At 40.3% G+C, this 72,089-nt stretch overlaps 1 protein-coding gene across 3 annotated transcripts; it reads left to right on the top strand.

Annotated features, from left to right (window-relative positions):
- The first annotated feature begins 17,050 nt into the window (after positions 1-17,050).
- On the top strand, positions 17,051-36,928 carry LOC148999126 (biogenesis of lysosome-related organelles complex 1 subunit 1-like). Of its 3 annotated transcripts, XM_089141449.1 has the most exons (4): positions 17,051-17,462; positions 17,555-17,760; positions 34,702-34,803; positions 36,892-36,928. In XM_089141449.1, the coding sequence occupies exons 1-3, from the start codon at positions 17,303-17,305 to the stop codon at positions 34,792-34,794; spliced, it is 459 nt and encodes a 152-aa protein (XP_088997575.1). In that variant the 5' UTR covers positions 17,051-17,302; the 3' UTR covers positions 34,795-34,803; positions 36,892-36,928. The 3 variants fall into 3 exon arrangements, with proteins under 3 accessions (XP_088997575.1, XP_088997574.1, XP_088997576.1); XM_089141448.1 differs by lacking the exon at positions 36,892-36,928 and having other exon boundaries at positions 17,053-17,462; positions 34,702-35,087; XM_089141450.1 differs by lacking the exon at positions 36,892-36,928 and having other exon boundaries at positions 17,074-17,462; positions 34,705-35,087.
- The last annotated feature ends 35,161 nt before the right edge of the window (positions 36,929-72,089 follow it).

Genomic DNA, 72,089 nt, shown 5'->3' with positions numbered 1-72,089 from the left:
AAGGTAGATCGAAATCTAAAGTAAAGCTCTAAGCTAATACAAGTAAAACAAAAGTCTAGAAGAAACAAGAGGATCTAATCCACATCTTCAATCGACTCTTCTTCTTCTTGAGTCTTCATCTTCTTCACCTTTGGGTCATGCTCTTGCAGCCGCAAATCAGCATCAAGCTCACGATCCCATTGGCAAACAAGACGATGCCGGCTGCCATCAATGCAGTCCAAATCTGAGTGTTGGCTGCCTCGCTGGTCAACACCTTGTCCAAGGACTTCCGAAGCTATACCATGTATGGAAGGGTCCTCCGTGCTAGGGAACGAGTTCTCTTCCGGTCCTGCAATGTCATCTAAAAACAAGTCCCCCGAAGGGTAAGCTCAAAAGAACTTGGCAAGTAATCCAAATACTATAAGCATCTTCACATGCAATCAAAGGCAAACATCTATGCAATGATATGAAACAATATATGCAAATATGCTTCTAACTCTATGTATCTATGATGGTCTCTATAGGTAGACATGCTTTAAGTCATAGCACCATACTTCTTTGGGTAGGTCAAGTCACTCTCCCTCAACCATCTAGGTATCTTGGGCTTTGCCGGTGGTAGTTGGGTCCTGCATCCCTCGGGACATTCCATGGCTGGGGTTTAGGTCACCGCTCTCTCACATCACCATTGGTTTAAGTATTAGCGCATGTCAAGGTAAAGCCTAGCCAAATGCAAGTCTTCTACTTAGTTATATCAACTTAGATCTAGCTACGTCCATTCCTCGCCCCGGGCAATCCTTTCCGGTATCCTTCTCACTAGAGTCAGCGTAGTCCCAAACTACGGACTCATTAACCCTATTGGTCATCCACAAAAATAGATGGGAAGCTCTCATGTCCTCTCACGGGTTGGCTATCGGTCTTGAGCGCCATGAGCCCAAGTCTATTATTTGCAACCCTACCAATAAATGGCCCCCACAATGTGATTATGTCCTCTCACGAGTTGGTTACCGGTCTTGAGCACCCACAAATCCTCATTGCTGCCATGGGTCATTCGGTCTCAATACCCTTCCGAATCGGGTTTGATATAACAGGGGATTCCTAGCCAAACACTGCTAGACCAATCCTAGGTATGTCAACCAGTAGTTAGGGAAAGAGTCAAGGGAAACCATAGGAGAGTGTCCCATACCACCTCCACTGGTGTCCAAAGACAGAAACGCCAATAGGGCATTCCCCATTCCACAACCACAACCTAGGCATCCACATCACATCATGATTCCATACACATCATATTCATACTCATATCCACATAATAGTCCATATCACATTCTCATAATCAATAATCAATTTTAATATGCACTTCACAATATGGACAAGCTACTATAACCGTACACATCATGATGAAAAGAAATTGGAACAATAGTAGTTAGGTCATTCATTCATGTCACAATACAAGAATACATGCAAATAGGCATATTGTGAGTTGGACAACTCACCTCGTAATCCGAACTTATAATCTTCAAGTAAGAGATCAGAGAATAAATCCAAAATCACCTAAAAAAGCTTGACAAAACATGTATAGGTCATAAGATGTAAATCCAAGAGATAGGAGTTCGAAACGGAGAAAAATAGAGTTATTGTCAACCTTGGTCGATTGGTTGGTCTACTGGTCCAATTGACCACCTAGTTGACCACTGTGAATAGTACGCGACAGCAAACACTAAATCGGTTATAACTTCTTCGTTTGAAGTTCGATTGCTCCGAAATTTGAAGGGGAACTTCACAAAGACATACTAAGACCACCTAGCATGGATTAGACACCATCCATGATCAAAATCAACGACTTTCTAATTTGAAAATGTGACTTTCTAATTTAGAAACATGACTTTCTATTTTGATCAAAAACATGGTTTTCAATGAAAACAACCATGGCTTCGAAGGAGAATTAAGGATTCACTCAAGAGGATCATTAGCAATAGATTAGAGATGAATACTGTAAAATCTGGCCTTATCCTAACCATGACCCGGCCCGGATTTTATACTGTTGCAGGTCTGAAGACCCGAAGTGGTGGTAGAAGAGACCTGTGGGCCCTCTTAGTGGTTGATTCGATGCTTGACACAGAGCCTATGGACATTGACAATGATGCCCCTTACTTGAGCACATTGTCAGTGTTGAGTGAAAATCTGCGCATCGATGAAGATTGAATTAGTTGAAGCACTTCTTGGAACCCCGTGATCAATCCGAAGGTATTTTCTGAAACTAGACTTGTTGATTGACTTGTAGGAGAAAACCTCGCTTGATTTGACCCTGTATAGCCTCCCGAATCAACTCCTGGAGTTGCTGTCATGGTTTGGTCAACTGCTTGGTCGACTGACAGTTGACCAGCCAGTCGACCAAGAGTAATGGAATTCGAAAATTCACTAAATCACTTCCGATTTTGCCCCTACCTTTTTGGAACTCGTGAATGAGGACCTAAACTAATCATTGGCACTCCAGAGCTCGAGGTTGGACACTCTCTTGGGCTATTCCTTGATGTTTGGGAAGATCTTTGACTCCAATCATTAGTGTATACATTAATCATCAACTCAAGGGATGATTTCTTATACTCTTCTTCTAATCTATTCATTTTTCTATCAATTGATGATCTTGAAACCATGGCTGAAGTGCTGCAACCTTGCAAAAACTTAACTATAAGTTTCCCCCTTTCAATTTCTTGATCCTTCCCCACTCATGCTATGTTATGATTCAAATGAGATTAATTGCACTCCATCACTTTGATTCTATTCAATTTAACCTATTTTGATTCAAATCTGATATGTAGATGTATGTTAAGCTTAGACTATAATGAAATTAAGATTCTAACTTGATTCTTAACACTCATTTGATTGATTCTCATCATCCTTTACAATTTCTATCAATTCCAATTTAATTCTTGTTAAGTATCATATAGAACCTAAGATTTCGATTTGGGCATTTTTTATTGAACCGTTGGATCATCATGAAAATTTGTGTGTAATATCCTCTTACTATTATAAACATGCCCTCCAAATTTTGTGATGATCGGAGCACCGGAAGGGCAGTTTCGGATCAAGTTTCCATTGTTGCCCTGTAGTTAACAAGTCTTGGTCGACTGCTTGGTCGACTGACAGTCGACCAAGCCAGTCAACCAAGAGCTGTTAAGACCCCTGTACTCAGCCGAATTGATCCGTTTGAACCCCGATTCAATTGCTTTCTTCTTTGACATTACTTGTATGTTATCTAGGGTATCAACATTGATTTTGGGACCATACTTGGTGATCATTAAATCTATTTACAACTTGATTAAGGTAAGGACAATCGTTAACTCAAGTATGTTAATTATACCAACATGTTTACATTATGGGAACTTAATGGTTATGTTCAGATGAGTATTCCTTTACTATACATGACTGTTATATGTTTTCTTATCTGTAATAGAATGTTATATATCATTTAGAATGTCATGTTCAATTGTACTTTATGATTTTTATATGTGATCAATCATGTTATGATATGTCTTGCTTATATGATGAATCGTTGATTTAGTATGATATGATGAGATTGAGCTTGTGATTGACTACGTACGACTTAGGATTGGGAAGTGTCCTTTCGACACTTTTGTCCTTGGACATCGGAGAGAGTAGTATGGGATATTCTCCGAAGGTGTCCATCGACACTTTCCCAGGTTGTTGGATGACATGTATAGGATTGTCTAGGTGTATGGTTAGGATATTTTTCCTTGTCGTATCAGACCCGAATCGGAAGGGTATTGAGACCAAACGACCCGTGGTAGAGTATGGTTGAAGGGCGCTTAAGACCGGTATCCACTCCGTGAGAGGACTTGAACTATACTGCGGATACCCGAAAAGGGCCATTTATTGGTAGGGTTGCAAATGGTTAGACCTGGGCTCACGGGCGTTCAAGACCGGTAACCAACCCGTGAGAGGACGTGAGAGCTTCCCGTTTACCATTTGTGGATGACCAATAGGGTTGATGAGTCCGTAGTCCGAGTTGGTCGGTGCCATAGGATACGCTGACTCTAGTGTGAAGGATACGGAACCAAGTTGGTTGGTGCCAATGGGAAAGTATCCGGATCTGACATGATACGACTGAGTAGATGACTTGCATTGGGCTAGGCTTCGCCGTGACATGCGCCAATACTTATACCAATGGTGATGTGAGAGAGTGGTGACTAAATCCCCAACCATGGCTTGATGAGGTCCTTACCCAATTACTACGGCAGACCCAAGATATCTTATGATTGAGGGGGAGTGACTGAAGACCCAAAGAAGTATGGTGCTATGGCTTAAAGCATGTCTACCTTAGAGACTAGCATACTTAAGATTAGAATCATATTTCATCATTGTCTCATATCATATTGCATCATATTGTGACTTGTATCGAATGAACTGTGTATTATGAAACGACTTGCCTTGCTGAGTTCTTTTGAACTCATTCCTTTTTGTGCAATTTTCTAGATTATACTGAAGGTATAGAAGACCTTGATGGCACGTCCTATGACCCGAGCTATGATCCCGCATACTACCCTTCGGGTGATGGCTACGCGAAGAGTCAGGATTGCTATACCGAGGAAGATTATGGTTCGTACCAGGGTTAGCCCCACCTTAGTGAGGGAGCAGCCACGTTGGGTTTACTTCATCCACACTTATGAAGAAGAAATCATTAGGATAGAAGAAACCTATGTGTAGGCCCCATTTCCCTGGATGACTGTAGTCGTTTGGATATTCTCTCTCTAGTTCTTATGGATTTACTCGTTATACTGTTTGTATTCGGGATGTATTAACCACTTTTCCGCTATTGTGAAGGAGTGACTTCTGATCACTCTTTCTCTTTGTGATTTTGTCATTTAGAAGTTGATACTTAATATTTCCGCACTCTGATTAATTATCTTTTCTTATTCATTTGATCTATTTATTGCTTACTTTATACATTGATTATATTGTTCATGATTATGTTATCGTGTATGTGGGAGGCATGGCCGCTCGATCTGGATCTTCGGGCTGTGGATCACATCCCGTGTATGCCAAATAGGATACCGGCTGGGTGGATGTGACAAATACTAACATGAATTCAGATCTAATATGCTAGAGAAATCAAATTAAAGAAATGATCATGAAGATATCATATAATCATGGCTAAGAATTCAAGCATGAAGATCATAGCATCAATGGAATGAATGGAGATTCATTCAAAGACATTGAATACAGTAGATCAGTAATGAAAACTAAGAATAAGCATGTCTAATACTAATTAGGAAGGAAAAACTACAGTAAGAAAGAATCATGCTATCAAAACCAATTTAGAAACAAGGAAAATCAAGGAGATTCACCATATGGCTTCAAGGAATGCATAGAGTGAATGGGGTTTCAATCTAAGACACAAGGAGATCAGAGAATAGACAATTACAGTCGTGTAATGTCTTCTTCTCAATCAAAACAATAAGCTAGAATAATAAGGAGAAGAGATTAGAGAAGAAGGATGTAGAATACTAACCTTGTTGAAGAAGAACCAAATTAGAAACTAGGAGGAATGCTTGAGGATCTTCCACAACACCAAGAGAGGCTTTAAGAGGAGCTTCCCATGTTCTCTAGGGGTTTTAGAAACAAAGGAGGCTAAGAAACACGAAGTTTAATTATATAGAGCATTAAAAACCCTAAAAGAAGATATTACCAAATCTTGTTTCCTGTTGGTTGATTGGCTGGTCGACTGGCCCAGTCAACCACCCAGTCGACCAACCCTAACAATAAGGCTTAGTCAAGGACTTCAAGGCCCAAACTTCATCAAATTCACATGGGCTTCTCCCAACTCAACATATGGCCTTCCTAACACAGGGGAGTACATTCCAACCATGTCCAAATAAGCTTTAGATCCATCAACTAAGCTCTTAAACATCAAGGTGCAATTAATCTCTAATTCATATAAGGTTACCAAAAAAAAGACTCCATCATCAATCTCCATGGGTTTTGGGTCAAACACCATGTCTTCTATTTAGATAACCCACAAAGTCTTCTTCCTTCACTTCGGGTCTTCAGATCTACACTAAGGGAGAGGTCTGACTTGACTTCCTAGGACCTTCCAAACATATTCACACTGAACTCTGGGTCCCACTTCAAGGTCGAACACCTACAAGTCACTTCTTTATCCAAAACAGAAAGGGTGGCCAAGCTAGGTTTTGGGCTGAATTTCACATTAGTATTTCCATATATCTGCTCCACTTTTGTTAAATAAAGGGCCCATATTCTTATGATATTCTTGTTTTAACCCCCTCCAACTTGTAGCTAAGAATTCAAGTGGTTGCTCTTTGCCAGTTCATAAAAGCAATCAAACTTTTCTCCAAGTGGTTTGCTTCCATCCCATCAATGTATGCCTCAGATCAATGTAATTGAGACATGATTTTACTTATAACACCATCATCAACAGGCATTGTAAACTGGGTGGGATAGAAATGCATTTAAGATTTTGAAAGACAATTGAAATTTGTATCACAAATAAGGAAAAACCAAACAATAGTACACCTTTGTCAAAAAGTGTAATCAGACCATCAATGGAGACTGCCTATTTAAGCATTGTTATATATGTTTGAAGAATTAGATTGGGAAAAAGATCATTGATGTCACATCCCGCCCTAAATCCATCAAGGGGGTACCCTATCTGGATTACCCGGGGAGTGAATCACGGTCCCGCCGATCAAATTTAGGAACGATCATAGTCACTTAGCACAATAATATAATCAAAAGTAAGAACAATTCCTTGTATTCAAATAATTTAATAATAAAAGTCAAGAGAGGATCTCAGAAGGATCACAAATGACATCAGAGTGCGGAAAAGATACCAATAAAATAAATGATCAACATGCGGAGATGAGGTGGAAATTCCCTCTACAACATTGGCGGAAAGTAGATCGAATAAAATTAAGGGTTACAACCGGTTCCCAAAATGACAAGGGAACAAACTAAACTATGGTCTCGACAATTCAAATAAAAAGGTTAAAAAAGGAATGAGGTGATATCCCATCCCTAACACATAAGTATAAAACTAAACTGCTCCAAATAAGTCCCAATCTTGGACTACTAGTCTTTATCAACTTGTACACCGGGACCAGTGGGGTACGGGTCATCAACTTGGTCTTCAGAGTGTTGATTGTCAAAGTCGAAAGTAGTAGTACCTGCAATAGAGTCTAACAAAGATGTTGCAAAAAGGAGTGAGTTCAAAAGAACTCAGCAAGGCAGTTATTCCATAAAACATAAACCATATGATACAAACCACAACTTGATGCAATATGTTATGAAACACATGATGCAAGTATGATTCTAACTCTATGAATACTAGTCTCTAAGGTAGACATGCTTTAAGTCATAGCACCATACTTCTTTGGGTCATCAGTCACTCCCCTCTACCAATTCCGTATCTTGGGACTGTCGTGGTAGTTGGGTAAAGTCCTTTCAAACCATGGTAGGGGTTTCGGTCTCTCACATCACCATTTAGTATAAGTATTGGCGCATGTCAGGGTAAAGCCTAGCCCAATGCAAGTCACCTACTCAGGCGTATCAACTCAGATCCAGATACATCCATTCCTTGCCCCGGGCAATCCTTTCCGGTATCCTTCACACTAGAGTCAGCATAATCCCGGATTATGGACTCATCAACCCTATTGGTCATCCACAAATAGTAAACTGGAAGCTCTCACGTCCTCTCACGGGTTGGTTACCGGTCTTGAGCGCCCGTGAGCCCGAGTCTAGCTATTTGCAACCCTACCAATAAATAGCCCCTTCCGAGTATCCGTAGCATGGTTTATGTCCTCTCCCAGGTTGGTTACCAGTCTTGAGCGCCAATCAAACCATACACTACCACGGGTCGTTCGGTCTCATTGCCCTTCCGATTCGGGTCTCACACGACAAGGACAATCCTAGCCACACAACTAGACAATCCTATGTATGTCATCCAATAACCTGAGAAAGTGTCGATAGGCACCTATGGAGAACATCCCATACTTTTCCCTCCGATGCCCAAGGACAGAAGCGTCAATAGGACACTTCCCAATCCCAAGTTATACCTAAGCAATCGCATACTCAAGTCCATCATATCTCATACATTTAATACATCATCATGATAAAAATTAAATCATAACATCGAAATGATCCATCATAAATACAAGTAACAAGAATAATAAATCATTATGACAAGAGTATATAAAATCACAATACTACTGTTCTAAAACATGTATAGCAGTCCTATGATATTCAAAAGCAATTAGGAGACAATGTTCACTAAGTATAAGCACCAAAACATAAGTACATAGCTATGTGTTTATAGAGATAACCATCCTTACCTTATGTTGAGTCGATGACGATCCAAGAGTCACAAAGGAATGATCCAATAATAGTGTTAAGACCCTAAACAAACATAAATAAGAGATTAGAGAAGAAATCGGGAAGATCAGAGGTCGAACGGGTCAAAACGGAGCAAGGTTGCTGTTAGCAACATGTTTGGTCGATGCTCCTTGGTTGATGGCATCGACCAAAGAGGATCGACCAAAAGTGGTTTCGGACAGCAAGTTGGATTTTGGTGATTTAGTCTGAAATTGGTCTTTCGGGGCTCGGATCGATCCGAAACTTGGAGGGATGATTAATAACAATGTAAGAACACTACCTAGAAAGTATTATCACAATCCAATGGTCCAAATGAAAACTCCCAAATTGAGGTCCTATGTTCTAAAGACAAGAATCCTAGCATTCATGAGAAATTGATGTAATTGAAAGGGAAGCTAGAGAATAAGTTGAGGAATGGGTTAGGAACAAGATTACAATCAATTGCAAGCCAGAAGTTAGGCTAATCATACTCCACATTTCAGTCTAGTATAAGAAATCAAGTTGTTAAGCAAAGAATCATTGTAATGTATATGCAAGGATCAAGATGCAAGTGAGGCATAGCAAGAATGAAGGAAAAGCAAGTATAAATGGGAAGAGACATTCATGGCAAGGTGTTTGCAAGGTTGCAGCACCTTGGCCATGGTCTCATCAGTAAAAAGAAGAAGAGAAGTGAGTAGGATATAGAGCAAGAGAGAGAATCATAGCTTGGAAGATGATAATGGGGTCAAGAGACAATGATTGCAATGATTGGGGGCAAGAATCCTTCACAAATACCAAGAGAGTGCCTTGGGAAGCTCCACTCTCATTCTTAGTGGTCTAAATGAGTTTAATATGGCTCAAAACACGAGGTTAGCATATATAGATGAGAGAATTTTCCAACAGCATCTTTTACTCGAATCTAGGAAACTTTGGTCGATGCTCTTTGGTTGATGGCATCGACCAAAGAGGATCGACCAAAACAGGTTTCAGCAAAAAATCCAGAAATAGTTCAACAACTTCGGACAAGGATTCAGAAGGCTATACAGGGTCAAATTGAGTGGGGTTTTCTTCTACAAGTCAATCAAGAAGTCTAGTTTTGGGAAATATCTTCGAATTGAGCACGGGAGTTGTAAAACCCAGCCCTAACCTTGACCAGGAAACCTTGTTATTTGTAGGTCCAATGACCCGAAGTAAAGTAAGAAGTCAGCTTTGGGCCATCCCAGTGGAGGACTTGGTGTCTGGCTTTGAATCCATGAGAGTTGATGATGAAGTTCTATTTATGGAAACTGAATCTTGATGAAGATCGGATTAGTTGATGGACTTGGAGTGCTCTCTATCATGGTTTGAAGGCATTTCTACCTATTAGGTAAGTCACTTGTTATGTGTGCAAAACCCCTTTAGGATTGGATTTGATCTGGGTCTTCAATTCCCTGTTTTGGAATTGCTGTCTGCATTGGTCGACTGATTGGTCAACTGGACCAGTCGACCAATCCACTCGACCAATGAGTGCTATCTTTGGCAATTAGGTTTTGCTTGCTCTATTTAAGTCCAATCTCGAGTCTACTTCGTATTTGCTGTCTCCAAACTCTTTGGAACGAACCAAAGACCTCTGGAAGTCATCTCCCTTGCATTCTTGGTGATTTTCTTGACGGATCTTCGTCAAAACTCTTCCTTTTGCATCAAAGGTATGTCTACACTCTCTTCTTCTCCTCCATCTCTGTTTTTCTTTCCTTTTTGAGTTGAGACAGTAGAGGAGATGCTGCATTCTCTGTTGCAAACATCTCTGGACTTGTCTCTCATGATCATCCTAAGGATTAATGGCTAAAACAATGATCTTAACCATGATCATTGCAAGCTTTTGAAGGAATCATGATCAAACCATGATCTAGTCTTTGTTTAACTTCTGATTTGAATTCTGATCTCCTTGGATCTTCTACATTGATCATGTTAGTAGTCAATTGCTGTGTTTTCTTTGCATGATCCATGATCTATCAATCTCTAGTTGTTCCTCTTCTACCATACCATGTTTTCTTCATGAATCATGATAGTTACATATATGGTAGGTTTTGTTTCCTTATTTAGATTTATGCTTTTAAGCCTATTTCCTTGAAGATCTAAGTATGCTTTTCATGATACATTTACCTGAAGCAATGATCCATTCTCCTATTGTTCTTGTCTTTGATTTCTATCTTGAATTCTTCAAGATCCATGGTTGATCTAATTATGGTAACTTTTTGTTTCCTAATTTGGATCTTGATGACTTGATTGGATTAGTGTTTTGAGGTCCCCTTTATGTTAGGATACTACTGATGTAGTTTACCCCTTGATTAGTACCCTTTTGAACCACCAAATTCGGATTTTATATCTTAAAACTCTGTTTTTTAGGCTACTGTATCTGCATTGGCCGACTGATTGGTCGACTGGACCAGTCGACCAATCCACTCGACCAATGAGTACAGCAACTCCAGGATTGGTCTGTTTTGGATGTTTTGATATCTTTTCTGCTAGGAATCTTTCCTAATATGTTGTATACACTTGTTTAGGACCTTCTTCTCAAGTTTGCCAAGATCTTACTTGATTTCTTAGGATTCCTTTGCGAGTTATAAAAGGTAAGGATGGTTATTTTCTTAATTACATAGATAGCATGAATCTAGTTTCTATATTTGAATATCATTGATTTGTTTCCTTAATTAGATTCTTACAATGATATACTACTGTTGCATAATCTTGATTACAGTAGCATTACTTATTCATATTGAATTGACTCATGTATGATTTACTTACCAAGTATATACAAAGTGATTGTAATTATTGATTTCTTTCCATATATGAAGTTACCATATATGATGATATGATTTGATGCATGTGTATGCTTAAGTATGGTTTGGAAAGGAGAGGTGTCCTTTTGACACTTCTGTCCTTAGACTACTAGGGGAATATTATGGGATGTTTCCGGAGATGCCCTATGGACACCTTCCTAAACTGTTGGATGACATATCTAGGATTGTCTAGTAGTGTTTGGCTAGGATGTCCTGTTATGTCAGACCCTAATCGGAGGGGGTATTGAGACCGAACGACCCGTGGTAGCAATGGGGATTCATGGGCGCTCAAGACCGGTAACCAACCCGTGAGAGGACAGGAATCACATTGTGGGGGCCATTTATTGGTAGGGTTGCATATGGTTAGACTTGGGCTCACGGGCGCTCAAGACCGGTAACCAACCCGTGAGAGGACGTGAGAGCTTCCCGTTTACCATATGTGGATGACCAGTAGGGTTGATGAGTCCGTAGTCAGGGACTATGAGGACTCTAGTGTGAAGGATACCGGAAAGGATCGCCAGGGGCAAGGAATGGACGTATCTGGATCTGACTTGATATAACTAAGTAGAAGACTTGCATTTGGCTAGGCTTTACCCTGACATGCGCCGGTACTTAAACCAATGGTGATGTGAGAGAGTGGTGACTTAACCCCCAGCCATGAAATGTCCCGAGGGATGCCGGACCCATTACCAACTGATGATGAGTGATTGAGACCTTCCTAAAGAAGTACGGTGCTATGACTTAAAGCATGTCTGCCAATAGAGACCAGCATATATAGAGTTAGATTCATTCATTCATTGCTTGTCTCATATCATATTGCATTTATGTCTGTTCTGAAATCCTGCCATTTATGTTATTATGGATTTAACTACCTTACTGAGTTTCTTTGAAACTCATTCCTTTATTGTACAATGTTTGTTAGACTATTCTACAGGTACTGAATATTATGACGACCCCTATGAAGAAGCGCAAGGAGAAGAGGCATATCTCCAGGAAGGTGATTGCGGTTACAACAATTACACTGAAGATCCCGCGAGTGGTTATGCTCCGTACGATGCTTAGTCCGAACATTGAGTGGAAGCGCCCTTGTGCCGTTTATGAGATTTATACTTATAGGGATGTTGTCTATAAAGTGGAGAACAATTTAGTTACCCATTGTACTTGCTACTGGGATTAGATTTTGTCTTGCTTATTCTCTTTTAGAACTACTTTTCCGCTGGTTGTAGAGTGGGATTTTGCCTCACTTTACTTATCTGATGTAGACACTCTGATTTTATCTAGTACTCTGATTTATATATGATTTATTCTTTCCTTATTGGATCTATGGTTTATCTTCCGCACTTTTATTGTTATTGTTCATGATTATGTTATTGTTTATGTGGGAGGTTGATTACTCGATACCTGATCTTCGGGCTGTGGATCACACTCTCGGGTATGCCAGATAGGGTACCGGCTGGGAGGATGTGACAGGAGTTCATTTGGTATTTCAACTAATTCACCCCTCTTCGGTGCGCAGGTTTTCACTAAACACCGACAATGTACCCAAGTAAGGGGTATCATCGTCAATGTCCATGGGTTTCAGGTCAAACACCATATCTTCCATAAAGAGGGCCCACAAGGACTTCTTTCTTCACTTCGGGACATTGGATCTACTCTAAGGAAAAGGTCGGACATAACCTCCTAAGGCTCTCAAAGATAATAACACTGAAATTAAGGTCTAATCTTAAGGTCTAACATCAAACAAGTCTTTCTTTATCTCAAAACAAATAGGGTGTCCTAGTTAGGTTTGGGCTGGATTTCACAATTGAAGCGGCAATTTGGCTTTAGATTTTAATAAAGGCTTCAGAGCTATATTGTAACTTTTGATGATGAGGCCATGTTGGAATGGGTTACAAACTCAGCATAGATTTGTGCCCCATTATCTACATTCATTCCACACACACAAATAATAATAAAGAAATAAATATAATAATAATAATAAAAAGAAAATCAATGGCTTACAACATCAAATACACAATTCACTAACAATACCTTCACAACCAATGTAATAAAACTGGAATGTGACTCATTCCCTGAATTTTATATTATAAGAAACACAACTATAAAATAGCTGAATAAATGAAACTATAAAAGGTATATCTTTCCTTAACCATCTACAACATGTTAGGTGGCCAACTAGAATTAACTTCAGCTAAGAATATTTCCTGCAAGAGCAAAAGGATTCTAAGTGTCAACTTGATCATATCTTTGATAGTTGACACCATCAAGAGTTCCATCCCAAAAGCACACTTTTTTACAATTCGTATAGGCCCCTGCTGTCTTTATGTTTAAACTTGAAGTATGGCTACAATTTTGCAATCTTGGATCATCTATTGAGATCATTATCTTCACATTCATTCTAATTTTCTAGAATCAATTCAACTATTAGTTCTAATATCTAATATCATGATGCTGTTCAATGCAGGATAAAGGATTTGAGGATGCTAAGCTAGTTGTAGCAGCTTTGAAAAGTAAAGGGATCCATACAATAATTGCAGCTTTCTACCATAAGTTCATTTTAAGAGGATCTGTAGTTAAAGCTTTTGGATCTTTCAGGAGCAGCTCCAACATCTAAGTGTTGTTGGGAGGGGTTTGGGATTGGCTTCTTTCATTGTATAAGATGTTTAAGGAAAGAGAAAGAGTTGATATCTCTAGTGAATAATAAAGAAAGGGAGGGGAGTGCAGGAGAGAAGCTAGAAATTGTAGATGAAGTTATCTTTGAGAAGTGAGATGGAAGGGTGTCTATTTATTTTTCAACCCTATTTTGTCTTCTCAACTCTTGATTTGGTTGTTGAATCTTTGTAACTTGTAAGCGTTCCTATTCACAATGCAAGCATTTATGCCTTCTTTTTCTTTCAATTCACCCCATTCATCATCTCCATCTTCCTAGAAAAGTAGTAGTAAGTATCAAGCTTTGGCATTTGTTATCAAACATGAGAATGAACAATGGTATGGATGAGCTTAGTTGTAGACACAACTAATAATAGTTTCATCTCTTCCAGTTGATCAGCCTAAACCAATCCTGAACTGATGAAAGAAAACTAGAAAACTGAATAATAATGAAAAATGGTTGAAATAAGCCTGGATTCTTAGAGACCTGCTCCAGCCTAATTAAAACACTTGATAGTAAATAGATAAAGGAACAGGACTCTAACTAAACTAACTAATAAAGTCAATCCCATATTTTTGGATGGTCATGAGCTTATAAAAGAGGTCTATTGCATCAATAAACTTAAATATAAAAGCTCAAGGCCCATAAAACCTGATCGTTAATAGTAGAAGAAACTATATTCAGAAACAAAGCTATAGCTATAGCAGAAATTATGTAACTCCTAGAAATAGATCTACAGTAACATCATATTCAACAGAAATAGAGAAGTGTAGAAAATAAGAATGCAAGGCTACTTGTTAATCAAGTAAAAATAGATACCAAAGTTACTGGAAGCATGTTCTAATACTTCGGGTGAGTGAACTGCTTGAATGGATCTGCTAACCTCCAACAAACTACTTCACAGTTCACTCACTGTCCTGAGACAATCAAATGTTGAAAAGTAAAACTTGGTGTAATCAGGAGCACGAGATAACAGTATGACAGCTGAAGCTTCTAGGCACGTTACTATGTTGCTGTCCTTAAGACGTAATTCGCCCCTCACGAAAGGTGCTAGGAGGTACCAGCGAACCGTCTCCCAGGATACAAAGAAGCCCAAACTCAAGGTTGTTTCTCGAGTTTTGCAAAGCACAGACAAAACTCAAGAACAGAGAAAACCTCGGATTTTCTATTCTACTGCTGTTGAGAAACTAGAGGGGATTTATAGGCATTGAGGTGCCTCTACTGAACAGTTCATGACTCTGTTCATATGGGTGCACCTCTCTGTAGGGATACAAATGCCAACGTTCAGATCTGAGCCGTTGGATCGTTCGGCCACATGATCTAACGGTCTAGATTGAACATCAAGATGACATTTATGAATCTACTTCCATCGCCCTAGATTTGCCGTTGATCAAAATAGACGGTTCAGATCTGATCTCGCTCGAAGCGTGCTCAGTGCGTGCGCCAAAAGCGCCCACGCCGCACGTCTCGGACGGTACACCGTCCTCGCTCGTACACTGCACACGCATTGGCATGTCTTTTGATATTAAATCAAAGTTAATAGGCAGTACCTATTAATTAACTTGGATTCCGACATCTCGGTTTCCAATGTGGGACTATATAACACACACTTTCCTAAAATAAACAAAGGAAAGTTTCTGCACTTATAAATCCAATTTTCAATGAAACGTTTATTATTTTATTATATTAAAAATAATACAACATCAAATGGGATCTAGAGCATTAAATCCCTCCTTTTTAGGGGGAGAAGGAATGTTATGATATTTAAACTCATTCCAAGTTGAGCCACTTCAAAAGAAATGACCCAAAAAGCACCATTGAACCTGTGGATTAAGTAAAAGGCATTGAAAAGAAAATATGACCAGATAATTAGCTACTTACAGATTCACTGGCTGAAAACATTAGACCAATAGTAGTTCAAAATCAAGGGAAACAGGGTTGTTTAACATCTACCAAGCCACCATAATGCTCTCTATTTTTAAAAACAACATGACTTGTTTTAACCTTGACAAGATAAAAATACTACAACATGATTGTAACGTTCAAACAAAAGCACACCGTTGGCAATCAAAATATCATCGAAATTTAAAAGGAATTAGGACATTCATAATGCATAGAAGAAGCAGCATCATGCACTTAGACCCCATGAATTTCAAAATTTGGAAAAGTGTGAGAATGAACTGTTTAGAGGGAAGCACAATCGTTCAAGATACAAGAAAGAAAATATAGAAAAGATTATGCACAATATATAGGGCAAGCATTGAAAGTTTTACAGCTTACCAAGGAAGCGAAATGTAGGATGCATTGCAGGAAGCCAAATGCATTCGCAGGATGGAGTGAAGAAGAAAATGAAGAAAAGCCCTATTTCCCTTGATTTTGCTTGTTCACAGGCCCTGTCTCTCTCTTAGAAATCAGTCACAGGATCTCTCTCAGAAATCTGCAAGCTATCTCTCTCCTCCAAGTTAGGCTCAAACGAGAATGAAGAAGAAGAGGGTAAGTTTCCCTAGATTTTCGGAATGTTGAGCTCATTGTTGGAAGAATCAGGATTGGAGCTTTCTCTCTCTTTCGCAGGCTCTCTCTCCTTAGTTCTTTTGTCGCAAAAACCCTTATCGTTGTCGACAAAAACCCTTGTCACAACTCACTCGGAGATCTCTCTTTTTCTCTTTAACAGACTCTCTCTCTTTCTTAGGTTTCGTTCACAGGGAAATGAAGAAGACGAAATAAAAAAGACAATTAGTTTCCCTCAATTTTTCATTTCAAATTGCTTCTTTGAGCCGGATTGTTTTTTAGCCGAACCGAATGAGCCGCATGAGCCAAACCGAATGAACCGATTATTTCACTTAAAACCAAAAAAGCCTCACATGTTAGTAAATCAATGGCTTATTTTTATTTGCTGGCTCAATCTGAGCCGTTTGCAACTCAGTGCTACGCATTTACTGCGCAGCACTAAAGCGACATCCTTTCAAAACTCCATAAAAAGTGTTGGATTTTGTGGAAAAGTAAAATTAATATGTTTTTTTACACTTTCCTTTCCTTTCATTCTCTTCTCCCCCATCCCATTACACATGGTTCTACATGTTTTTTTTTGCCACCCCAGAATTCTCTAAACTCTATACCTTGGATAACCCTTCTCTCTAACCTCTTTCATCCATCATCTCTAGCTCTCCTTCTTTCTCGTTCTCAGTTTCAGGAACCCTAGCCATCCTCTTTAATCTCTTTCACGTATCTTCTTCGGCTTTTCCAAAGACTATAGAGCATTTATCTTTTTCTTGTGGCTGGTCTAAACGAGTGTGGGCTTGTCAAGGGCTTAGGACTGCGGATAGCGAGGTCCACTCTATTTTACATCTACCCTAGCCCAGTTATAGCCCAACCCGCCCAAGGCGATTTTGAGTTCAACATGGTCGTTTTCGAGCGATTCTGCCGGTAATCCGTATATACCCGGAAATCCAAGCCACCGAAGCAGAAGCCAATAATGTATGCGAATCGTCATTCTATGCCTCTGCCTCTGCCTCGTGGTTGGGAGTCTGAAAAACTTCCCAGAGCATCCGAGATCGGAGGAGGGTTGGAATCGTCTCTGCTTCAGCTTATGCATGATCATCAACAATCCTCTCTCAGAATTGGAGCTCAAGCAGGTCACTATTTTACTGAGACAGAGGTTTTGTTGACTCTTAAATGGTAGAATTGGAAACCTAAAACTGCAAATTAATCTACATTAATGAAACAGAGAAGGCCAAGAGAGATGCAATTAGGAATGGGAAGAGAGTTGCGGATCTTTTGGTGGATGCTGTGAATGCAGGTGTGGAGGAATCCTTCATCAATGAGAAGCGAGTTGAGCTCGAGTTTCGTTCGTTAATATCTGCTGTTTTGCGTTATTCGAAACAAACGGATCAATGGCTTGCCGCTACTCATGCGGTTAACTCTGCTCTTAAGGTGAGTTGTAATTGCATGCACTTGTTTCTGCTTTTAATGCTCTTTCTTCTACTATTTATTAACTTACGGATTTTAATTTTATCCTGAAATGCCGCTTTTTATACTGTTGTTCTTGTTCCAATATATGGAGTTTGCCGCCGCCTTCTCTTCGCCTCTATATTTGTCGATGCGTTGATGCGATTTTGTCGAATAGTTGGTGGGGTTTAGGGGGTGGGCGGAGAGATCTGTACCATTGGATGTGGAAATACATGAGGCCCTAAGCTTCACGACGAACAATGTGAACAACCTCAGTGATCGAACAAGATTAGAAGCTGTGGATCATTTGAATGCGTGAAAACCTTATGTTACTCCAACCATACTTCCAATCCGTAGAGTTACTTTCTTTTGATCACAGCGTGAAACTTTAATTCTGGGATTAAGCGTCCTCTCGCTTTAGGAGCATGATCAAGCAGTAGGGAGAAGGATTTCAGTCACATGATCTGGCGTTTCTGTTTAGGATTGAGTTTCTGTTTAGTGTCATCATGTAATGCGCGCTTGTACGTATGTAAGCTTTGAAGTTTCAAATTTAAATTTTGTTGTTGGTTGATATTTATGAACAACCTCTGTTGTCGAGATTAAAGTTTTCTGGAATTGTTGGGCCATTTTGAGGCAATGACAGATGGTGTATAATAGGGAATTTGGTATGGGGTATGAAAGTTCTTTAATAGGACGGTAAGGTATTGCTGCTCTCATTGTTGATGTACAAGAACAGCTACAACTGAGTCTGAGCCTGACCATGGGGACAACTGCTTGGATACTTAGCCCTCCAATAAGATCTATTTGAGTTCACACACAGGTTGCAAGGCCCTAAAATGTGTCTTTTCTCACCACTTTTCCTGAGTCATTTTTGCCTTCCACCTAGCCCTTAGTTACTTCAAGCTAAATCAGATCATCCTCCATACTGGAGCATCCCAAAGGCCCCAGGAGCATTCCACCTCAAATCGTAGCTTGTCTTGTATTCAGTAACTATTGAAAATGACCTTTTTACCCTCCACTAACTTTGATGATCACTAGCAAATGACAATGCACTAATAATCTACTTGTGGGAAGGATAAGGAAGTTTTGATGCAGTTAAACATATAAAGACAAATCAACCCTAAGAGCGTCCAGTGAATAGAATCCTGTGTACACATCAATTAATCCAATGTTTCTTCACACAAGAGGATACACTCCAAGAGTGCAGAACTGAAGATTATACAAGACATCAAGACCATGCAATTAGCTTACACATGGGCATGTTGTAAATGCTTAAAAATGGACTATCATATTTTCATGATTTGGGCATGTGCATGAGCTATTGTTGGGTTAGACCTTAGAATAGTTGACCATTTCATAAAATTTGTACTACTTGCCTTATATAAGCGATGGTTGAAGTGCAGGTTGACTATCTGATGAATCGGTTATGTTGATTGTTAGAGTTAGAGTCTGAATTAGACCTAGAGGTTGATCGTCAGCTTGACGGTTGATCTGCTGATCGAGTATCAAGTGATTGTTTGGCTTATTTAGCTTCTTATGGCTAGTTTTGTATTTCAACAGAAACATTGTACAGGTCGACCGTCAGACAAAAACTATGACCATTTTCTATGCGTTGGGATCTAAAGCAATCCCACATCTTACTATAAATAGTGGTCTTAATGACCTCTTTAACACAATGAAGAAGCCATTGATTAGCCTCCTATTGTTGCTTGTCTCTATCAAGCCTCACCTCCTAGGATATCCATAAAACTTTTGAGTTGAATTGCTTATCCATGAAGAGCTTACTGTGAAGAACTCAAAGCATCCTTCTTCAAGCATCATCAAGAGGAATACGCCATTTGAGGAGACTACTAGTGCATTGTTCATCACTTATCATATTACACTCACTCAAAGGGAATTACGTCACATCCTGTGATAGATAAGTTTTCTATCATATCTTTTCAATTGTAATTCTTGTTTGTACTAGGACTCTAGACTGCAGTTAGAGTGTGTACAAAGGATCCTGTTGTCTAGATTCAGGATTTTAATGGTTCTCTTGTCCTTAACCAGACTGTAAAGGTTTGTTGTTTCCCCTTCCTACTGTATCAAAAGGGAGAGGCGTGGACGTAAACTCAGTTGAGTCGAACCACTATGAATCTTATATGTTGCCTTTTGTGCTGGGCTTATCTTTCTCTGATTGAATTGTTTTTTATCCTTACTTTTAAAAGAGGCAACTTGCACTGGTTCAACCCATTCATACCCCCTCTAGGTTGATTTATAGTAAACTCCTAAATCAGCTGTAATATGGTTCTTCCTTGTTCTAATATTCCAAGTTTTCTCACACATCCTTCTCAACATCATCATTTCTGCTAGACTTCTAAACTTGGTTTATTTTCATAACTTCCTGTTAAAGGGCAACTAGGGAAGAACCATTATCGAGATTCTTGATAGCGATAGGCTAAGAGGTCTACTAATATCAGGACTGGAGTCTTGTCTTGTTTTCTAAAGTTGTGTAGCTTATATCTATAAATAAAGGAGCTGTCATTGGGAGTCTTCACCATTTTGAGTGAAGCTCCAAAGACCCTTGAGCTCTCTTCTCTCCTCTCTATCTCTTTTCTTTTCTCTGTTCTGAATGTATAAGTGAAACTGCCCAACATTATGCACCGTACATTTTAGCTGGTCATGTGATGGTCTGGTCTTGCAAAGTGATTCTCCAAAACATACTCTCCTTTCTAAATTTTTTCCCCTACTATTGGGCCTTGAGACATTGGGCAATAATGTAAAAAAATCCAGATACTGCCTCCAGTGCACCTGATACTTCTCTGCAGGGCACGAAGGTCTCTCAAGTGTGAACCAAATTCCAGGGTTTGGATTAATAGAATTATGCCCTAGAATTGGGTTCACTCTAGGATCCTCTCTCTTGGGAACCAGGAGTCTTCTAGGGCTGGGAATGTCTTTGGTGGTTGGTGTTAAGTGGTTTAAGGGTTCACAAGGGTTAGGTGTAGGCATAGAAGGATTCGGCCAGGATTAGGGCCCAAGGGTTTTAGATTTCAAAGCTGGGAACCTTGCTGTAAAGTAATTTCAAGAATTGAATTTCAGTTCTAGGGTTTGGGAAATAAGGGTTTCTTAAAATATAGGGTTTATAAGGGTTTGGATCAGGCTAGGTTTAAGGTCAAGTGTCACTTAGGGTTTAATGTATTTAATTCTAAAAGGGTTTAAGGTTAAGAGTTGAAGATATCTAGGAAGTTGATAATTCTAGGGTTACAGTTTCTAATGGATAAGAAGTAATTTCCTGAATTCCTAGGGTTTACTTTAAGGAAAGGGGGTAGGATTGAGGTCGAGTGTCAGCAAGGGGATGGGGGAGCTAATCCTAAAAGGTTGAAGGGACTGGAGTTAGGTTTTGGAAGATATAGGTGTTCTAAGGTTATGAATAATTCTGGTTTTCTGGGTTTGCTGAGCTGCCGCAGGTTAAAGGAGAGGAGAAGAAGAAGAAAGGGCAAGGGGAGGAGGGGCTGTAACTAAGGTTAGGGTAGGGTTTAAGTAGAAATGAAAGGGGAGGGTTCCAAGGGAGCTGCAGGGTTTGGGAAAGTCTGCGATGGGTGAGGGTTGCTGGAATTAGGTTAGTGAGGTGAAAAGAGGCTTGTGGATGGACTAGAAGATGGGGGAGATGGTCAGGAAGGGGCTGGGGTTGCTGTTTACTTACTTGTTGATGGTGTGCTGCTGCTGGAAATTACTGAAGCTTGAAGACAGTGTTTGGAGAGCACCTCACAAAGCTGCCGCAGACCTCCCTGGGAATCCCCCAAGTTGATTCCTCCATAATCTCAATTTTATTAATCAATTCAACTTGTGTTTGCCATGGAGGCTTTGTTTATAGCCTCAAAAAGAAACAAACTAAGACTCGTACTAGGAAACCTAATTGACTTCAAACTAATTCTCTAATTCTATTTGGACTTTGATTTGATTAACACTTCTCAAATAAACAAGGACTCTATTATAACTTACACTAGAGAGATCCAATTAGGATTCTACGAGTGTGTGTGTATATATATATATAATAGGAGTAGATATGGAGGAGTCCTAATAAAAGGTAGACTCAAAAGTAGGGGATTCCACACAAATTAGGAATCGCACCTACACAAGGACTCTTCAACAAAACACAAGATAATGATCCAAATAAGAAAGCAAAAATAGATCTGGGGTCTCGACACTTAATGGGACCTAGACCTAGGACACCCCGAAATTTGCAAAGATGACCAAGATACCCCTGTTTCAACCTAGGGGCTGTAAGGTTTGGGGAATTAACCCTAGGCCTTTGGAACCCCTAGAAACAATTTACATCGTCAAGTCACTCTTCATAGACTGTCACGAGATGGGGCCAAATTAATTAATAAGATCTGCATCTGGCCGTAACTTGTGATTCTGATAAATCAAGGCTTCACATGAATCTGAATAGGTCAAGGATACTGAGCTACAGCCTACCCTAGTCTTACTAGGGTGGGCTATTATTTATTATTTTATTTCTTCAAAGCTCAGTATTTAATATGAAATTCAGATTTAAATGTTTTAAAATTTAACACTCACCTTGACGGTCTTGCAATGGCTGCTGTAGATGGTCATGTACAAAATTACCCATCTACAAATCTACTTGGATTACAGGTGGTCTGTCTTCTTGTCAAGGACTTTAAGTTGGGGTTTGAGTTTAATAACCCGCAGATCCTTGGTGAATACAGCAGGAGCAGTATCTATAAGATTACGATGTTCAAATTAGACCTGGTCTTCAGGGTGTGGGAATTATAGTAATGCCAGCTGTAACATCTTCTAAATAATTATTTTGTCAACATATTAATCAAAATAACCATGTTCTGTCCATGTGATTTAGCCTCAAGTGAATGAGGGCAAGTTGCTTCCAAGATCTTTTAAGAGAACCAACTCATATCAGATCAAGAAAGGGTTTCTTGAAAATATTATTATAGGATATGGGGTGTGTTGGTGCAACCTCAGGGGGGTCCTTCTCGGTTGCAACTAGTGCAATATCCCTATTTTGCAGTTTATGCGGAAATACAATGTAAATTGAAGATTCAAACGAATTTGACAATTTCAAGCAACCACAACACGGGATTTATAGTGGTTCGACTATACAAGTCTACGTCCACTCCTCTCTTGGCCTCAAGAGAGTATTCCACTATTGATTCTCTTTCAATACAATGGGTAGAGATCAAACCCTTACAATAATCTTTGTTACGGGGCAAGAGAACTCTTTACAATATTTGTTTAGCAAGTAGGGCAAGAGCACCCCTTAACAATCTTTGTTTACGGGCAAGAGCACCCAAACAATCTTTCTTCACTACCAACCTAGACTAGAATTGAAACAGTTACAAAGGAAGGATGCTACCTTAACAAGAGGTGTGACAGTTTACCTCTTGTGTGAGTGTGATGCAATGTGAGTTGTATGCTCAAATGTAAATGTATGCACTACCGACACCTTCAATCACCTCAAGCTTGGCTTCCACAAGCTTGCTTAATACCTTGAAATGTTCTTCAAGGTTGGGGAGAAGGTGAAAGGCAAAGCACAAGGTTTTCTTGCAATTTGAGAGCTTAGGATCACTTGGGGAGTGGGTGATCAAGTGTGAGTGTTCTTACTCTCAAATGAGGTGAATTGGGTTTATATAGAGCACCTTTAAGTGCCAAAACCCAATCCCCAACGGATAGAAAACGGACACATTTTAAGTCCAATTTTCAGCCCAGACGGTCGTCCGTCTGGAAAAGATCCCTTAAACTAGCCGTTGTAGGCATTTTTTCCCGTCTGGGCAGACGGAATTTCGTCTCAGACGATCAGCCGTCTGGAAAAGAGCCATTGCAAACAAGCCATTATTGGCTAAGTCAGGGCTAGACAGTCAGCCGTCTGCCCAGACGGTCGTCCGTCTGGCTTGACTAGCCCAGACGGAAATTCCATCTGGCTTTTTGTTTCTGAAAAAATCAGAAACACAAACCAGACGGCTGACCGTCTAAGCTCTGTTTTGCTGAATTAAGTTCAGACGGCTGACTGTTTGAGCTCTGTTTTATTGAATTAAGTTGGGGTTGGGACATGGCTTGGGTTTTTGGACTTTTTGGTCAACCCTAAGCATTGTACACCTCACTAACATGTCCTAGGTCACTTTAGTAATATGAATTACATATAATTGATGCATTTACATGAATGTGTATGCGAGAGTGTCCTAAGCCCTAATTCAGCCTAAGTCTTGATCTTCGACTTGATCTTCAACTTGATTTTGTGCAACAGTCTTCATGTCCATCTTGGCATGGTCATCTTGACTTAGACTTCATGTCCATCTTTGTATGATCTTGGCTTTGACTTGAGCATATGGCTTTGACTTGGAGCTGGTCCACTTGTTCTCATCTTGAACTAAAACATCATAACTCAATATAGCCATTAGTAATTCATGCTTATTATCATCAAAACCAATAGAGGCTGATGTGGCAAATGCTGACATGGCATTTCCCAACAGTCTCCCCCTTTTTGATGATGATAAACACATGAATGATTGGAAAATATGAATGATAATTAATAACAAATAAACACTCATTCATATGCATGTTATTTATATGTTTTTCCATGGTGAATTCTAATTCATGTTTGTTGTCATCAAAACATGGTGAATTCAAGTTTCATGTTTGTTATCATCAAAACCAATGGAGGCCGATGTGGCAAAATGCTGACATGGTATTTTCCAACGATCTCCCCCTTTTTTGATGATGGCAAACACATGAATGAGGGAAAATATGAATGATCATTAATAGCAGTCGATGCTCATTCATATGCATGTTATGACATGTTTTCCCTATGAATTATTATCTAATTCATTCACGTGGTTTTCTCCCCCTTTTGTCATCAACAAAATATAGGAGATGCTTCTCCTCAAATAACTCTCCCCCTTTGTTATCAACAAAAACAATGCATGAAATGCTCTCCCTCAATTAACTCCCCCTTTGTCATTGACAAAAGCGGGAAAAGCATGAAGTGCTCCCCCTCAAATTATTCTACCTTCTTAACTTATGCTCCCCCTAAATTAATGCATAAGTTAACAGCTTCTCTCCCTCACATATGCACTCTCCCCCTACGTGAATGCATAAAAGGAAAGAGAATGACATATTTTTTCTTAATACCCTTTTTCAGGGTCCTTAATAACTTTGAACAATACTCCAAATGAGTTGTCCCTATGAATGTCATCTATTAATCCTTTATCATTATTACTAATGGAATTAGGATTATGGGAAGAATTTACCTCAAGGTTTTCTTGTTCTTCCATGGACTTTACCATTAGAGCCAAGTTGATTCTTTCTTCCTTGGACTCCTCTTCTTCCTCCTCAGTTGTGTTGTAGGATATTTTAGCCATATTCGGGCACTCAGACTTGATGTGACCCGGTTTCCTACACTTATAACAAGTGATATTAGAAACACAACTTCTTTCCTTAGAAAGATTTTTACCTTTGTGCTCCTTAGAGGATTCTCCTTTGTGAAGATGCTTCCCTCTTTCTTTTTGAGAAGTCTCTTGAACTCTTTGGTGATTTGGTAGAGCTCGCTGTCCAAGTCTTCTTCTTCATTCTCACTTTCTTCTTTTTCCTTGGTGGCACTCTTTAGAGCTATGGACCTCTTCCTTCGATCCTGCTGCACGATTGCTTGCTTGTCTTCTTCAAGCTCCGCTTCATGAGCTAGCAAAGATCCCATTAGCTCATCAATGGTAATTTTAGACAGATTCCCCGCTTCTTGAATTGCTGTCCTTTTGGGTCTCTATGAGGGTGGAAGAGCTCTCAGAATTCTTCTAGTTACGTCCTCATTTGCCAATTCTTTTCCAAGGCTATACAACTTGTTCACAATGTTAGTAAATCTACTAAATAAAGAAGTAATATCCTTATAATCTAACATTTTAAACTCTTCATATTGAAGCATGTAGATGTCTAGGTTCATCCTTTTGATATGGTCAGTCCCTTCATATGTGACTACCAACTTATAAAAAATTTCTTTGGCACTTTTGCAAATGCCACATCTATTGTAGACTTTTTCACTTAATGCACATTGCAAAAACATTTTTGCTTTGTGGTTTAGTTGAATTTTGACCTTGTCGGTTGAAGTCCACTCGGCTCTAAGTTTGGGTACCTTATGTCCATGTTCATCTGTTTTGAGAACCTTATTTGATCCACATGTTATAACGTTCCACACATCGATATCATGTGCACACACAAAGTCTTCAAACCTATTTTTCCAATAGGCAAAGTCTTCTCCATCAAAGTATGGAGGTCTAGAGGTGTTAAGACCTTCGGTTCTTGAAGGAACTTCATAAAAAGGAAAGGCCATGATCTTTAACTCTTTTATAGATTGATTCTAATCTCAATTTGAGCTCCCGCTCTAATACCAATTGTTGGTGCAACCTCGGGGGGGGGGGTCCTTCTCGGTTGCAACTAGTGCAATATCCCTATTTTGCGGTTTATGTGGAAATACAATGTAAATTGAAGATTCAAACGAATTTGACAATTTCAAGCAACCACAACACGGGATTTATAGTGGTTCGACTATACAAGTCTACGTCCACTCCTCTCTTGGCCTCAAGAGAGTATTCCACTATTGATTCTCTTTCAATACAATGGGTAGAGATCAAACCCTTACAATAATCTTTGTTACGGGGCAAGATAACCCTTTACAATCTTTGTTTAGCAAGTAGGGCAAGAGCACCCCTTAACAATCTTTGTTTACGGGCAAGAGCACCCAAACAATCTTTCTTCACGGGCAAGAGCACCCAATGACCAATTCTAATCTACCAACCTAGACTAGAATTGAAACAGTTACAAAGGAAGGATGTTACCTTAACAAGAGGTGTGACAGTTTACCTCTTGTGTGAGTGTGATGCAATGTGAGTTGTATGCTCAAATGTAAATGTATGCACCACCGACACCTTCAATCACCTCAAGCTTGGCTTCCACAAGCTTGCTTAATACCTTGGAATGTTCTTCAAGGTTGGGGAGAAGGTGAAAGGCAAAGCACAAGGTTTTCTTGCAATTTGAGAGCTTAGGATCACTTGGGGAGTGGGTGATCAAGTGTGAGTGTTCTTACTCTCAAATAAGGTGAATTGGGTTTATATAGAGCACCTTTGAGTGCCAAAACCCAATCCCCAACGGATAGAAAACGGACACATTTTAAGTCCAATTTTCAGCCCAGACGGTCGTCTGTCTGGAAAAGATCCGTTAAACTAGCCGTTGTAGGCATTTTTTAACCCAGACGGAATTTCGTCTAAGACGGTCAGCCGTCTGGAAAAGAGCCATTGCAAACTAGCCATTATTGGCTAAGTCAGGGCCAGACAGTCAGCCGTCTGCCCAGACAGTCAGCCGTCTGCCCAGACAGTCGTCCGTCTGGCTTTCGGTTTTTGAAAAAATCAGAAACACAAACTAGACGGTCAGCCGTCTACTCAGACGGCTGACCGTCTGAGCTCTGTTTTGCCGAATTAAGTTCAGACGGCTGACTGTCTGAGCTCTGTTTTGCTGAATTAAGTTGGGGTTGGGACATGGCTTGGGTTTTTGGACTTTTTGGTCAACCCTAAGCATTTTACACCTCACTAACATGTCCTAGGTCATTTTAATAATATGAATTACATATAATTGATGCATTTACATTAATGTGTATGGGAGAGTGTCCTAAGCCCTAATCAGCCTAAGTCTTGATCTTCGACTTGATTTTGTGCAACGGTTTTCATGTCCATCATGGCATGGTCATCTTGACTTAGACTTCATGTCCATCTTGGCATGATCTTGGCTTTGACTTGAGCATATGGCTTTGATTTGTAGTTGGTCCACTTGTTCTCATCTTGAACTAAAACATCATAACTCAATATAACCATTAGTAATTTATGCTTATTATCATCAAAACCAATAGAGGCTAATGTGGCAAATGTTGACATGGCATTTCCCAACAGGGTGGATTATGGGTTTGACCTCAATTGGGTTTAAATTATTGCTATATTTTCCTGGTTGGATTAGTTTATATGGAGGAATATCGAGGATAATGGGGTGTTAGTTTTGGAGAAATTTAAAATGGTGGAATATCTGGTGGGATGGGGTAGGTTCTTGAGATATGGGGTGAAAAGTTATGGGAATGGGACAAAACTTGGAGGAAACATAGGTAATGTTATAGGGATATGATCCCATGGATTTCGTTGAGTTTAGATGGCTAAATTAGAAGATATAGATATTCTTGTTTTAGGGGAGTATAGAAACTCAAGAAAAAATTGTATTTAGAAATTTGGCTGTTAGAATGGGGTCAAATTGGGAGCTAAGGTCATTAGAGTTGGGGGAATGTTGTAACTAAAGTCTGGGACAGATCTAATGGTTAGAATGGTGTAGATCTGGACTTGAATTTTGGGCCTCTAGAAAAGTTCAAGAATTCAAGAAAACTAAAAAGCGGGTGATATGAAGTGGCGAATGGAATTAAGTGCTGACTTCTTACTTACCTGTAATGCACACCTTGTAATGGGGTGTGATGGAGATAGAAAGAAGTGGAGGCAGGTTACAAGAACTGGCGAAGGGGAATCCTTTAGGAAACCCTAGATTGCTTACTCGATCACATGGGGTTCCCTTGCCACTGATGAGAAGCTCTACTAAGCTTGCTTTTAGGCAGCAAAACACTCTTTATTAATTATATTCTGAAATCTCTGACCTGTTACATTTCCAAGGCTTTATTCATATAGCCTTACATAAGAAAACCTAGTGAAATTAGGATTTGGAAACTCACTTTCCTAGTTGTACCTAAAACACTAATACAAATTCAAATAGGACTCTGGTAACTAAACTTAAAAAGGACTCTTTATCGTATCCTACACTGACTTGACATTACTGAGACTAGAAATAAAACATAAAAGACCATTCTGCCCTTATAACTTAAGTTGGGCAGAACTTACATAATTAGACCTATTAAACTAAATAAGAACCTATTTTCATAGTTGAAAATACTAAACTTATGGGCCCACAGAGTAGGTCCATGATCACATAAACCTGCTGAAGAAAGGTCCAACAACCATATTCATCATCCCTAAGTTGATTTCATAGGGAAGTTGGCCAATTTGGTGTGCGCCTGCATCACCATGATGACAAACAAAAGCAGATTGATCGGAACAGCACTGGGAAGATTCACATGCAATACTGATAGTGTTGAATTTACCAAACTGAGCCTCGGTTGACTGCTCAAAATTATGTCATGCAATAGGGCTGCAACAGGGCTGGGCTAGGCCGGGCTTTTGCAATCCCAAGTCCAGCCCTATATATTCTAATCTGAGCCCATTCTCGCCTTGACCCTAATTCAGGGCCAAGGATTGTTGTCCCTAACCCTAAGCCCTACAGGGCCAAGCCAAGCCCATTCCTGCCTTGATTGAACCTGTCCCTAGCCCTGATTGGCCTTATCCTTAATTGGCCCTATACTTGGCCCTGTCCCTGGCCCTGATTGGCCATGTCTCTGGCCCAGCCCCTAGCCCTGACCCTGATTGACTCTATACTTGCCCTTGGCCTTGATTGATCCTATCCTTGTCCCTGTTCATAATTCATTGAGATTAAGCATCGGGGACAAAATTAGGCCAGGATTATGACTAGAATTAGGGCCAAAATTAGGGCCAGGGTTAGGGCAAAAAATCAGGGATGGTTTGGGCCAGCCGGGCCAAAGAGTAATCTCAGGCCCACCCTTGGCCCTAGTCAAGGCCAGAATATTTTGGCCCTAACCCGTCCTCAGGGCCAAAATCTTGAGCCCAAGCCCTATTCGGGCTCAGGGTGGGCTTAGGGTGGGTCAGGGCTGTTAGGGCCAAACTTGCACCCCTATCATGTAATATGCATGCTTGACTTCCAAGAGCTTGTGTCCTCCACACCCCTCTTCTTTTCTCTATGACCAACATTTTCTTTATGTTGAGCAATATAAATTTCCTCATGCTGATCACCATATAAGAACTTGGCAAAGTAACTATTACCCTTGGTGTGGTAAGTATCTAATATCCCTTTCATTGTACACCAAGTGTTTCATCCAATTCTGATGCAACTGGTGGAGCATTGGGTAGAAAAGACACTTGGCTTACTTGCTGAGAAATTCTACCTAGTGTCTCTGGACTACAATTGACTTCTCAAAACAGTTCATGCAAGGTGAGAATGTGTCAGTCCCATGTTATCTTGAATATAGGGTGCAACCTAAATCTGACGTGATAAACTAGTGAGCCATCTTTGTCATCCATGCCTATTAGCAAGAGATCATCAAACTTGTCCACATGGTCCTCAACTGTTAAGCTGATCACAGAGCATTCAGTGAAAGGTTGAGGGCGAGTGCTTTTCTTTCAACATATCTTCATCTTGTGCCAATTAGATGGTTCTTGTGGACAATGATATGATTTATCTTCATTGTTGAACCATCATTTCCTTGCTGTTTTCTCTAGTTTGGTGCAGGCCAACTTCAGCTTGCACTCTTCTGAAATTCAGAACAATCGAACTAATGATTGTGGTGCACGACCAATCATGGAACTGCTCTGGGTTGTGTTTTCCATTATACTCTGTCAATTCCAGCTTCGCCCTTTACTTATCATTGAGCCACATTGGGTTGGGTTTGTCATCAAATTTGAGCCAGAACATATCATTCATAAAGGCTGGTATGTTCATGGTTCTTTGTGCTTGTTGTGGAATTCTGGAAACACAGTTGATGTTAGTTGCTGCTTCCCCTCCATTTATGAGGCAGATGTGTGAAAATGCTGCACCATGCCTAGTCATACTTTCATTTGACTGTTGAACCATATCAGAAAAAGGTTTTGAAACCTGGTTTTGGGTATTGAATCTCCTTTCTCTGTGGTTCTGATATCAAACAAATATAAAAATAGTCCAGTTAAGAACCAACTCTACGAGAAGACTGCTAGGTGTCAATAGATTCCAGTAAATACTCAACCAACTGTCAATTGCAGTTAAAACTCATACCAACATGCAGAATTTACAACACTGAACAGTCAAATTAACCAATCCTTTAGATTGTAAACACAATAATTGAACTAGGTATAATGTCAAAGTACAAGCAGAAACAACCAAGGCCACAAGGTCCAGTCAGCCCCTTGATGGCCCTCAGAATCTGTTAGTGTATTGGTATAACGGCAAATAATAGACCCTGCAAATCTCAAGCCAAACTAATTCCAAATTTTGAAAATAAGCTTCAGAATTAGTAACCTGATATAGGCAAACCTAACTAATTGGTCAGCTTCAGATTGCCAAATGAAGGAAGCTATGAGTGTACTTGACTGTCGACAGATAGATTTGCTTTGATGGATGACTCCTCATTTTTGGAGTGTTGAAAATCTCACCAAGATAGCTCCAGTAATGTTGAAATGCATGATGTTCTCATGTCAGCTCCAATATGCAACTGATGTAATATTAAATAATAATAAACAACTAAATAAACAAGAGTCTCAGCAGTGACAAGGAGCCTCTTATTGGATTTCAGATGCATGTGAATTCTCAGCATAGGAAACTAGAAACATGGTAATGGTTGGAGAAAGTGGGAAGATAGATTAGGCCACAAGTGATAGGATAAGGCTGTATTGTCTTCTCTCTCACTCTCTCTCTGTCCCCCCTAGGCATACTCATAGGCCTCCTATTCCTTGGGAATCTGTCCCATCCTACTTTTCTCACAACTCTTATATCTGCAAGCCTTAACTCTTCCTTTTCTGGGGAATTTTCAGTTGGGCCCCTTGAGGTTTGGCCCAATTCAAATTTGATAAAAGAAATTAGATTGTTTGGCTCCTGTGTGTTATCCAAATATGATCATATGAGGATAGACTGTCAAACCTGGATGTTATTTGTAACTGTAGCATAGTTTGAGTATTTTTATGATCAATCTACCTTTGATTGGGTAGAAAGACACCAATGTCCCTATATGACCTGTTCTTCCTCGTCCGTCACCTGCAACTCAATCTCTTCTTCGACATCCCACCACCATTGCTGCTCCCTCTTTGCCACCGTCACCAAGCTATAGTTGCTTGAGTGGGAAGCTTCCACTAAATTTGACACCAGAGCTTCCTGCAACCCTGTGAATTGCCTCTGACTAGCCACTCCCTGCACCACTCCACCCACTATAACCTATCGATTTCGGGGGTAGCTTTCTGGAGAAGTGATTTCCTGTGAGCTGGGGATAACCACTGATTTGCAGCATTCAAACCCAGGAAGTGGCATTACAGATTGGAAAGATTCCAAATCCCTTGAGTAATGAATCCAAAATTGTTATGCATTTCTTCATTGTAAGCTGAGTTTAATACATAAAATTGAAAGGATGGTAGTTTGCCAATATCCAGGTTCCTGAATTCCAGAATGCTACCATTGAATTCATTGTAAGGAAAGAAAATTCTGCACTTTCGGCATTGTAGAGAGTTCAACTGGTAATGGGCCAGCGAAGTGGTTGTGGCTGGAGATCTAATTGAACAAGTTTTGGCAGATTGAGGATTCCTGATGTGGTTAATCTTCCTATATAGTTATTGCCATACAGGATAAGATATTGTAACCCCATGCATTTTTGGAAGATTATTTGTACTTCTCTTCCGAAAAATTTCCAGCTATAATAGAGAAATCCTAACTTTACACAAATTCAGCAATGATTCTGGAATTTCTCTTGATTAATTCTTCTTCCTTCATATCAGAGTTCCAAGATCAGGTAGCAATCCAATCTCAAATGGATTGACCCCAGTGAATCTGTTGTCTTCCAAGTTCAGAAAAACAGATGTTTGCAATTGGAGACATCTTATGGAAACAACCAACTGAAGTCATTCTTTCATAAATCTAGAAGTTGAGGGAGAGATTTCTCTGGTTAAGCTGTTATTCCTCATTAATGTCATTGTCACCTATTTCTTTCACCCATCGGTAGGGCCAAACATTTTCCTCCCTACCACTATTCTCCCTCCAGCCCTTTCTGATCTCTGTTCTCTACTCTTTTCTTCCTTTTGAGTTTCAACCCATTGCCCCAACTCAATCTAGGAAACTTAAGTGGACTCAAACTAGGGAATCCACTTTGGATTGGGTTTCCCTTTATGACTCAACAACTTGATAACAGACTAAAAAGGAAGCTTCTAAAGATCCCCTAAATAAAAAATGACTTGCAAAGATAAATGACTAACTTCTAGAAGATATCCTACTTGAAAATTGAATGCCAACTGGGACTCCAACTCAGACAAGGACTCTAACCACTAATCCAATTGAAAAACAAAAAGTAGATATAGGATCTTAAAAATATTTACTGAACCCCTTTAGTGTTGATGGGGAGAATACCACAATGCCCTTCTGAGGGTTTGGCCAGCCTTTTGGTGCATGAATAGTGCTTTGTTTTTGGTCCAGATTTTGATGTACTTGATGTGGGCTTGGGCCTGGTTACATCAGTTAGTCAAAACTTGAAGGCCTGTTCTTATTTGGGTGTTTCTGGGTACCACAGGGAAGCCAAATGCGAATGTGGTTTATTGTTTTGGGATTGGATCTGACTTGGGGCAAACCTCAAAGGGTCCCAACTGAAAATTAGCCTCCTTTCTCTTATAACTCAAAAACCAAGCTAGGGTAAATGCAGCCTTCACTTTATTAATAATGTTAATCAGTAGCATCAATTGGACTTTTTTCTTGCATGAAAGAATAGTTCCCTTATCCTATTTAGATGAAATAATTGTGTTTATGCTATTTGGAGATTACTTTCAAAGTCAATACAAACCCAAAATAATTAGCTGACAAACTAGAGTCCCAGAATTAGGTACTACCCATTATATAAAACAGCATCTAATTAAATTAGAAACTAACTTTAGCAAACAAACTCTCCATCGATTGGTTTTTCCTAAAATAGATCACCATGCAAACTGTAACTTCTCAATAATCTTCTCATGCACTGACCATGGGCCCATTCAAGATCTGGAAATTATTCTTCTTAAGCTTCAAAGTTGATCTAATGTTATTTGGCAAATTGTGGACTCAACATGGAGACAAAATGGACTTGGGTAGCCCCAAAATATAGGCTAAAGGTGGTCCTGCTTTGGAATCCAACTGATTGACCTGTGTTGCATCACCCCCACTTCATGGAGAAACTGCTTCCTGACACAAACTACATGACCTCTAGTCGTGATGGAGCAATGTTACCATTGCGCCGAGTGCCTGCCTTCTAAGCTGCTACATCTATTAAATTTCTTTATTTAAAATGAACAAACCTCATTCTTTTGTAATCCAAAAGTGTAGCACTCAATCTTCAGAAAACTAAATTCTCAATTGAGAAAAATTCTTAAGCACAAGTAGGTATTGGTCGTGCATCAATTTAGTATTCAACAACAACGATAACAACAAGAAGAGTTGGCCTAACTAAATCGAGTTGGCTACATGGATCCTTGCCTTCCAATTACCTAAGTTCGTGGCCATACTAGATACAAAACCTAAAACTATGCATATACTTTCTCACCACTTCACTTGAGGTTGTCTTAAGTCTGTCCCTAATTCTTCTAATTCCTTTAATTTGGGTTAAATCGCTTCTCCGTACAGGGGCATTTGAGGGTCTCCGTTGAACATGATGGTACCACCTCAGTTGACTTCTCATAGTACTCCCAGACCTGCTCTAATATGGTCATTCCTTCCCTTATCATTCCTAGTATTGCTACTCATCTGTCTTAGCATCCTCATGTGGTATTCAAGCCTTTATTTTCACGAATAGCTGTGGCAACCAAAAAAGCAATCAGATATTATAGGTAAAATTATATAATCCAGACGATGAGATGAATTGCTGAAAATTGTCGTTATGGACCAAAATTTATGATGCTTTATGCTGAAATTTGCTGATGGAAAACCTTCATGAATCTTGTTTTAGTTTATGTTCTTTTGCAAAGTTGTGGTTTCCAAGTTCTAATCTAGTCATAATCCCTAAGTTGTATCCTTCCAAAGCAGGAAATTGGAGATTTTGAGAACTGGATGACATCCATGCATTACGACTGTAAAAGTATCAACGCTGCAATTCAGAAGATTTATCAATCTTAAACTCAGTCAGTGAGTTTTCAAAGATTCCTTGAAGAAATGTTTAGAGTTGCTGTTGAAATGTGTATTCGAAGTGGTAGTTTCACAAGAACAGGGTGATCTGTTAGTTTTTCTCCATTTGCTCCTACCATGGACATATATGGGAGTCATCACAGCCGTATTCCACCATTAAATTTTGCATGGCCTCAACTGGAAGAGCTGTGTTGTAATATATATGGTATGTGTATCCGCATTGTTTCATTGATAATAATCTCACTTGTTTCAGTTATGACTGGCATTGTAATTTAATTTTCTTCTAATCGTTCTAGAAGAGCTACAAGGGTAGTCTGAAATAGAAGCAGAAGGAAATATCTAGTGCTGACATCACAGAGCAGTATACACTTCCCAAAACACCGTGTAGGAGAAATAACTCTTAGCTGTGTAAAAATAAATAAGTCGAGATCACAAAATGGAAGTAGGAACTTCTAGGAGCGTTACAACGTCGCTTTCCTTAAGACGTAATTCGCCCTCACATCAAGGTGCTAGGAGGTACTGCGAACCGTCTCCCAGGTTACAATGAAGCCCAACTTCGAGTTGAATCTCTCAAGTTTTGCTAAGCACTTGCAAAATTCAAGAACAGAGAAGATTCTGGGATTTTTGTATATTTGCTATTAAGAAACTTGAGGCTATTTATAAGCACTGAGGTACTTCTACTGAACAGTTCATGACTCTGTTCGTAAGGGAGCACCTCTCTGTAGGGTTGCAAATGCCTGTGTTCAGATATGTGCTGTCGAATCGTTCGGTCGCACGATCTGACGGTCCAGATTGAACCATCAAATAGACATTTATGGATTTCCTTCCATCGCTCTAGATCTGCCGTTGATAAAAAAATGCACGATTCAGATCTGATCTCTCTCGAAGCGTGCTAAGTGCGCCAGAAACGCCAAATGTGTGCGAGCTCGAACGGTACACTGTCCTCGCTCGTACACTGCACACGCAATGGCATGTCTCATTGTTATAAATCAAAGTTAACAGCCAGTACCTATTAATTAACTTGGATTTCGACATCTCGGTTTCCAATGTAGGACTATATAAAAGACACTTTCCTAAAATAAACAAAAGGAAAGTCTTTTGCACTTATAAATCCAATAATATGAAACATATATTATTTTATTATATTAAAAATAATACAACAAGCTACGTTTGTTTGCTGGAATAAATGTGGGGTAGGAAAATTCTTGAAAAGAGTGTAGATTTCTTACTTTTACTTTTTCCTTAAATCCCAAAATTGTAAATTGTTTGGTTGCTGGGGGTGGGAAAGTGAGATACAAGTTTTCTTAATTCAAAGAAACTTGTCTGGTGATGTGGCATCCCAACTTTCTCATCCCAAGTCATTTTAAAACCCCACATATTTGGTGGGATTTTGTGGGAAAGTTGAGAAAAGTAAAAAGTGGGACCCATCACCATTACTTTTCCACAAAACCCTTTCATTTCCTTTCCTTCTCCCTCACCCCACTACACATGAGACCCATATGTTTTTTTTCCACCACTTTTTTCCCACCCAACATTTGCAAACAAACAGCCTTTTATAGACATCGGGTTCTAGTGGGGAGAGCAAGTTGGCACTCTTAGTAGTCCATGGACAACGGAATCAAACCTTTTAGATCGTCTCTAGTGTGCCTCTAGAAGACTTTAAACAGTGTAAATCGGAACTTCTATGGGAAATGCTAACATTATTGACTACAACCTCCAACTCTGGAAAATAAATCCTGGGCAATGATACTCATTTGGCTCCTCCCACGAACAGTAGAGACACACATAGCAGTTCTATCCACAGGAATTTCTTCTTTTAGACTTGATGATGCCTGATGAGACAGAGTAACTCCTCTGCATCCTCAGCAAACATCCTGTCCTTTTAAAATGTGTTTCAAAAATGGTGCCGGACCTGTTCAATAATTAGGCAAAAATGAGTGGTCAATGACATGACTTCCTTATTTCTTATTGTATTTAAAACAAATGTACAGGTGAATATCACCTCAAGCCTTCTCATATTCTTAAGTTAGTTAATCTCTTTCTAACTGATACCTCGCAATCCTAACGCCCTATACCTCATTTGAGTAGAGGATTTCAAGAGCACTTGTAAGGAATGGGATCATCCTCAGGACAAGCAAATGTATGTAGTTGCTGAAATAATAAGCCGTATTCTCTTCTCCTTATGAGTATGAAGTGCAAAATAATCTGAACCTTGGAACTAGTTGTTAGAATAAATCATGTTTCCTAATAAGTCTAGAGTTTGTTTGTTTGCTTTTTATTTTTTTAATTTTTTGCATTTTCTTTTCATACTTAGTGTGAGACTTAACTAGATTGTAACTATAAATACCCTATTGAGGTTTATGAATCACATACTTCTGAGCAATTCTTCATATTACAACATGTTATCAAGAGCCTATTTTCGATTAGAGAAGAAAGAGGGAACTAGAGAAACTTTCTTTCTCTCAATTTCCTTCATTGTCGCTGCCAATGTTGCTGCTCTTTTCAACTTGATTCGCTGTCTTTTCAACTTGATTACCTATGTTGTTACCTAGCACCGTTGCTTTCTGTATTTGGATTTCTTCCGCACGCAGATCAAGAAACAACTTCACCAAATAAGGGTTGCCCATCTACCACAGCCGTACCAGCTGCCTCAGCCTTGCAAATAAACAAATTTCTATCGTTCTTGCCAAAGATATGTTAACCTTTTAGATCATCTCTATCTGTTATCTATCTTTGGAACCCATTAACAGATAGAGATAACCCACCAAGGGATTCACTCACTGGTGAACAAAGCTATTGTGGGAGTTGTTTGGATGACTGTGTAAACAATCTGGTCTGCACCTACTGCTCTTCTAGAACCTCTAAAACCTGCTGCACCTCTGTGTACCTGAATCAAGGCAGATTTCCTTTGATGCACAGGGGGATGTTTTGTAAATTCAAATAGTTTTGGGGCTATTTTGCAAATTCGAAATAGTTCCAAGGACTTTTTTGCAAATTCAAATGCGTTCAAGGACTTTTCGTAAATTGGAAAAGTTTAAGGGACTTTTCATAAATTGGAAAGTTTTAGGGACTTTTCATAAATTTGAAAAGTTTTAGGGACTTTTTTTTCATAAACTAAAAAAGTTTCAGGGACTTTTTCATAAATTCGAATCTTACCAGGGGTCTGTTTGTAAATTTAAATAGTTTCAGGGAGTTATTTGTAAATTTGAGTGATTTCTTCTTGCGATGGCTGATCCCATATCTCCCTTTTCTAGTACATCTGAAGAGTTTCCTATGTCTTCCATTCATAGGGATCGTGAGTTTTCTCCACTTCAGATGATCATTGTAAAACTTAATGGGACAAATTATCTTAGATGGTCTCATTCAGTTTCCCTTGTTGTTGGTGCTTGTGGTCTTACTGGCCATCTTGATGGGACTTCTACCAAACCTTCCACACCTGGTTTGCAACTTTCTAAGTGGTATACAGATGAATGTTTGGTCATAGGTTTTCTCCTCAACTCCATTGAATTAAGCATAGTAGAGAGCTATCTCCGCCTTCCTGATGTCAACTATTTGGAAAGTTGCTAAAGATACATACTCTAGAGTAGGCAATGATGCATAGTGCTTTGTAATTAGATGGAAATCAATCAGTTACAATAGAAGGACCTTACTCTTTCTCAGTACTATAACACTCTTCGGGGATATTACCAGACTTCAGATTTCTATGTGAAGTTTACACCGAAGAATGCTAAAGATGCTATTGTCTATCAACAATGGGAAGATAGGCAGAGAGTTTATGATATTTTTGCAGGATTGAATGTAGAATTTGATCAAATTCACACACAGATCCTTTCTAGAGAGCATTTCCCTTCTTTGGCTCAAGCCCATGCCATGGTAGATACAGAGGACAGGCGAAGGACAACTATGGTACACACTAAGACATCTGATATATCTGCATTAGTGGTTGGTTCTAGCAATAATAAATTTAGTTCTGGTGATTTTTGCCCTCCAGTTGCGAGTATTGTGGAAAAGAGCGTCATACAAATGACAAGTGTTGAAAGTTGCATGGATGTCCAACAAATTCCCATGGAGGAGGTAGGAATGGAACCAAGGGTAGTAATCAATCATCTACAAATCAAACCAGTTCTGACACCCTGAGTACTCAAACACCTCTTTCCTCAGATGAGCTCCAGCACCTTCGCCAATTGATGTCTAGACTTGACTCATCTTCTCCAGTACTGACTTTTAGTGCGAGTATAGCCTCTGTCATTGTTCCCTCTATTGATCCACAATCCCCTACAAGTATTTTTGGTTGTCACAATGTCAATTTGACGTATTCCTCCTAGATAATCGACTCTTGGGCAACACCGACCATATGACAAGCTCATCTACTTTGTTTCATTCTTATTCATCTGTTCCTTTTGCTCAGGATGTTTGAATGGCTGATGGGTCTCTCTCCCCTATCTCTGGGAAAGGATCTATTATCCGTTCGCCTTCTCTTATCTTATCTAATGTTTTGCATGTTCCTAAGTTTTCGGCTAATCTTTTATCTATTAGTAGTCTTACTCGTGATATGAACTTCGAAGTAACTTTTTTTTTTCCTTCTCATTGTGTGTTTCAGGGCTTGGAAAACAGGGCTTATGATTGGCAGTGGCAGACAGAAAGGGGGCTCTACTTGATGGATAGGTCCCCATCAGCGCTTTCTACAGTCTCTAGTTCCACCTCTTCTGTACTTTTTACCTTATTGCAGTGGCATCGTCGTTTTGGCCATGCTCCTTTACCTATCTTGTCCAAATTATATCCTGATTTGATTAAAAGATGTAATTTGAATGATTTTTATTGTGAGACATGTATTTTGGCCAAATAGACTAGGCATGTTTACCCTGTTTCAGATCATCGTAGTAAAATCTCTTTTTCAGTCATTCACTCTTTTGTGTGGGGTCATCTTGGACCTGTCTTTATCTGGTCATAGATGGTTTGTTACCTTTATTGACTATTGCACTAGGACCACATGGGTTTATTTCACCAAAAAAGTGACGTTTTCTCATATTTTCAAAATTTTCATAATATGATTAGGACTCAGTTTGGGGCGATAGTCAAAATCCTTCGTACGGATAAAGGAATTGAGTACTTGGGTGGAACATTCCCTTCCTATTTAACAAACTATGGAATTATTCACCAGACTAGTTGCATCGACACTCCACTTCATAATGGGGTTGCCGAACGCAGGAATAAACATCTACTTGAGGTAACACGTTCCCTCATGCATGTGCTTCCTTGATTTTGGGGTGACGCCATCCTTACTGCAGCATATCTAATTAACCGAATGCCTTCTCAAGTCTTAGACCAACGTTGTCCCCTTGAGGTTCTTTTAGGAACAATAACCTTTATGGTGCCACCTAAGGTTTTTGGATGTGTTGCCTTTGGCCGAAACCAACATGTTCATGGAAAGTTAGATTTTCGTGGGTTAAAATGCATTTTCTTGGGTTATCCTTCTACGCAAAAGGGTATAAATGTTATCATCCCAATTCTTGTCATTTTCTCATCTCTATGGATGTGTTCTAGGAACAGATTCCTTATTTTCCCCCTACACCTCTTCAAGGGGAGAGTTTTAGTGAATAAGTTCCAGTGTTAATTCCTCCTTTCAATATTTCTCTTGAGATGTCTGTAGATGATCCTCCATTGGAAGATGGAGTGATCGGGCATGAGCAACTGGTGGATGATATACAGGGGGAGACTAGACCTCTGAAGATCTACCAAAGAAAGCAACGAGTGACCCCTTTTGAAACAAGTCAGTTAAAAGCTTTGGTTCTTGGCCCTGAACAATTCGTTCCTCCAAGTGAGTCTGTCTTTGACCTTCTTCTGATCCTACTTTGAACTTACCAATTACATTAAGAAAGCAACCTCAAACTTTCACCAAACATATGCATTAAGAGAGGTAACCTTAGTGAAAGTTACCTAGAGGCTTCTAAAAGTTTGAGGTAGACTTCCTATCATCTAGATGTTTGACCAATTGCATTAAGAAAGCAACCTCTACTTTTAGTATATGTGGATGATATTGTGATCACATGCAGTAGTGAGGATGAGATTCAGCATTGAAGACTTTTTTGAGAACCAAATTTGAAATCAAAGACATGGGAAAACTCAGATATTTCCTAGGTTTAGAGTTGGCATATTTTGCTAGCGATGTATCTCTATCCCAGAGGAAGTATACATTGTATTTTCTTAAGGAAACTGGGATGCTAGGATGTAAGCCTGTTGAGACTCCTATTGAGTGGCAAAGGAAGGAGAACCAGTTGAGAAGATAAGGTATAAAAAATAGTAGGAAAGTTGATATATCTATTTCACACTAGACCTGACATCACATTTGTAGTTAGTCTTGTTAGCCAGTATATGCATGATCCCTACTCCTCACACTTGGATGCAGTATATTGGATCTTGAGATATTTGAAGGCCACTCCAGGAAAAGGAATTTTAATTTCAGCTCATGGACATTTGAAGATTGAGGCATATACAGATGTAGACTGGGTAAGATGTCTAGATGATAGGAGGTCTATCTCTGGGTATTGTGTGTATGTGGGAGGTAACCTTGTGACTTGGAGAAGCAAGAAACAGGCTACGATTGCATGGTCCAGTGCCGAGGCTGAGTTTAGGGCGATTGGTCAGGGCATTTGTGAGGTATTATGGCTTAAAGGGCTGCTTCAGGAGGTCGATACAGATTTGGAGGTTCCTATACAATTATACTCAAATAGTAAATCAATGATCAGCATAGCTCACAACCCAGTACAACATGACAGAACTAAGCATGTGGAGATTGATAGACATTTCATCAAAAAGAAGGTTGAGGCTAGTTGATCCATATTACCTTTGTTACTTCAAACGAGCAGCGGGCTGTTGTGCTCACAAAAGAGCTTGAGCACGAAGGTATTCAATTACATTATGAGCAAGTTAGGCATGATAAATATCTATGCTCAAACTTGAGGGGGAGTGTTGAAAGCATGAACTGAGGTTTTCTAATTAGAATATGATTTTGTTTCCTAATAAATCTAGAGTTAATTTTTTATTTTTTTATTTTTTTATTTCTATTTGTTCTGCATTTCCTTTTCCTACTTAGTGTGGGACTTAACTAGATTGTAACTATAAATACCCTATTGGGTTTATGACTCATATACTTCTGAGCAATTCTTCACATTACAACACTAGTAAGTAGTGCTAGATGGGTACGTAGAAAGGCTTCCTTGCCCAGCTTCCTAATGAGATACACAACCCAATCTAAGCTGTCTCACGAATGCGAGATAGTGTTGTTATTTCAATTAGTTTTAAGGGATTTGAAATGTTATCTCCATCTATTTTAGATACCAGAACTCTTGATGTATAAATTCAGAGTATATTTGTCCAAGAAGATATAGTGGGCTTTGGCACAATGATTAAAGGATCGTAGTTATGACCCAAGATCGATCAAGGCATCGAAACAACATGTCAGCAAAAATTGCTAGGGTGGTATGGCTGCGTAGAAAGACTACCCCTCCCCTCTTTCAGACTCTGCTTGTGCGGAAGCCTTTTTCTCTAGTTCGTCCTTTTCTTTATTTGGTTGATTAGGTATTGTTTGTTACCGAGAGTTGCTCTATGATTCATCCTAGGGTAATGTAAAACACCCTTGAAAAAGAGTTACATGAGTTTGAGTAGGACTCTTGTGTTTGGTAGTTACAAGTGGTTGGATTAGGGTTATATGTAGAGTTACAAGTAGTTGGGCTGCTGTAAGAATCGAACCTTCTCTTAAAAACCTAGATGAACTAAGTGACTATCCAATTCTCTCTCTAAAACCCTACTCGAACTAGGTTGAGTGTCCAATTCTGTTATTGGATGTGGGAGTTCAATAATCCTAGCTAATTTTTTTGTTGTAATTAGGGATATAAATGGATCAGATTTAGATTGGGTAGTGGTAACACCATATTCATATCCTATTATATTTGATGGATTCGGATAATAATCCATTGCTCTTTGAACTGATTCTTTTGGATTCGGATGATATTTTGATAATTATTATTTTACATAGATTCTTCTAAATGGATACGAATACAAATTGAATACAAGTTTTCGATTACCTGTTGACATCTTCACCATTTTATTTGTGAGTGTTAGCTGGAGTTGAACCCTACAACATACCCTAATCGAGTCTTAGAAGGTATGTGAGACTGAGAGTTACACAAATTAGGGATAAAGATGCACAACCACGAATAAAAAAGAAGACAAACAAAACACACAAGAGGAATTAAAGGTGGTTCAACAAAACTATACCTACGTCCACCAGAGAGATAATAAGTTCCACTATTTCCAGGAAACCTCACACCACTCTAGTGATACCATTTGCTTGCCTTGTTACCTAGGTTATCCCACAGAGACTATTTATAGGGAAACCTAAAACCCTAATCTCGATATAATTACAATTTTAATCTAGTACTAGTAATTGATCCAAACCCTATTTCAATTACAAGTACAACCAAAACTATAATTATATGGGCCTATAGAATAAAAGACACCAAAACCCAACAATTTCCACCTTGGCTTGAATTTTACAAACCACATTGAACAAAATCGTTGATGATGTCTCATTTGTGTATCCGCCATACCTTACCGCATGGCCCACATCCCCTCCAAGGATGCTTTCTTGACTGCCATCACTAACTAGCATGCGCACACCCCTCACTTGGGGTGGGTGGGGTCTCCCATACAACTCATCGTTGTTGTACGACATAACATGGCTCCACCTCTCCTTCTGTCATAGTCGGCTCTGAGAGATCACCGCCACTCACCAAATCCAAAGCGAAAGTCACCCACTTCTTTCTAGATTTGCCCTTCTTGGGCACCTGAACAACCTACAAATTCTGCCTACTTGTACCCTTTGCCCGAGTGTCAACTGGAGCTCCACCTATTTCAACACTCCCTGCAAGCTTGTACAACTTACTAACCATCTTTCCCCGCATCACAACTATGGATCCTCTTAAAACCTTGAGAACTCCTCCTTCAAATAACAATCTGAACCTTTAGAATTCAGAGTACTCAATGAAATCAGATTCTTCCTTAGATTTGGCACATGTCTAACCCCAATTAAAGTTCGCAAAGTCCCAACTTCGACAACCTTGCTTTCTGCATTATTTGCCATCTTGACAGTAACACCCTCGCATGATATGTAGCAAACTGATCCCTGACTGAACACATATGAAACGAACAGCCAGAGTCTAAAATCCAATATGAAGTATTCAAACCTAATGATGAAGTCAGAAGGACATCATCTCCTCCATCATCGCTCCATAAGACAACAACAGATGATTCAGCACTCTCCTCGTCCTTCCTTTCCTATCCTCCTTACGCCTTGGACAATACTTCTTCATATAACCTTCCTCTTTGCTATAGAAACAAGCTACTTTGCGACCAATAGACTTCGGGTGACCCCTTGAGTTGCTAGACCCCTTCATTCTCTTTTATGACCACCCCTTACAACCAAGTCACTGCTTTCATCTGATTCCCTATCGCTGCTATTTTTCTGTCGTCTTTCATTCATCAGCAATGCAGTAATAGCATCATCAAGTTTCAAAGTATCCTAACCAAAAAGTAGTGTGGTCACAATGTAATCAAATGACTGAGGCAATGATACCAACAAAAGTAACACCTTGTCTTCCTCCTTGATCTCCTCATCAAAAGCTGACAACTCCATCCAAATCCTATTGAACTCATCCAGGTGCTTTTCAGAATTTGCTTCCTCCGACAACCGAAGGCCATATAATTGTTTATTTAAAAACAACAGATTTGTCAATGTCTTGGACTTGTACCTGCTCTCCATCTTTGCCCAGACTTCCTTTGGATCCACCAACCAGATGACTTCACAAAGAACATTATCTACAAGATACACAACTAGATCATACTATTTGCTAGATCCTTCGACTATTGCCACTCGTTTTTTTTCATCACCTTTGGTTTTTCTGATTTTTTCCTAAGAGCCTTAGCAGTCCCTTCCCGCGTAAGGATGTACTTCACCCATTGTTGCCACAAGGTGAAATTGTTATGACCATTAAAAAGTTCTATGGAGAAATTAGAACTCTTCACCGCCATCTAATTTGTGCCCTTCATACCTGTTCATCAACCTAAAAGACATGTCTGTTGATCTCTATATGAATCCACAAAATTAATACCAATGGAGCAAAATCTCTTTGATCCATCACTTCACTGAGTCTAGAACACCCAAACCATAAGAACACCTAACCCCATACAAAACACCTTCATGCAAAATCCTAGGGAAATAACCTGTATGGAACTGATCCGATAACCAACAAAAAAAAAATTTATTGTTTTTTGTTTTTTCTTTCAACATAAACTTTTGTTTTTTTTTTCTTTCCTGTTTTGGTCCATGTTCCACCCAGATTTACAAACTTTTTTTTTTCAATCAATAATAATAATTACTTTCCACCACTATTTTGTTTGAAGAAAAAAAATTCAAAAAATTTAAACAAAATAGTACCTTGCCTCAAAAAGATCTCGACGACTTTTTTTTTTAATCTCCCGCTAGTTGATTCCAATCAAACATACCATAAGAAAAAAAAGAACTTCATGATTCTAGATCTAGAATCGTACCTTCGATCAATTTGTCGAAACCTTCTTTGTTCTCCTGGCACCTATCCTCACCTTCCTAGATCTTCGCACACTTCTGGCAACGATCCACTTAACCTTACTCTAATACCACTTATTAAGGATACATATGCACAACCACGAATGAAGAAGAACACAAACAAAACACACAAGGAATTTAACGTGGTTCGGCAAAACTCAGCCTACGTCCATCAAAGAGAAAGAAGTTCCACTATTTACAGAAAACCTCACACAACTCTTGTACCTCACAAAGTGATACATTTTGCTTGCCTTGTTACCTAGGTTATTCCACAAAGACTATTTATAGGAAAACTTAAAATCCTAATCCCAATTTAATTACAATTTTAATCCAGCACTAGTAATTGATTCGAACCCTATTTCAATTACAAGTACAACCAAAACTATAATTATATGGATCCACAGAATACAACACACCCAAATCCAACAATAGAACGGTTTCCTAACACATCCCATGAGGAGCGTCCATTAGGTTTACAATTCTTATAGCTTGTGCGATCTATACGAGTATGGAATCAGTAGATTGTAATTCATTGTGTATAATGTTACGGCAGTATAAGATATATAAGACTCAAATACAAGATTCTAGAATGCACATGTCGATAATATTTTTGCTATCTCAATATCCCCACACCCCCCTCAATCTAGGCCGAGTTTGTGACACAAACCCTAAAACTCCCTATGAGGAAGAGGCTTGGTAAGTGATATGGAGAGATTATGATCAGACCGGGTTCATACCTGGTCCGACCCTCGACCCCGGTCGAGACGGAGAGATCCGACTCGCTCCCGAGCGAACCGGATCCGGAAGATGGCTTGCTGAAGAAGAAAGCTTATTCGGCTGCAAGCGTGCCCTAATCCTACTTATGGATTAGGGTAATCACCCTAATGATGGCAGACTCGAATTGACGGCTGCGGATAATCATTATCGAAGGGATAATCATCGCATAACCTAAAGGTTATATCAGGAGTCCTCTACCAGCCCAAACTAGTATTAGTCTATTGCTCAACGGATCTAACTGATAAGATCCAACGACTACCCGAAGAAGGCTCAAGTGCATCCAACGAAGGAGATTCGAAGGTACACTCTATATAAACCTCACTACCATACAAGGTGAGGGGATTGAAAGAATACTATCTGAGACTCAGGTTCAGATACATACTGATAGACCTAAACTATCAGCGATCTGCTATCTAGATCACCTTTCCCAGTTCTTCATTCCTTAGCTCTGTGCTTCTAGCAGAGCCGTTTGTGATTAAGTTCATCAACTAACTTAGCCTTCGGAGGTGGACTCCCAACCCCAGCGGTCGGGCCACATCTGACGCTTTCGTTTTGCAGGACATCACGAGGAGATCTAAGGGCCGAGCAGATTTTGGACGCATCAATTGGCGCCGTCTGTGGGAATTGGTCAAGTCTCCTCTGACAAGAAGATCTCTCGGTAGTGTTATGTTGCCTATTTAAAAGACAAGGAGGGCCCGAGGAAGGTAATTGCCCTGCCTATAGAAGTTCGAGATGATCGGGAAGAGACAGAGATGCAAAGACCCGAACCAGTGGAGAAGCTGGAGCAAATCCAGCTGTGTACCGAGGATGAGAAAAAGATTACTTATATAGGGTCTGAACAGCTGGAAGAGTTTAAAGATGAGTTGAAGTTATTTCTTCAACAGAATAAAGATGTATTCGCATGGTCTGCTGAGGACATGCCCGGAATCGATCGGGCCATTGCAGAGCACAAACTCTGGATAGACCCTAAGGCGAAACCAGGTGATACGAAAAGAAGAAATTTCTCCATTGAAAAGTATGAAGCCGTTCGAAGCGAAGTTGAAAAACTTAAGAATTCTGGTTTCATAAACCAATTGAGTGCCCAACTTGGTTGGCCAATGTGGTAATGGTGAAAAAGGCGAATGGGAAGTGGAGGATGTGTACAGACTACACAGATCTTAACAAAGCTTGCCCAAAAGATTGCTACCCGTTGCCTCGGATTGACCTCTTGATAGATGCGATCAGCAGGATATGAAACTTTAAGTTTCATGGATGCCTACTCGGTATAATCAGATCCTTATGAATAAGGAGGATGAGAAGTATACGGCTTTCATGACTGATCGTGAGAGCTATTATTACAAGGTCGTGCCTTTTGGCCTGAAGAATGCGGGAGCAACATATCGGAGGGTCATCAACAAGATTTTCAAAAAGCTGATAGGAAAGAATGTTGAAGCTTATGTTGACGACATGCTAGTGAAAAGCTTTACAAAAGCAAATCATATTGCAGATTTGACTGAGGTATTCTCGATCTTGGAAACATCAAATGAAGCTAAACCCCGAGAAAAATGTGCCTTCGGAGTCTCCTCGGGCAAATTTTTGGGCTTCATGGTATCACGAGGGGAATTGAGGCTAATCCCTGCCAAAATACAAGCTCCGATTGATATGGAGGCTCCCAAAACCGTTCGGGATGTACGGTGTTTAACGGGGAGAGTTGTTGCTTTAAATCGATTTATCTCCAAGTCCGGAGAAAATGTTTGCCTTTCTTTAAGGCACTTAAAGACCTGAAGGGCGATAAGGAAGCAAAGTGGACTGAAGAGTGCCGGAAAGCTTTCAAGGAATTAAAAGAAGCACTTGGACAACCACCGATCTGTCCCGGACCGGAGAAGGGGGAAATATTACAGCTATATCCAGCGACGTCCCTTTCGGCGGTCAGTGCAGTACTTGTTTGGGAAAAAGATAAAAAACAGTGGCCGATTTACTATGTAAGCCACGTGTTGCTAGATGCGGAGACCAGATATTCAAAGATTGAGAAGCGGAGCTCGGCTCTCATGATGGCCGCCGGGAAGCTAAGGCCATATTTTCAAAGCTCATCCAATTGAGGTATTTACAACTTTTCCTCTTAGTAAAGTTCTTAACAAACCTGATTTGTCTGGAAGGATGGTGTCCTGGTCAGTTGAGCTCAGCGAGTTCCAAGTGAGCTTTAAGCCCAGAACTGCAATCAAGGCTCAGGCATTAGCCGACTTTGTAGTAGAAACTACTGCACCAGTGGAACCCACCATTGAGGATCCCATTATACCAACCACTTGGGAGGTATATGTGGATGGTTCGAGTAATAAAGATAGAGCAGGAGCTGGAATTCTATTAAAAAGTCCAGCAGGATTTATTATTCGATATGCTTTGAGATTCACATTTGACGCAAGTAATAACGAAGCAGAATATGAGGCTTTGATAGCAGGACTTCGGTTGTCAAAAGCATTATCTATTGCAGATGTTACTATTTATAGTGACTCTCAACTTATAGTCAACCAAGTCCAGGGGGAGTATGGTATTAAAGAACCACGCTTGCGAAATATCAAGAGATAGTGCGGGCATTTCAAAACCAATTTCGGAATTTGAAGATATCTCGATTTCGAGGAATGAAAATTCAGTGGCGGATGAGCTATCCCGACTAGCCAATGCCAAGGAAAAGAATCTAAACCCTTCGGTCTACATTGAAGAGATAACTTTTCCAAGTTATCATGAGAAAGAAATTTCTTATATTGAAGCGAACGTTGCTTGGATGGATCCAATAATCGAGTATCTAAGGGATGACAAATTACCTGAGGATCCAGTAGAGGCAAGGTTGATCAAGATTCGATCAGCTAGATTTGTCATTCAGAATGGGAGACTATACAAAAGATCTTATGCTGGACCCCTTATGAGATGTATAGGCCCCGAAGGAGCAAAATCAGCTTTGGCTGAGGTTCATGAAGGAATTTGTGGAGCTCACATGGGTGGCCGAGCCCTGGCTCACAAAATTCTAAGACTTGGGTTATATTGGCCTAAGGTCCAAGAGGCTGCTATGGAGTACGTTCGTCGATGTGGTAAGCTGTCAAATTCATGCTACGATGTCGAAGCGCCCGATGGAAACTATGACTTCAATTCTAAATCCCATTCCCTTTGCAATGTGGGGAATTGATATCATGGGCAAATTCACCAAGGCATCAAAGCGGACAGGAATATCCGATAGTAGCAATTGATTAATTCACAAAATGGGTAGAAGCCGATTGCACTGGCGGCAATTACTGAGAAAAAAGTGGAGAAATTTGTGCTTGAATCAATCATATATCGCTTTGGGATTCCAAAGATTATTGTCACTGACCATGGTACTCAGTTTGACTGTCCACAATTGAGCAATTCTGTGGAACATATATGATCGAGCATCGTATGTCCTCAGTGGCATACCCCCAAAGCAATGGGCAGGTAGAGGTTACTAACCGAACGCTCTTTGGAAGGAATAAAGAGAAGACTCGAAGGTGACAAAGCTTCTTGGGTCGAAGAACTTCATAATGTACTATGGGCTTATAGAACTACGGTTCGAACACCCACAGGAGAAACTCCATTCAGGTTGGCATATGGATCCGAAGCATTGGCACCAGTGGAGATAATGGCGGGGACATTACGGGATCGTGAGTTCGAGGAAAAAACAAATGAACAAGGACTGCTTGATAGTCTTGATTTGTTGGACGAAGTTCGGGCAAAGGCAATAGCACGAACTCAACATTATCAAAGAAGGATAGCGTCTCATTATAATACTCGAGTGAAGAATCGTCGGTACTTAGCCGGAGATTTGGTGTTGAGAAACACCCTAGCTTCCGACCCGCATCACCAAAGAAAATTGGACCCTTCCCGGGGAAGGACCTTATATGGTTGTGAAACCGGTCGGTTCAGGAGCTTACAGGCTGAAGAACATCAATACCCAGAAAGAGTTGGATCGTTCGTGGAATGCTAGGCATCTCAAAAAGTTTTATCCTTGAGGATGATTTCAATTTTGTTTGCGATGTAATCATTTTCAACTCAATCAATGCAATTTTTGGCTTTCAACAAACTATCTTTTGATTGGGGGGCATCATACACCACATTCAAGAACAAGATCCAACTATAAGGCATCAGATGAAAATTCGTGTGGGTCCTTCAACACTTATGGAAATTTTTCGAACTTTCTTAAGTCGAGGCATCGGATGAAAATCCGAGTGAGTTCCTTTTGCAAGGCGTCGGTTTGAAACCCGAGTGAGTTCCTTCGAGACTTATTGAAATTTTGAATTATCCTTAAGTAAAGGCATCGGTTTAAAACCCGAGTGAGTTCCTTCTCAGACTTATTGTATTTCTCCGGAAATCCTTAAGTAAAGGCATCGGTTTAAAACCCGAGTGAGTTCCTTCTCAGACTTATTGTATTTCTCCGGAAATCCTTAAGTAAAGGCATTGTTTCAAACAACTAAGACCTAATGCAACAACGATTCAAGTGGCTAGCAAAGTTCAAGATAAAGTTTATTTCTTATTTCTTCAAAAGATCCAAAGAGGCCAGTATCAAAACAATTACAAGAGTTGGATACAATCTTCGATCAAAAAAGAAAGTCATCATAGGTGACTGTTGAGAAGTTATACAAGATCAACGCGACTTTGCTAGAACAAACATATGAGTCAACCATTGGTGGGGATTCAAGGAAAAGAAGAGAAGAAATGAGGATTACAAAAATATTTCGGTATGCATAAAATCCTTCACAATTTCATACTCTTTGTCCAGCTTGTCCAGGAGAAGCATGGTCCTCGACCAAACTCGCATTCAGGACAAGCTCGTCATAATTGACTTCTTCCAGGGGGAGAATAAACAGGAGAATCTTCCAGATATTGCATAATATCCGGATCGGAAGGTGGAGGATCAATCTTATCCTTGGTCCAATCGGGAGGAGGAATACCCGGTCGGTAAATACTTCAGGATGGCAAACAACACCTGTAGCGAGTCGTATCAAAATGAGGATCCTTCCTTAATATTGATTCCCATACTTCGTTCTCACCATCCCGATGCGCACCGTGCAAGTTATAAGCATTCAGCATATCAACAAAAGGCTTCTTGTGTAAATACTTGAAGACGCGAGGCTCTGCGAACATCATTTGGAAGGGATTTGGGCAAAGGAACGACAGCTTGCCTTTCGGGTAACGTTTCGGATCCTTTGGCTCCCGACTTTCCAACTGTTCGCTCCGATCGCCGGATCTTCTCCCTGGCATCATCCAAGTCCGACCGAAGACGACCAATCATCGAATTTTTTTCTCCTGCCACCTCCCAAGCTAGATTCCGAAGGCGAGCAATCTCAACATCTTTAGCTTCGGAGATTTCCCGAAGCCCGGAAACTTCATTGCTCAACCTACTGAGCCTAGAAACCGCTTCCACTTGGTTGTGGAAGTTACCAGCAAGACTCCTGCAAACAACTTCTGAGTTAAAAAGGAGCAGAAGAGTAATTTTTCAGAATCAGAGGATAATGAAGAAAGACTTACATCACCAGTGACTTCGTGAAGACTTCATCTAGAAGTTTGGAAAGAAGCTGCGCTCTCGAAGTCATTCGAGCAGCAGTACACCATTCCAACGCTCTGTCAAACTCGTTTGACACTAATTCAGGCGAAGGATGAGAAGGATGAGCTACACCAAGAGAAGGATGAGCTGCATCACTTGTCACCCGACGGCGCTTCCTAGTGGCAAAATCCTCCAACTCGGAAGGAGAGGAGGAGGATGCCAAACAAGCACTGGAGTTGGAAATAGGAGCAACACCTGCTGGGACCACACCTTCATCAGACGCCAACATAGTTGCCTCATATGCCCGAAGAGTCACCTTCGGGGGTGCACCAACAGGCTCACCAGCAGGGGCGCCGGCAGCACCATCGGCAACGGAGTGATCAAGATCTTCTGGGAAAGACGAGCGATCACTTCGGGCAAAGGAGGCGCGAGGACAACATCAATAGAAACTGCGGGAATCGACTTGAAGATTCACCGGCAGCGATCGCCTTACGCTTGGAGGATTCACTAGCTGAAACCACCGCATGCGGCCCCAACCACCACCGACGGAACGATTTTCTTGCAAGATTTTGCTCTGATAAAGTTCGGGTTGATCTTGGGAGCCACTATGCAAAGAAACAAGCCGTATCAATACAGAAACAAACGACAACAACAAGGGGGAAACCCTAGTTTTCTATCACTTCTGACAAACCAAAAAACTAAACCCCAAGTATAACTACGTGCGGTTTACTCGGGGGGAAGTGGGGAAAGAGATGAGTAATCAAAAAACTCACTTGTTCAGAAGTCGATAGAGCTGTTGTTGGAGTACGAGGAATACGGAAGTAGGCCGAAGGACGAAAGGTCGCTTTAACACTTTAGCAAATCTAACTTGCAGAAGACAGGATAGATGGAGAGTACCCACGAAGGCTTTAAATAGCCTCAGGTATTAAGACGACGGTTGAAGGCTAAGGACAACCGACGACCTAGATCGAAATGACGCTTCGAAATCCTCGAAAAGCAAGATCAACGGTCGGAGGGATGCCACATGGAAACATGTGGAAGCGAGCACCGATGCGAGAGATACCTCCAATCGTCGCACCGCCATTAAAATAACGGATGTATTTTCGATTCATTGGAAACAGTGAATGGTATACAAAAGCAGGAAAATGTTTGAACTTTGCAGAAGGGAAACGTGCGGACTTTGCAATAAATGAAGTAGTGGGGAAGACTAATGCATCTTCCCGAAACGCATCTTCACAATATTTCTACAAGATTATTATTCGGCGAGGAATGTAAAGTTAAGTGATGAGTTTTATCATTAATACTTTGATGTTCAAGGCAAGATTTCGGCAGGAGACGGGGGAAATATAAAGGCCAACATGAGAAAGAAATGTCTATTCATTAAATAGAGGGTAAATCTGTACAAAAAGATAACTCCCTAAGCCTTTTCTTCATTGTTGCCTGAGGGACCCTGGTTCGGAGGACTTTTCTCAGGATCATGAGAAGAGCCTTCCTCAAGAATGGCATCGGCTGAGTCCTCTATAGCAGCAACTTGAGACCCGGCTTGTGATTTCTCCTCTGGAAGTGCCGGCTCGTCAGCCAGGTATGCCTCATATTGAGGGTCAGCTGGAAAAGGATCATTTTCTTCCTGAGCCCAGTCCGGGAGATCCATACCAACTTTCCCGAAGACCTCTTTGTGGCACACCTCACGAAAAGGAGCAGTGTCGAAGGCAGGGATCGATCCGAGGATTCGCTCCCAAACGTCGTTCTGCCCCAGGCGATAAGCTTGAAGGTTGTAGAGACCTAGCAGCTCGGAGAAAGGTACGTTGTTCAGGTATTTCCGAACACACTCCTTCCGAAGCTCTGGCTTTATATGCTCGGGCTTGCTAGGGATCGCCAACTTCAGATGTTCTTCGAGCTCCCTACATTTGAATTCAAGCCTGTCACCAAACAACGTGGCAGCTGCTTTTGCATTCGGCCTCGCGCTTGGCGGCGGCAGGCACGAATCTTCGGCACGCTTCGAGGGCCTCCTTGAGGGAGATCACTTCTTCCTCATGCTTTTTTTGCAGCTCCACGGCAGCTGCAGTTAGCTGGTCTATTTCAGAATTGGCTTTCGCCAAATTCTCTTCATAGGTTTGCAGCAAGGAGCTGGTGCGACCAACCCGGCTCAATGCTTCCATGTGTTGATAAAAGCTCAACACAACATTCCTGGGAAGGCGAAAAATATCAGAAGAAGTCATAAGGAATTATGAGAAAATAACTAAGCAAGAAGACCGGTACCTTGTAGATTGACTAACAAGGGAGGTGTCATCTAGGGCTTCAAACTCACGGCGATCGGAAGGAGCAAGGCGAGGGAGCTCCATTCGCAGCTTTCTCGGGATCCCAAGTAACCTGTCGGTCGGCTTCGGGGTCCCACCGGGGGTGAAGACCTCCTCACCATCCGTTGAAGCTTTGGATTTTTTGTTGGAGGGAGCATCAATTGTGTCATGCCTCCTCTTGGTTCGGGCGGAGGAAGAGACATTAGACCTCTCCACCATCGGTTTCTTCCCTTTACCCGAAGCATCGGCTACGGGCTCGATATTCTCGATACCCCTATAAGAGGGGTCGGGAGAGGGAAGAGAAGCCTCTTGATCTACGGTCAAGACTCGGGGCGATCGTTGCTCGGCTGTCACAACGGCCCTAGCGGCCTTCACCCGCAGAGCTTTCGGGGTTCATTCTTGGAGGCACCTGCAAAGAAGAAGGACAAGAGTCGAATTCAAAACATATCACTTGAGTCAAATTAAAGGATGGTGGTTAGAAGCTCACAATGAGCCAAGCCCCAAGATCTTGAAGGATGGAGTTATACTCCACTTCAAATCCATGTATCTCTTGATACCACGGAATGGATTTGATCTTCCCGATGGCCGCCTCGTCTTCTCTGGATAAGGGAAGGCCTCGGTTATTCTCGGAAGAAGAAGTACACCTCCTCCAGGTGGTTGGGAAATTAAGATCTGATGGAGGCGCTCGACAGAAAAAGTATCGTTCGCGCCATCTTTTGTGGTTAGAAGGGCAAGTTCCTTTGACAAGGATGATGCCCCTCCAATCAATTTCAGCCTTATTGCGTTTGGACAGAAAAACCCATCCGGGAGGATGGGAGATAGAAAGAACATGAAAATGTACAAAGAGAGAAAGAGATGGCGTAATGCCAAGCTCAAAACACAAACCCAAGAAGCCGAAAATGAGACGCCAGCTATTAGGGAGGAGCATTCTAGGACAAATGTTCCAATGATTCAGAACTGCGGAGAACAAAGGATTAAAAAAGGGAAAGCGAACCCCGCTTTCCAGTGCATCTATATACAGAGAAAATTCACCCGAAAGGGATGAATCAACCCTCTCATCTGGGTGGGGAGCCCTAACCTGATATGAGGAAGGAAGATCAAGATCTTGGACAGCTGAAAGAAGGGTTTCCTCATTGTAAATGGAGGGAACAGAGCCAGGTCCACCATTGGACCCGGAGGTTTGAGGCTGCCTAGAAGACTCGACATTCTTGGAAGATCCAGACTCGAGAAGGACGGAGAGAAGTTTCGGTTTTCTTTCAAAACCTTTTTGAGAAACTTCAGCGAACTCGAGCCGAGGAGGACGATTAGGGTTTTGTTATCACTATCCGACTGTTCGGGAGCGGGAGAAGCAAAAGCATCACCTGCTATTACCAACACTTGGGTACTAGAGAAGCCCTATCGTCCGCCATTACTTGTTTGATAAACTACAAAAGAAAAAGACCAAGTAAACTTACTGATTCGGTGAGGCGGAAGCTTGAGAGCGGGAAGGCGCGAAGCGAACAACAAAGGTTCAAATTCCAGACGGGAAGAATGAAACCTACGAAGACAACGAACCGCTTTTAAAACTCCCGCATGAGTGTTCGGGAATCTGAACGATCGAGATTGATTCAAAATTAGCGATCAAGATTGAAAGACGTTTTGAAAGTTTGAACTCACGAATCCGAAATAGGCGTTCGGAAACCGTCGCTTGGATGACGTGAGCCACGACAGATCAACTGCAAGGAGATATGTGGCCTTACACTCACAACGCTCGAGGAAAAGTGACCACCGCATTAAATGTGATATGACATTTAATGAAGCACGCAGAGATTATCACCGACGACGAACCCGGTTAAAAACCAAGCCCTCGGGATCGACCGAACGCTTGGTGCAGGGGGCTCGTGATATGGAGAGATTATGATCAGACCGGGTTCATACCTGGTCCGACCCTCGACCCCGGTCGAGACGGAGAGATCCGACTCGCTCCCGAGCGAACCGGATCCGGAAGATGGCTTGCTGAAGAAGAAAGCTTATTCGGCTGCAAGCGTGCCCTAATCCTACTTATGGATTAGGGTAATCACCCTAATGATGGCAGACTCGAATTGACGGCTGCGGATAATCATTATCGAAGGGATAATCATCGCATAACCTAAAGGTTATCTAAGGAGTCCTCTACTAGCCCAAACTAGTAGAAGTCTATTGCTCAACGGATCTAACTGATAAGATCCAACGACTACCCGAAGAAGGCTCAAGTGCATCCAACGAAGGAGATTCGAAGGTACACTCTATATAAACCTCACTACCATACAAGGTGAGGGGATTGAAAGAATACTATCTGAGACTCAGGTTCAGATACATACTGATAGACCTAAACTATCAGCGATCTGCTATCTAGATCACCTTTCCCAGTTCTTCATTCCTTAGCTCTGCGAATCTAGCAGAGCCGTTTGTGATTAAGTTCATCAACTGACTTAGCCTTCGGAGGTGGAATCCCGACCCGAGACGTCGGGCCACATCTGACGCTTTCGTTTTGCAGGACATCACGAGGAGATCTAAGGGCCGAGCAGATTTTGGACGCATCAGTAAGAATATCAGCCAATCAAATGACTAAGTATCACCTTCACCCTTACAGAATGATAGTCAAGCTCGATATGTTTAGTGCATGCGTGAAATATAGGGTTGATAGTCTTATGCAATGCACTAACATTTCACAAAATAAGATGGTCGGGGTAGGCTGAGGAACTCCAATATCCTAAAGTAGACAAATAAGCCAAGTGAGGTCTACTGTGGTAGATGTCATGGTGTGATACTCAGCTTCAATGCTACATCTAGAGACTGTGGGTTGCTTAAATGCAATTACTACCTAGAAAGGTACAAAAAAACCCGTAGTAGAACGACGCCTAGTAAGACATCCGATCCAATCAGCATTTGAGAATCCATATAACTGTAAAGAACTATTTTGATGAACACGAAGACCATAATCAAGAGTCCCCTTAACATAACAAAGGGTACGCTTTTGGCTTTGGTGTATGCATAAGCTAACAAACTCAATTAACTGCATAAGACAAGTTTGACGAGTCATGGTAAGATACTATAATTCACCAATAAGACTTCAAAATGGAGTGACATCTAGGAAAGACTGATGCACCATAGGAGTGGTCATGGGTTTAGCTTCATCCAAATGAGCATGCGGTTACAAATCCTTCACATACTTAGCTTGAGATAAAAACATTCCAAAAGTAGTTTGAGCTTCCTCAATGCTGAGAAAATAATGAAGGTCTCCTAAATCCTTCATCACAAAAGGAGTACCCAACTTGGAATTAGTGGACCAGCAGGACCATTCGGCCAAACAGTTTCTAAATGAAGCCCATCAGAACAACTTGGTAAAGATCCATCCAGAGTTAACATGGATTTTTATCAGGTCCTCTGAAAAACACATGTCCATCAGTCACATCCAACGGTTCAAATTAAATTAAAATAAAAAATCTTCTATTCTTTAAATGTTACTTCAACATTTGGATTTGACAGGTGGACATGTGTCTTTCATTCAGAGAGAAATGGATGGTCCATTTCTTTGATAAAATTTCGAGAACACCCATAGAATTAAAGAAAACATGACCCTGTACATTCGAATGTACAACCAGTGAAGGAGAAGACACCAAAACTATATCAACGAAAACATCAGTGGAACCACTGAAAACCATGGTTTAAGAGGGGAATCCAATGACACATTACAAGAACCGAAACAGATGGTTCTGTATAAGAAACCCTACTTTCGAATGTGCACACATCCAAATCAATAGAGCTTGGGACTGATTCAACAGAATCTTGAAAAGGAAAAACCCTCTAATTAAACACCACACTAAGGGAGATATACATCCGACCTGTAGGTTTGTGATTACAATGGTACCCCTTGTAAAGACACCCTGCAAAGACCTAGACTCAAACTTGCTAGTTGTATACGCCCTCAAACAAGGAAAACAAATTGAACCAGAAGCTCTGAAAATAGTGTATTGAGGAACTTGCCCAAACATTTTCAAAGGGGTTTTCATACCAAACACTTTTGAAGGTAATCGATTAATTAAAATTCGTGCTGTGAGGAAAGCTTCAACCTAATAGTTTGGGTTCCACAATCATGTGAGCATAGGTATGGCTGTATGGACAGATTGGGTGTAGAATATCCAAATTCTCTATTTTATTAGTTGATTTAAATTTGTTATCCTCCTTTTTTTTCTGTTTTTTTTTCTTCTTAGGTAGAGGTGTTACTTATTTAATATATAATAATGCATTTATTTTTTACTATTGTTTTCCATTCGTTTCCCAAACAATAGGAAGAAAACACAAGAGTGTTAAGGAAACCCAATTCTTTATGGATAAGAGATTAAAATAGAATCTTTGCAATTTTAAATTAAATGGAATGAGCAAGACAAAGAAATAGAGGAGCTCTATTATTATTGCAGTAGCACCGACGCTTCCACATGCTATCAGGAAAAGCCCCCCCTCTCCCCCTTTCTCTCGCTCTCTCTCCACACGTGCACTTAAAAACCTTCAGGGATCTAATGAGGGTAAGTTATCTCCTAGACCTCGTATTACCAAACTGTGTCAACAGCAAATATTATTTTTATTATTATCTTGAGACTGTAGATGTTAACTAAGTTCCTATCTTGCTTTTTTTTTTTTTTACTATTGCTTTCCACTCTCTTTCCCATACATATGGAGAACAACAAGAATTTTCGAGCAAGAGATTTAAAATGAAATGACTAAGATTCCTTGTTACTACAAGGCTGTCTCTGCATGCAGACAGAAACCTTTACCAACCATGTCACAATCTTATATGATTTTCATTGTATTATTATTTTAAAATTGGTGATGTTACCTAAGTTCTTGCAGTGCTTTTGCTGTTCACATTTTTTTTTCACTCCTTTCCCAAACAAAAGGAGAAAACATCAGAGAGAGTTTTTCTTTAGGAAATTTTTAATTACCATTGAGTTACTTTCTAAAATTAATCTCTATCTCTAGAGTCATCCAATTTATCAATTAGATTCTTAATAGGGCAAAAATATATCAAAGACCTCCCTTGCCGTTAGGAATCACAAGTTAAATGTTGATGTAAGTAAGTCAAATATTTCAAAAGGACAAGAATGACCTTGAACGGAAAACCCTACATTGGCCTCATTACTATATCTCCCACGGATTTTTATTTGCGGCAGCAACAGCAGCTGGCTGCTGCCGACGGTCCAAATCTCGCCACGTCATCAAAGTTTGATCATGTGGTTGAGATGCAAATGCTAAATTTTCATTTTTACATTTAAAGGATTAAAATTTTTAATTTACAAACAAAGTCCCTCGTTTATCCGATATCCAAAACCTCTCTCATACTCGTCTCCTGGTTGTCAATGCTATTGGCTTTTTTTTTTCATGCCGCCGAAAGCTTCAATCTGGGATCGGAAGGATTTTTTAAAGGAGAAGAAGAACGAGAGGGTGGATACCCTAGGCTCGATTGGTAGATGGAGGGACGGTCATCACGGATCTCGCGACCTTATACGATGGGGATCGGACGATTTCCGCCGCCCTCAAGGTGCGCTCAATCACTAATGGCAGCTTATTTTGACGGAGGAACGGCCATTGCCTCTGTCAACCTGTTATATTCATCTCCTACTTTTCTCCTCTGAGATCAACTTGTCTTCCAATTCAGTTAGGGTTCCGTCGAAATCTTTTCATTTTTTCATTCGATTCTCCTCCATCCTCCATTTTCAATCGGAATCACTTCCGCTTGAAATTTTTTCGTTTTCAGTCGTTTCTCCCGCAGGAATCTCCTTCTTAAAGATTCTGTTCATAATTTTCTTTCAAGAGGCGATCTAGGGTTCTGTTCCGGTTTCTCGGTTCCTTTCTGCTTCTTCTGAGGGGTTGCCAGGGCTCGGCCTCGGTGTTTTTTAAACGCCCCTACCGACCAGAAGATTTTCAACCATTATTTCTTTGTAAACCTTACACAGATCGGGGAAGATGCCGGCCTTTACGTGCTTGCTTAGATGCCGCGAGTCTATGCTTGAGCGGAGGATGGATGGCTCTTCCCGCGCCGGAAATATTTTCCGGTATACTTCTGGAGAAAAAGACCACCTCTACTCATCTTCGGTGTGAGAAGAAAAAAGGAGAGAGGATTTTGGGTATCGGATATGAGGGACTTAAGTTTGTAAATTAAAAAAAATTTAATCCTTTAAGATGTAAAAATGAAAATCCATATTTACAATAAACCCTCAGTATTTGCATCTCAACCACACGATCATACTTTGATGACGTGGCGAGATCTGGACCGTTGCAAATACAAATCCTATCTCCTACTACCATCTACAACTTCTTTCTTTCTCATTCATAAATCCTTGCAAAGCAGATTTTATTTTATTTTGTGGTAAAAATCCTCACAAAATTTGAGAGATATAGTTCTTGGATAGAAATTAGAATGTGGGAATAATATTAGAACGGATAAATAAACAGACGGTATTAGTAATTGTGGGTCTAATTGAAAATTTGATAACTCAAAGGGTGGCGTCAATATCAGAGGCAGAGTGTGCCGTCAAAATCAGAGGCTAACTTAGGGATAGAACTGAAAATTTCTCTTTTCTGTTTGATAACACGAGAAAGAGTTAATGAAAATAAAATGAACTAAGATTCTTTGCTATTACATGACTATGTAGATGAAATGGAATGAACCAGGCTTTCACATGCTACTTAAAAAACTACAAGTAATTAGTTCTCTCTCTCCCAACTCTTCCGGATCCCAATGAAGTGCTAACCTAGCTGGTACGAATTTTATTATTATTTTGAGATCAGAGATGTCGAGTCCGGATCAGCGACCCCGACAGGGAGCACAAAGTGCTCCCCGACGCTTCCTGACCACAAATATCAGTGGGGCCCACGGTGAAAAACGCTTTTTGGAAATTTTTTTTTCTCCCCCCGACGGGGAGAAGATCCGGATTCAGAGATGTCACCTAGGTTCTCATAATGCATATATATATATATATATATATATATTCTTGATAATTGTTTTCCATTTTTTCCCAAACAAAAGGAGAAAATCAAGGAAGAGTTAATGAAACCTATTTCTTTAGGGGCAAGAGATTCAAATAAATAAATAAATAAACTGGAATAGTTTGCTATTGCAAGTCTCTATGTGAAATAAATGGAATGAAAAAAGACAAAGAAAGATAGCTGTCAATGTCTGGGGCTTTGCTGAACTCATGGATAGCCTTTTCTCAGTACAAAGCGACATTTAAATGTCGCAGGCAATCTGTTCCATATGCTTTGTAGTAAAATTCTAAGCACTTGATACCCATGAAGGCATGTACATGGCCCAAGCTTCTGGTCCTCGGCTTCTTATCTTATCCGTTTAGATTCTCTCTCTCTCTCTCTCTCTCTCAAACTTTGAATTAAATTTTGTTCATATTGATATGCATGCATGTGAATGTACTTTCCCGAAGAGCAACTCACGTGAACATATATAGCTGGTAAATCACAAGGCACTCTAACAATCTGCAAATGGATTTTAGTAAGTTTAAAGGGTAGATATTTTAGGATAGACAGAACACGGAACAAATTAAGATTAATAATATGGTTTGGAGTATGAAGTCGGAAATTTTGTTTTCCAGCTGATCTATCTGTGATGATCAATTCAGAATCTACCTTAGAACGATGCAACTTGGTTGTCATATTACATTTAATTTGAATAACTTCTGCAAGAAACTTTGCAACAGAATGTCACAGGAAGTCACGAGAAACTTTTCCAAGTTTATCAATGCAGTCATCTTACGTCCAAGCAATAGAAAATAATGGAATTGTGCTAATTGAAGGCTTTCTCCTTTTGATTTTGTAGCTTTTGAAAAACATAAAGAACAAGAAGAGAATAATTAACTCTGAAAACTCCGCAGTCTCCCTGCTAAACAAACATATTATTAAATAATGAAGTGATCTTTATAGGCTATACCCACTTGTTTCTTGGGTTTTATTCAGAAATTAAATGAAAACAATTAATAGTGTTTTGACGCTTTAGGTTTGTGTTCATTCATCTCTTGACCTCAAGAAAGATTCCAATTGTTTTTCTTTCAATACCGTGGGAAGAGAAACAAACCCTCACAGTATACGTTACTAGGGTAAGAGCATTTTTTACAGTTCCAATTGCACCTAGAGCTAGAATTATTGGTTGAAATACAAGGTAAGATCTTACCAATCAAGGTGTACACTTTACCTTTTTGGTGAGTTGTGATGCAAGATGAAGTGAATGCTTAATTGAAAATGCTTGCAACACTTGAGCTTATTGGATGATTACCCCACTAGCCTTCTTTCACACAGCCATAATCAAACTTTGATGAGCTTAATCTCCTTTGGAATGTTTCTTCAAGGATGTGCACAATAAGGTGAGAGGCTTGAATATATTGACTGTGAGAGACTAAGAGCTTTTGATGACCTGCAATGAAGTGTAATGATTGCCAAAGGTGAAAACTTAACTCTCAAGGTAGGGGAATATTTATAGGTAAAGTTATGGCCAAGGTATGTGTCCCAACAGATACATAATAGTCATATCTCTGCCCAAACGGCATGGCTTTTGGTGGAAATGGCTCACCGTTTCAGTAGGTAGCTATGAGAAACTAGCCATTGGGAACCAAATGGAGTGCCTTTTTGATGCGTCTGAAAATTGTCCGACTGTTAGAGGCCTACAAAACAAGAGTTAGATGTGGGCTGACTCGTTGGTTGGGAAGCCATCTCTGATGGTTAAGTAGGGAAGATCACCACAAAAGAGCTTTGATGAGTTGCAGAGCTTAATCGAAAGATGGAATGGAGGGAAGCGATTCAATTACCTTCTCTTTGTGTTATTCCCTTTCTTATATATGATTTACCTCCTTTTTCTGACCATTGAATAGATACACGGATGTACTTTGTAGCCACACGATCGTAGGGTTTTGATTCCTCCAGTATGAGTTAGTTGCTAATTCCATATTAGGCACAATTGCCTATTCTGAATTCGGCAGGATCATGTTTCTTTCCATAACTGTCAAGTCCCTTTGTGCTCAAGGCACTTCCAAGTTGACCTCTCATTCTAGTCCTGACAAGGATAAACTGAACCAACCATGGTTCGACCTGGTTGGTTTGCAATCATATTTTTTACTTATCACTAGCCCTCCAGACCTAACGATTGGGATCAAGAGGCCGATTGTTTGGTATGTTTTTCCTGATCGCAAAATGTGGATACTGCAGACAGAAGATTAAATGATTTCAGATCTCTCGAATGTCATCCAAGGGTTCCTTTATTGTCAGAAACGTTACGTCCTCTCGTGCCACATTTGTTCGCCGTGAAATGTGCAACCTGCCACATGTTTGTTGGGAGAGAGCGCCATTATGGCGCCCAACTTCACGAACCTTCGTTCGTCCATGAGCGTCTATCTAGATTAATCATGTTCGTTGATATCCAACCCTTGAAGCTATTTAAACCCTTTTGTACTTCACTTTCATTTGTACTTTGTTGTTTGCAGCATTTTCTTGCTTTCTAAGCTATCAGTGAACTCCAAGTCATCTTCAACCTGCAAGCTTCGAGATCTCGTTCGAGTTTATTGATCAAGTAAGTGATTTTCTTTCCTTAGAAATCTCTTTCTGCCCACATTTCCTTCTTCTTCTTCTTCTTTTTACTTTTGGGTTCTTTGGTATGTTATCCTCTTTGGGTGTTTTGACTTCTAGCTTTAGGGTCTTCTGTTCCCATCGCCTACTTACGGCCAAAGTAATTTTAGTTCAATCAGCAGTCAATGGGTGGTGGGAAAACCTTTGAAGATGATTCTATTGATGGTATGGTTGAGGGTGACAAGTCTGCCAACCAATACAGTCCCTTTGCTTCTATTGAGTTGTCTGGCAATAGAAACATTAGGATTATTGACCGCTGGTTTGGTCCTTTTGATCAATCCACTCATCGATAGAAACCAGGGAATCAGATGGAGGGTAGAGTTGTTGCCTCACCCTCTACTTCCCGAAGGCATAACGCTTCCTTGAAAGCTATTGCCGGTAGTTTCTGACTGTCTAAAAGGCCTTCAAATGGCCCAAGTTATTTTGTTTCCCATGTTTGTCAAACAGAGCTGGACGACATATACAACCATTTTTTATCCCGTTTAGTTATCTTCTTCGGGTCCCAATCTTGATGAAAGGGTCAACTCTGATCTTCCCGAAGAGTTTCTATTTACACCGACACCCTCAAGAATGGGGTTAGGTTTCCTTTCTTCTCCCCTTTGTTTGCTGCTATTCTTAACCATTAGGAGCTAAGCCTTGGAATGCTCTTGCCGAATAGTTGGCATCATATAATTGGGTTCTTGGGCTTGTGCTTCACATTAGGAATTTCTCCATCCTTCTAGTTTTGCGAACTATTCTTTAATTGTTAATTTATGGATTACTAACCGTTGTTTATTTTTTTTTTCTTTGACAATGGTCTAAATACAATCCTCGTGCTCTAAATGTCACGCCCTCCCAGCCGGTACCCTATCTGGCATACCCGAGAGTGTGATCCACAGCCCGAAGATCGGTATCGAGTGATCAACCTCCCACATAAACAATAACATAATCATGAACAATCATAACAAAAGTGCGGAAGATAAACCATAGATCCAATAAAGAAAGAATGAATCATAAATGAATCGAATAATAGATATAATCGTAGTATCAAACGGATAAGTAAAGTGAGGCAAAAATCCCACTTTACAACCAGCGGAAAAGTAGCTCTAAAGAGAATAAACTAAATAAAATCTAATCCCAGTAGCTAGTACATTGGGTAACTAAATTGTTCTCCACTTTATAGACAACATCCTTATAAGTGTAAATCTCATAAATGGCACAAGGACGCTTCCACTCGATGGTCGGACTAAGCATCGTACGGAGCATAACCACTCGCGGGATCTTCGAGTAATTGTGGTAACCGCAATCACCTTCCCCGGAGATATGCCTCTTCGCCTTGCGCTTCTTCATAGGGACCGTCATAGTACTCAAGACTGGCAGGATAGTCTAACAAACATTGTACAATAAAGGAATGAGTTTCAAAGAAACTCGGTAAAGGCGATTAAAATCCATAATAACATAAATGGCGAGATTCCGAACAAACATAAATGCAATATGATATGAGACAAGCAATGAATGAATGAATCTAACTCTATGTATGCTGGTCTCTATTGGAGACGACATGCTTTAAGTCATAGCACCGTACTTCTTTAGGAAAGTCCACTCACATCCTCAACCATTTAAGATATCTTGGATTCTCTCACGGATCATTTCACCGGTCTTGAGCAGCCGATTGGTAATGGGTCCTTCATCCCTCAGGACAAACCTTGGCAGGGGGTTAAGTCAACACACTCTCTCACAACCATTTGGTATAAGTCTTGGCGCATGTCGTGGTAAAACCTAGCCAAATGCAAGTCTTCTACTTAGTTACATCAAGTCGATCCAGATACTTCCATTCCTCGTCCCCGACGATCCTTTCCGGTATCCTTCACACTAGAGTCCTCATAGTCCCTGACTACGGACTCATCAACCCTATTGATCATCCACATATGGTAAACGGGAAGCTCTCACGTCCTCTCACGGGTTGGTTACCGGTCTTAAGCGCCCGTGAGCCCAAGTCTAACCATATGCAACCCTACCAATAAATGGCCCCCACAATGTGATTCCCGTCCTCTCACGGGTTGGTTACCGGTCTTGAGCGCCCATGAATCCCCATTGCTACCACGGGTCGTTCGGTCTCAATACCCCTCCGATTAGGGTCTGACATAATAGGACATCCTAGCCAAACACTACTAGACAATCCTAGATATGTCATCCAACAGTTTAGGAAGGTGTCCAGAGGGCATCTCCGGAAACATCCCATAATATTCCCGTAGTAGTCCAAGGACAGAAGTGTCAAAAGGACACCTCTCCTTTCCAAACCATACTTAAGCATACACATGCATCAATTCATATCATCACATATATGGTAACTTCATATATGGAAAGAAATCAATAATTACAATCACTTGTATATAATTGGTAAGTAAATGATACATGAATCAATTCAATATGAATAAGTAATGCTACTGTAATCAAAGTTATGCAACAGTAGTATATCATTGTAAGAATCTAATTTAGGAATCATATCTATGATATTCAAATATAGAAACTAGATTCATGCTATCTATGTAATTAAGGAAATAACCATCCTTACCTTTTATAACTCGCAAAGGAATCCTAAGAAATCAAGTAAGATCTTGGCAAACTTGAGAAGAATGTCCTAAACAAGTATATACAACATATTAGGAAAGATCCCTAACAGAAAAGATACCAAAACATCCAACACAGACCAATTCTGGAGTTGCTGTACTCATTGGTCGAGTGGATTGGTCGACTGGTCCAATCGACCAATCAGTCGACCAATGCAGACAGTAGCCTAAAAAAACAGAGTTTTAAGATATGAAATCCGAATTTGGTGGTTCAAAAGGGTACTAATCAAGGGGTAAACTACATCAGTAGTATTCTAACATATAGGGGACCTCAAAACACCAATCAAATCAAGATATCAAGATCCAAATTAGGAAACAAAAAGTTACCATAATTAGATCAACCATGGATCTTGATGAATTTGAAATAGAAAACAAAGACAAGAACAATAGGAGGATGGATCATTGCTTCCGGAAAAGGTATCATGAAAACATACTTAGATCTTCAAGGAACAAGGCTTAGAAGCATAAATCTAAATAAGGAAATAAAACCTACCATATATGTAACTACCATGCATCATGAAGAACACATAGTATGGTGGAAGAGAACAACTAGAAATTTATAGATTATGGATCATGGAAGGAAAACACAGTAATTAACTACTAATATGATCAATATAGAAGATCCAAAGAGATCAGAATTCAAATCGGAAGTTTAACAAAGATTAGATCATGGTTTGATCATGATTCCCTCAAAAGCTTGCAATGATCATAGTTAAGATCATTGTTCTAGCCTCAAATCCTTAGGATGATCATGAGAACATGTTCAGAGATGTTTGCAACAGAGAATGCAGCATCTCTTCTACTGTCTCAACTCAAAAAGGAAAGAAAAACAAAGATGGAGGAGAAGAAAAGAGAGTAGACATACCTTTTGATGCAAAAGGAAGAGTTTCGACGAAGATCCGTCAAGAAAACACCAAGGATGCAAGGGAGATGACTTGCGAGAGGTCTTTGGTTCGTTCGAGAGTTTGGAGGCAGCAAATACGAAGTGGACTCGAGATTGGACTTAAATAGAGCAAGAACAACCTAATTGCCAAAGACAGCACTCATTGGTCGAGTGGATTGGTCGACTGGCCCAATCGACCAATCGGTCTACCAATCTTGCCGACAAAGAAGTCCAAAACGAGGGAATTGAAGGTCCAGATCAAATCCAATCCTAAAGGGGTTTTGTACACAAGTCAAGTGACTTACCTAATAGGTAGAAATGCCTTCAAACCAAGATAGAGAGCACTCCAAGTCCATCAACTAATCAGATCTTCATCAGGATTCAGTTTCCATAAATAGAACTTCATCATCAACTTTCATGGATTCAAAGCCAGACACCAAGTCCTCCACTGGGATGGCCCAAAGCTGACTTCTTACTTTACTTCGGGTCATCGGACCTACAAATAACAAGGTTTCCGGGTCAAGGTTAGGGCTGGGTTTTACACTAAAGGCTTTGACAACCAAGGGGTTTGAAGTTGCTGAAGATAGGGTAGTGAGGTTCAAGAGGAGAGATCTCGAGGCTGAAGGTCAAGTACTGAAAGCTCACTCCCAGGCCCCCAAGGTTTTGTTGAAGATCCGTTACGACCCAACAGAAAAGGGGAAGGCCTTGATTGACATTTACAAGTTGATGCATGATGACGTTAACTTGGTGAAAGGCATGACCTTCTTGATGACGCAACGTAAAAAAGGGCTTAGGTGGAACAAGGGGATCTTTACATCCCTCCCTGGAAGCTCATCGTTCGGGATTGCATCTCAAGGGATCTAAACTTGGCACTTGAGTATGCAACCAATGCAGGATGCTTTCTGATCAGGAAGCTCTTGATGCCTCTCCTGATAAGGAATTTGTCAATTCCTCGGTCAAGTAAGTTCTCTTATCTTGAGAAAACCTTGTTGAGTCTTTTGTTCTAATTTTTAGCTTCCTACCATTGCTCCCGACTACTGCAGGGTCCTTACTGATGCCTTTCATAGGCAAATGGAGGCAATTCTACGGGTGGGTCTCCTCAACATTCAATCCAAGAGGCATGAGGGGGAGACAAGGAAAAAGGAGAAGGAGATTTCTTGTCTTCAAGAAGAAGTCTCCAAGTTGTAGAAGGCTGGGGAGGAGCTTAAGGTAGCAAAGAGTCAAATTGAGGACTTGGAGAAAGAGAGGAACGAGCTTCGGTCTTGTCTTATGGCTTCAGATATCACATCCACCTAGCCGGTACCCTATCTGAAATACCCGGGTATGTGATCCACAGTCCCGAAGATCAAGTATCAAGTAACCAATCTCCCACATATGCAATAACATAATCATGAACATGAATATAATCTAAGTAATGTACCATAAATAATGAGATCAAATAAGAAGAAGAGAAATGATATAATCAGAGTGTGGAAAGAAATGATACCAATATGTAACTAGTCATAATGTGGAGTGCGCAGAAATCACTCCCCATATCGCAGTGGAAAAGTAGTTCGAACACAAGTAAGGCTTACAACCAGTTCTCAAAAAAGGAAGGAAAGGAATAAGCAACTAAACTAAAGACTCTTCTAACTCGTAAATTATATCCCCATAACATAAGTAAAGACATAAAACATGGCCGCTTCCACTCTCGAGTAGGTCTAATCTTGGTACGGAGTATAGTCCACTGAGAGGTCTTCGGTGTGATCTTCGTGTTCGCCAGTACCTTGGTGGTAGTATGCTTCATCGACAGGTGTCTCGTAGTAATGACCATCAAGTTCCTCTGTTTCTGCAGGATAGTCTAACAAAACATTTGTACAAAAAGGAGTGAGTTCAAAAGAACTCAGCAAGGCAGGTGATTCCATAACAACATAAATAACATGAATACAAACATAACATAATGCAATATGGTATGAAACAGACAATGCATGTATGAATTCTAACTCTATGTATACTGGTCTCTATTGGCAGACATGCTTTAAGTCATAGCACCATACTTCTTTTGGGCGGTCTCAATTCACACATCATCGGTTGATAATGGGTCCGGCATCCCTTGAGACATTCCATGGCTGGGGTTTTGTCACCTCTCTCTCACATCACCATTGGTCTAAGTATTGGCACATGTCAAGGTAAAGCCTAGCCAAACGCAAGTCTTCTACTTCGTCATATCATGTCAGTTCCAGATACTTCCCCTATGGCACCAACCGACTTGGTTCTGTATCCATCACACTAGAGTCAGCATATCCTATGGCACCAACCACTCGGACTACGGACTCATCAACCCTATTGGTCATCCACAAATAATAGACGGGAAGCTCTCACGGGTTGGTTATCGGTCTTGAGCGCCCGTGAGCCCAAGTTTAGCTATTTGCAACCCTACTAATAAATGGCCCCCACAATGTTATTCATGTCCTCTCATGGGTTGGTTACCGGTCTTGAGCACCCATGAATCCCCATTGCTACCACGGGTCGTTCGATCTCAACACCCTTCCGAATCGGGTTTGATATAACGGGGACATCCTAGCCAAACACTGCTAGACAAGCCTTAGGTATGACAATCAATAATTCAGGAAAGTGTCAAAGGGCAACACTGGAAACATCCCATACTATTCCTGATGCCGTCCAAGGACAGAAATGTCAATAAGACATTCCCCAATCCCAAATCATACCTAATCAATCACAATCCCAATTCATTATATCATACACAACCGATATTTCATCATATAGAAAGATACAAATAACATGATCAATCGCATATGTAATGACAAGAATAAGTATATCATAATAGCCAAGAATACATAGGCATGGTACTACTATACTTGAAGTACTTGCAGCAATATACAACAGTATGAAGTACAGAAATGAAAGTGAATTCAAAGAGTTCTCACAATAGAAACAATATTCATACAATCTATGTAATTATGGTAAAAACCGTCCTTACCTTAGTTTGAATAGGATATAGTCCAATAGATCAAATAGAATGGTCCGAAGTCAGTACTTGAACCCTAGACAATCATATGTGCAATATCAGAAGAAGAATCAATCAAAACGGAGTTCAAACAGATCAAATTGGAAAAATACAGCAATGCTATAATCATTTGGTCAACTGCAGTTGACCAAGCAGTTGACCAAGTGAACAGTAACGGGGATGAAATGGATTTTTGGTCCGAAACCTACCTTCCGAGTCTCGGATCACTCCGAAATTTGGAGAGGATGCTAGGATCAGTAACAGGAGACTATCTAGCAAGGATTTAACATCAATCAATGGTCCAATTAAGAATCCCCAATTAGAAACCCTAGGTTCTAAATGCTAGAATCATGGTCTTCAATGAAAATCATTGCAAATGCAAAGGGAAATCAAGGATTGAATCAATAGAATGATGAGCCAGAGGTTAGAAACAATTACTAACATGTAATCAGACCTAATTGCAAGAGAAAATCAGATTAAGAAGATGAACTCATGTTGTTATGAAGAGAAAATCAAAATAAGAAAGCAAGAATATCATGTATGAGAAACATAGCATGGATATCATAGGAAAAAGGGTTTATACAAATGATGCGTCCAAAAATTGTTAAGCCTATGGATCTGTGAAGATGACCTGCAAAAATGACGTTAGACGTGGCCCGACCGCTGAGGTTGGGAGGCCACCTCCGAAGCTTAAGTCAATAACTGGACTGATCACAAAAAGCTCTAGCTAATCGCAAATAAGAATAATGAATACGTAATGAGGAAACGATTCAGATACCTGATGGGTTGTACGTCCTTGGTTTATATAGATTTTACTTCTAATCTTTGACCGTTGAAATGACTTCTTGATCTCCTTTAGTGACCATCTGATCCTAGGGTTTTTCCCTAGATATTCGGTGCCGTAAGTAGATATTTATCCTGGAACGATTTCCTCTCCGCTTCATGATAGTCGCCTCCTGCAAGTTAGCTTTTCCTATCATAATATTCGGGAAGTCATACTGGACTATCAATCGATCTACGGCGCCCTTATGATCATTAAATTAGGGTTTGAGTGAGTCCCCGTCGTGGTTTGACCGGAACATAGATTATGAACCCGGTTCGAAACGTTCGGTGCAATTTCCCTCGTATCATTTGCCCCACATGCCAAGCATTCGAGTTAGATGCGGGATGCTTGGTTTGGATTGATGCTTCGTCCGAATGTGAGTAAGTTCAAGAGGTTTTTGTTTTTTTATCACAAACAACCTTGTAGTTAATATCACTGACACCTTTCTCCAACGAGGTGCCGTCGAAATGCTTTGAACGCTTTGTTTACTGTGCATAATGGCCACGTGTCAATCGGGAAAGTGTAAACATTGTCTAGTTACCCCAAACCGTCACGTCCTTAGCTTTTGTTGCCATAATGACGGTTTTTGAAACGTCAAGGATTATCGGCCGTTGATGGATGGTAATCCTGAGCGTTCACTTCCTTCGAGTGGATCGGTGTGTGCCTTTCTCCACCAATTATATTCATATTTCAAATCCATAAAAGAACTTTTTCTCCTTCATCTCCTCGTGTCTTTAGAAAAAGCTCCTGCTTTGGTTTTTCAGTCTCACCAACAACCAAGCTTTGTCTACTTAGAGTGTTAGGAATCACAAGTAAGTTCTTTCTCCTTGCTTTTGTTTTCCTTCTTCGTATCAACTTCTTTCTTTCTAGTATGGGTAGTGGTAAGACTTCTAATGATGATTTTGCCGATCGTGATTCTGTTGATCGTTTGGTTTTGGGGAAAGAGTCCGCTGAACTTAGATCCCTAACCGCTTCCCTCGAATCTTCTGATGACCAGGGGCCTAGGGTGACCGCAAGGCCGGATTCGATCCCCGCCTGCTGTTCCCGGGGATCCTTCCGATAATTTCCCCTTGATTCGA

Source organism: Hakea prostrata, unplaced genomic scaffold (genome assembly GCF_041222555.1).
Source record: "Hakea prostrata isolate BN-2017 unplaced genomic scaffold, UWA_Hpros_2 contig_37, whole genome shotgun sequence".
Taxonomy (NCBI): Eukaryota; Viridiplantae; Streptophyta; class Magnoliopsida; order Proteales; family Proteaceae; genus Hakea; species Hakea prostrata.
This window is presented reverse-complemented; position numbering and strand designations above follow the sequence as displayed.

What these genes read in the sequence shown, in the direction of transcription:
- LOC148999126 (XM_089141449.1), top strand. Translation starts at nt 17,303, where the DNA reads ATGTATGCGAATCGTCATTCTATGCCTCTGCCTCTGCCTCGTGGTTGG. An exon ending in CAGAATTGGAGCTCAAGCAG is followed by an intron (nt 17,463 to 17,554) that starts GTCACTATTTTA and finishes TTAATGAAACAG; the next exon opens with AGAAGGCCAAGAGAGATGCA. An exon ending in CGGTTAACTCTGCTCTTAAG is followed by an intron (nt 17,761 to 34,701) that starts GTGAGTTGTAAT and finishes ATCCTTCCAAAG; the next exon opens with CAGGAAATTGGAGATTTTGA.